This window comes from Gymnodraco acuticeps, unplaced genomic scaffold (assembly GCF_902827175.1).
Source record: "Gymnodraco acuticeps unplaced genomic scaffold, fGymAcu1.1, whole genome shotgun sequence".
In the NCBI taxonomy this organism is placed as follows: Eukaryota; Metazoa; Chordata; class Actinopteri; order Perciformes; family Bathydraconidae; genus Gymnodraco; species Gymnodraco acuticeps.
This window is the reverse complement of record NW_022990295.1, coordinates 5,632,522-5,704,610: the sequence shown is the minus strand read 5'-3', so window position 1 is coordinate 5,704,610 and position 72,089 is coordinate 5,632,522. Positions and strand designations below refer to the sequence as shown.

The 72,089-nt window shown below is 42.2% G+C and overlaps 1 protein-coding gene across 7 annotated transcripts; it reads left to right on the top strand.

Annotated features, from left to right (window-relative positions):
* Positions 1-26,889: 26,889 nt before the first annotated feature.
* On the top strand, positions 26,890-71,733 carry esrrb (estrogen-related receptor beta). Of its 7 annotated transcripts, none has more exons than XM_034221905.1 (8): positions 26,890-26,972; positions 34,054-34,122; positions 43,280-43,725; positions 50,100-50,225; positions 56,191-56,301; positions 56,798-56,959; positions 65,466-65,735; positions 68,649-71,733. In XM_034221905.1, exons 3-8 carry the CDS (start codon positions 43,293-43,295, stop codon positions 68,891-68,893), a joined length of 1,347 nt encoding a protein of 448 aa, XP_034077796.1. In that variant the 5' UTR covers positions 26,890-26,972; positions 34,054-34,122; positions 43,280-43,292; the 3' UTR covers positions 68,894-71,733. The 7 variants fall into 7 exon arrangements, with proteins under 7 accessions (XP_034077796.1, XP_034077798.1, XP_034077797.1 ...); XM_034221903.1 differs by lacking the exon at positions 26,890-26,972 and adding an exon at positions 28,863-28,908; XM_034221902.1 differs by lacking the exon at positions 26,890-26,972 and adding an exon at positions 30,055-30,465 and having other exon boundaries at positions 50,100-50,216.
* The last annotated feature ends 356 nt before the right edge of the window (positions 71,734-72,089 follow it).

The window sequence follows — 72,089 nt, the reverse complement described above, 5'->3', positions numbered from 1 at the left end:
GTGACAGATATGGACCCTGGGACAGAAAAGACAATGTAATTCTGAGGGTATTCATCCTGATAAAAATGCCTTTGGCAAGATGAAGCGCAGTGTGTTGTTACACAGTAACGTTTTGAGATGTGTAATAGTCCAGATTATGTTATACTTGCTGAAGGAGAGTGCTGTCCCTCCTCTTTTCTCTGTCAATACATACATCACATTTCTATGTTATACTTTCCCCCCCGCACTGTCAGTCTTTTACTTACTTTTGAACACAAACACATTAAAGCAGAGACGACCACCACACTCATCTCTCTAAGTCTCTTTCCCCCGTCTCTTACTTACAGCTGCCGGCTCTCATCTCATCTCATTTTATCTCTCCCCCTTTCTTTCTCTCACACACACTTCACATACACAAAAACACACAGCCACTGCCAGCCGCATGCATTTATTTATTCGTTATATTTCCTAATTCAGTTTGACGAATGAGTGACAGCTTGACACTTCATTCGGCAAGATTAATAGAACGACACAATATTTACGTGGCAGAGACAGCCAATTATCCCACCATCTATCATCCAGATTATCTTTCTGATTGAAAACTACTCGTCCATGTAATCGGAATTATTTGGAATTAGAAGGGAATTTATGGCTTCTTGTGTCACTTTTCCTGGACGGTGGTAAATTAGAAATATTAGATATATAAAGAGAGTATAGGAAATGGGATAAATAGAGGCCCGGAATTGATGTCACACATTTCCATTTTATTTTTCTGCCAGTGTTGGCCCTCCTCAATAAACTCCATTTTACCTAACGTTTCAGAGATTATCTTCACAAAGTATTGACACACATTTTGTTCTGATTATACCAATACAATGATGTAAATATGTTTGATTAAGCAATGAGCTGTTTTAATGAGAAAGCAGAATGAAATGTGATGAACTTTGAAGACAGTAATGGATAGATCTTATCAACAGAGATAGCCTTGTGTGTATTGATCTCTGGCTATGTTTTTAAATGTCCATCTCACTCAAGGCAGAACCGACGTTAGTTTACGCCTTCAACCTCTGTCCTTCAGCCTCTGTTGATTAATTTTCCCGACTCTTTCTATCTCACCCTACAATACTTTGTATTCTGTTTTCATACATCACCTTTTTGTACTATTCTCTCGTCAAATGAGTCACCACTTGATTCATTAACATAATCTCTGAGCTCTTCCTAATGTCTTTGAGTATCTACGTTTCATAGAAGAAACATGTTTCTATTACAGTATACTTATAATGAAAAACCTTGTGTGTGTGATGTGGTTGTCAGATCAGTTGAGACACAATGGATGGACAGGACTGACAGTAAAAGCTCCACACTGTAGATATCAGTACCCCCCGCCGAATATGGACGTTGTTTTGAATCAGCTATACTGTAAATTAAAATAGACCTCTAATGTAATCTGATGCCGAAGTGGTCAATAGCCGGACTAAAAATAAACGCACCTAATATTTGTTATGGTACATGAATTGACTGAGCATTTTTCGCTGTAGGTCTTTAGTAATGAAATTTGGAAAGTGACGTTTCATCCATTTAGTAAATCCTGGCAGTCTAAAAGCTGAGCACTCAGTCATTTCTTCTTTTAGAAATGGTGAAAATTGCCACATATAACAATGTTGCTGGGGTTTGATTGTATTGGCCAGAGTGCGTTCAGACTTGTAAATAGGATTATGCCATCCCAATATAGTGCTTCAACAACTAGCTTGTTTATTTTTATCCTCTTATTAAAGGGAGTTGAATCCTTAAAGGGTGCCAAAATTATCCTGCAAATCGCTGACAGGGAAAAATGAAAGGTCTCTAACGGTTATTATAAGCAATCTGTCTGCATTGAAGCACAATGTGACTGCTGCGCTTGCGATACCAACGAGGTGACCTCCGTGAGATGGGAAGAGAGACGTGTTGAAAGTCAGACACACCGTCTGGATGGGACCACCAGGAATACACACACCTCACACAGCATGTTCATACCACTGCCACCCTCAAAGACTGTTTTACACAAAAAATAACCATAAAAGTTTTGTGTCCTACTTTATATTTTACAAATATGTGATTAACAGTATGTGGTGCATCCAAAACGTATACATTGTAGCATATTTAGCAGACAAGCTATACTAAAACTAAAAGTCTGTGATTTAACATTTCAAAGTAAAAATACAGAAGTATCATCACAACGTACTTAAAGTATCAAAAGTAAAAGTACTAGGCACTTTAAAAAGTGTTATGCTCTTATAGAATAATATAGTATCCTGTTTGTATTACTAACACATACAGTAGATGTACAGTAGGAACATTTTGATGATGAAGGTAATCAAAGTGGAGCACATTTCAAATGCCTTTTTTACTTTTTATAGTATTATGGTAATTGCTAGTATGGAAAATTAGTATTTTATAAGCCTATATGTTTTATGTGAAAAAAACAACTATAAGAAGATTCCTTCTGAAATGAACTGTCGTACAAGAAAAATAAAACATACAATGGAGATACCTAATTAAAGTTAGACAAATCCCTACTTTACTACAGTACTTCAGTCATAGTATTAAGTTACTTTCCACCCCTGCTTGTCAGTGCTTTGTTGGTATAGAAATCGAAATATTTGAAACGGCACTTAACTGGGAAATATTGTCTTGGCAGCCACCAAATTCTTTGTCGAATCATAGCCTGACTTTCTCTGTGGCGCAACAGGCTCAAGTTTCCATTTACCCATGTACAATGTAAATGTCTTTACGTTTCATGAGTTAACATTTTTTTCTTTTAATGAACGGAAGTGAACCTAACAATAAACTCTCAACAACAGGTTGAAGGTAGTTCTCTTTCCATGTCATGGCGATGCTCTTTGTCTACTTTCTTTACCAAAGATGGCTGCAGGCTGCCGGAGGAGTTGGTATTTTGGATATATCTCAGGAGTTAACGAAGCCAGATTACTCTGCTGGTTGACTCCTTGGTCCCCAGGGAGCAAATTAACAGTACTGCGCTCCTGGGTTCCCCGTAACCTTTCCCCATCCTGACTGACATTTGTGTTTTTCTTTGCCTTGGGCCTGGGCGTATGGCAGCCTGTGAGAAGATGCACGGGGATGCTAAGTATGTTAAACAACTGCATGCATGTGTCCAGTTGGGTTATAATTGTGTGATGTCAACATGTGTGTGTGTGTGTGTGTGTGTGTGTGTGTGTGTGTGTGTGTGTGTGTGTGTGTGTGTGTGTGTGTGTGTGTGTGTGTGTGTGTGTGTGTGTGTGTGTGTGTGTGTGTGTTGGGGGAGGGAGATTGCTCTGCTGTGAAACTGAGCACACATTCACAGCTCTGACTGTGACACATCTGATGAAAACAAGAGCTGCTGAAGAGAGTTGGTACGTTGTTCTCAAGTTACGAAATCTCGTCATATAGTATTGTAACGTTATTGTTACACCAACAGCTGCTGTGTGTCAGGACTGTGTGTTAGCAGATCAGGCACTCTGTCAAACTCTTCTTCTAGATGTAGAGAGACAGAGAAAGATGTTTACAGTCAGGGAGCAAATGTCAACAACAGGTGACATAGATCACCAACAAATATTGTTAATCTTGTATGAAACTTCTGTGATCTTTTACATGTTTAGACATCCAGCAAAAGTTCTGGATATTTTTAAAAGATAAGATCAGATAATATTATCAATTTGCAGTGTACTGACTTATTATTTATTAATGATATGCGAGTTGGGTGTTTTAGGACAAAATGTTGCTGAATAAATATGCACCCAGTATTTCACCTCCCATTCTTCATCTGCCGGGACAGTGAAGAGTAATCGTGAATCAAACTAAATGTAACTACATGGTTTCAATCTGAATTAAAAGGTCAGTGAAAAGAAAAAGTGTATATGAAAAGTTCCCCTTTCATATAACATACTTATGTTATATAGTACTCCATGTGCTTTATACAAATCCCTGTACTGTACTATTAAGCAGTTAGTTAACATTTACTAGACTTTTGTACAATTGAACACTAACATGATCAATCAACTGTGAAAGTTTAAAAAGATTTTTCTTTTAAAACGTTCACATTTGATTGCTAAATGTTTTTCATTGATTAAATCATTTTCTTTTAGCTTTTTTTTTTGCAGCTGCGTGTAACAATGTCATGTTTTGCCTTGCTTTGTGGTGTCTAAGTACTTTCACGCGCTGCGCTGTGTTTAAGTACAAATGTAGAATTACTTGTACTTTACTTTTTCATTAAATACTACTACACTATTCTATTTTTGACAGGTATAGTTACTAATTAATGTGAATATAGAGATTTTATATACTAAACATAACTATGTAATAAAATAGTAGAAAGGAGCTCTTCCTCAGCCAGCCATACCAATAAAATGCATCTTATACATTTATGCATCAGTAATAAAAACCCAATGATACAGTACATTATAATAATATAACAACTGACATCCCATATTCTGCTGCATTAAGAGCGCTACTCCTTTGATACTTTTAGCAAATGTTCAATACTTTTGCTTACGTTTTATATTTTGAATACAGGACTTTTAACTGTTGTGGCATATTTTGACATGTTTATTACTTAAGTTAAAGGCCTGAATTATTCTAGCACAACTAGGTGCTTATACAGTCATAAAGACATCTAGCTCCTGTTTCTGAATGTTAAATGCCCATTTTTGAGACAAAAGTATCTCCAATGAAACAAAGCCATGGATATGTTTAGTGTAGTAAGGTTTATAGCGCCTTGAAAAGGTTAATAAAATGCTAAATATCTATACTGTTCTTCCAAAATCTATATTTCAATGCTTGTATTTACATTGCTGTTGAAATATAAAATGTACAATAAAGGTACAAGCCAATAGTGTGGAAAAAAATAAAATAAAAAAAATAGATCGAACTGCACTGAAACAAGTGTGATTGAACTTCTGAAGAGTGAAGTGACCACGGACCATTTTAGTTCTCAGACCGGTAGAAGTGGTGTGGGAGAAGAGGGATGGAAATACGGTTGGGTGTATGAACCTTACAGTGGAGCTGTCATGGCGCTAATGGAGCAGAGGGTCAGGAGTCCTCAGCACCTGTGTGGAAGATTAATGACCACAGAGCTACAGGAGGGAAAGACGGACAGAAAAAGAGAGAAACTCTAAAACGGGCCTTGGCCTATCTGACTAACAAAGGTCACAAATGCTTGACCCTTGCGAGGCAGCTACGATATTACCTACGTCTCTGCACTTCTGTCACTAGTGTTTGGAAAATGATATAGATCCAATGGACTTTATTTCAACAGATGTCAAAACCAGCCTGAGAACATGCTACAACATCACTACGTTACATGTAAAGTGTATGATAGAGCAGTTAGATTCATATTCAGCACAAGCTGTTAAGACCATAAAAGGTGCTCTCAGGCAGTGAGTACAGTGGGACCTTTATGATTACCTCAGTAGCGTGTAGCGCCACAGAAAAGAGATATCATCATTATCTCGACACAAAGGCGGCCCTCACATTGTTAAAACAATTTGCCGCTTGCTAATGTAGGCTGTCAGAGCGGCGCACAGGTCTACTTCCAAGAGTTAAGTTGTAGGGCTTTTTCTTTCCCCCCCCCCCCTTGCCCGCCTGCCTGGGGAATCACGGCGGGTACGAGGCTCATTTCCTCATCAAACACAGGACGAGTGATTTGGAATATTTATGAGGCTACCAATTTAAGTTAAACATTTAACAAAAAAGCATCCGTTTAAAATGAGACAGCAGAAAGGGTTAAAGTCCATGTGGGTAGCCAAGGCTAAAAATTAAACATGAAATGCTGGAGATGAATTAAAGTAGCAGGTCTAAGACGGATTTCAGCTCAGTGGCATTACTGTATAGAAGCGTTGGTGATATGGTATATGTTGAAACAAGCTTTTCATTGACTGTGACTGGAATTCTAATTAGGTATGAAGAGATAATGCTTTGATAAAGTGACTGTGAGATCATTTTTTAATAATTTGCATACTAATGTGACAATTTCATATAAATGAGACATCACTTGAACTATGTTAGAAATCAATTACTTAAAAACTCAAATCTACATGCATTTATCTATTGTGCAGTTCATAAATCCCTATGTGTGGGGAAAGCATGTATTGATTGCCCCCTGATGAAAATATCAGATGATCATTATGTGATATGGTTCAGTGGTAAGCTGGTTAATAATTCTCAATCACTGCCATCAGAACATTGTTGAATGAAAAAAAATCTAATTGTGGAATACAGATACATGATGACTGTCTGCTCCAATAGTCCTGTCACAATAAAGATATCAGAGCCTGCTTAGGTCAGAGGGCATGTGTAACACAATGCTGCATTGACTTTATTGATAATCTATGGCTCCCTTTCATTCTGTCCCTCCTCTCCTCTCGTCTTTGTAGCAGCAGATCAGTGAGCGGCCGAGAAGGAGGGGTCAGTCGGCTCCTGGTCTGCTCAGTGACTCTCTCTACTTCCTGTTTAATCACCGCTCCCTCAGGGATATTCTGCCATCCATCTATCACACCGAGAAAAACTTCAGGTGCTCTATATTGCTGAGGGATAAAGAGCTTGGGTCAGGGTTGTGTATCTACTTTATGTGTCTGCACACTGACTTCTCTGAGATGCATATGAGATCGTTTAAAGCATTGGCATGTGTAATGTGAATCAATAAGACGCTATAAGTGTTGTAGCAATTTATCATTAAGTCTAATTTAATGATAAGTATTACTGTAACTTAATTATCTGTATAATTCCCACTGATTGAATTCACATCTAGCCTCTAATTTCATCTTCCTTAGAACAAACCAAAGTCTGTCTCTACAACTATTGGTTTGTAATTAACATGTATTTAAGTTTCAACCGTCTGGTCAACACTTCTTGTAATGTAAATGTGCTTGCTGAAGACCTTCCCCTTCCCTCCTTCTGGAGTGTATAAAGTATTGGTATTTTCTTTGGATGAGGAGGTCTGGTGCTGGCTTCTTGGTGCGAGACTCTGTCCTTTCGGCTGAAATAGGTTAACTCTGTTAAATGCTTTTTGACTTTTATTGACTTTATTAAATAACACAACTTTGCTTTAAACTTCTATTATTTGTTCATTTCTTGCCAACCAGGTTGTTTCTGTTTTTAAATTTCCTCCACAATAAGGATATCAGATCAGCTCAGGACTTAAATAAATAGTTCAGCACAAAAAAAAAAAGAAGCTTTTTTGAATCAACAGCTATAGATGATTAGCTAATCTTAGCATTAAGACAAGGAAAAAAGCTTCCCCATACTCTTTCCAAATATATAAATGATAAATATCAGTATGTCTAAACTTCACTGATGCCGCACAGTTATACAGCATGGCTCTACTCGACTCAACTTCCTTTTGTGTGGTTACTGTAGAGTTATATTTGTATTTATTCATGTTAGCAAACTATGGATAAGCTCACCATGAGAATAATTTGGGTAAAACTGTGAGCTGCATTTGGGGCCTGTTGACATGTGTTTTTGAGGACAAAGGAAGATGGGGGAAGGTGAGAGCATGTCCTGATTTGCATTCAACTTAGATCTAGCTGCAGTGTTTGTGATGTTAAGAGAGGTCCCTTGGGTTTCTCTGGTGCTTATCAACAGTAGCAGTTAAGTGAATACTGTTCAAACAATACCTGTGTTTGTGTTTTATATTGATTTCTCTGTTTTATCCTTTCATAAATGTAAGGACTACAAATGGCTATAAACATTCTGGGCTGGTTGGAGTAAACAGGGTTTTATTGCTCTTTGGGGGAGGTGTAGGTATGCAGGCCTTGAGACCTTTTGTTGGAAAGTGAGCCTGTTTGGTTTCCTGCTGCGTTTCCTGCTGCGTTGCGTCTCCCAATGAGATGACCTGAAAAGATGACCAGCTGACCTAACACCAAACCCCTCCTTCTTACTCTGGTATATATCCGGTGGATCCCTGGCGTTCGGCCTCTTCTTCACATGCTGCCCTCGGGTGAAAGTAGCTCTGCAGTATGCGGACTAGGGCAGGAGTAAGCCGGCATTACTCCTTAAGCATTACAATATAACTGTAATATATCATGTTGTATTGTAATGATTGTATTGCATTGTCATATTGCCATTAAAGTAGATTATTGTTAACGGTTACTTTGTAGCTATGGATTCCTTCCTGTATTATAACCAGCTTCATAGGAACGCGCGGAGATTTGAAAAGCGGACCAGTTATCCCTCCAAATCTCCAACAAAATGGTGACCCTGACGTGATAACGAAGCTGAGGAAGAATTCAGACGCTTTCAAACATCTCAGACAATCAGCAGGACTCTGCAACTTTGCAAATAAGGTAAGCAGACGATGAAAGTCGCCTGTCTGTAATTGGATACGCTAAAACTTTAGGATTGTCTGTAGGCGTTTCACAGTGTTTTTATAGTTTAAATGGAATATACAATGCATATTTTACTATGTTAGGAAAGTTATATACAAACGTAAACGTTGATCGACAGGTAGACGAAAGTCCTGCGTGACGTAAAATAGAGCAGTTTGGCGCGGATCTGCAGGTAGAATATTCCTGAGTGGCGTAGAAATGGTGCAGTTTGTTATGCGAGGTTTGATTCCTGCACGACAAAACCTGGAAACTCGATAAATCAGATCGAGTCGCCGTTTAAAACTGGGGTTTAAATAACAGACCAATGCTAAAAGCTTAAAGCCAGAGGTCTGTTATATATTAAACCAAGGTAGAGCGTTTCCCTTTGTCTGGAAACTTCTGCTGCTGCCATCTAGTGGCTGAAAGGGGGTATCACACCCTTGAAACTTCTGCTGCTGCCATCTAGTGGCTGAAAGGGGGTATCACACCCTTGAAACTTCTGCTGCTGCCATCTAGTGGCTGAAAGGGGGTATCACACCCTTGAAACTTATGCGAGCTTAGAGTTTAATCATTACATTGCTGGCCGGTATTGTTTGGTAAACTGGTACAAAACAATAAGGGATTGAACATTTTTTACAACGACAGCACCAGGAGATGAGTAAACTCAAGAATCTGTAGAGTGTAAATACATTGTGCAAAACACATTTTACACTCGAACTGTTTGCAAATGTAGACAATATAAATAAATGTTCAGAAAGAAGACATAGGCCTACACTTGATTCAAATTTCATTACTGTGATCCGATTGGTGTGCTCTGCAGGTTTACTATTGTTCGAAGTAACAGTGGGATTTAAAATGAGAGAAGATATGGAGATGTTCTTTCATAGTGTGTGGAATATGTGATGCTGGAAACATGTAGGTATTTCAGAGTTGTGTTGGGTAAATATGTAACAATGGATGAAACAATTTTTGGAGTTAGTTTTTGTAATATCATAAGTAGACATTAATTATGTTGTTTAGATGGCATTTAACAACTAAGACAGATAGTATGATTAGAAAGAGACAGAGTGGAAAGGGTTGGATTTATTTAACATCAGTGGGCTAGACTTCTTATAGGTAATGTGTACCGGGACCTGGACTCCCCCTCTGAGTTAGAAAGGCTTTGATCCCGACCCTCCAAGCAGACAAAAGACCTAACCCAACAGGAGACTCCTCCTTCTCCATCGTACAGACAGAGAACCAGAGCTGAACCAACAACGACCTGAGGCATCCAGAACCAAACCAGTATGCTGACAAAGAGGCAAACTCTCATCGGTCCCTCAAACAGGACATGAAGTTCCAAACTGCGCTGCGAGATTTGGCACAATAGACATGAGAGCAGAATCCGCCCTCCATAAAAACAGCAGAGAGACTGTAAAGGAGGAGTGCAACAACAGTGGCATGATGGGGCTGCAGATGTGACTGGGCCAATGGCTGCCTACAAAAGTTACAGTGGATGGATTCAACAGCTGATGGACTGAAGAGAAGACAGAATCAGAGGAGTTGGCATGGTCGATTAGAAGTGAGGAGGCCGGGGTCACGGCTTGAGAAAACCAGGGGAGGAGGAAAGGAGAACGGGAATGAGTGAGTTACACATAAACACACTTATTCACGAAACGCACATTTAAATAACTTGAATTAACTTCATAAAGACAGAAAGATTTATTAATCATTTGGTAAATTAAAAATAGCAGTAAAGAGGAAACTATTAAAGTAAAATGATAATCATCCTAAAACACACTGACAGAGTAGAACCATATTCTTCAATATTTTCATCATGTTAACAATTCATTCTTTAAGACATTTTTATTCACGTGTGAATAAAGTAGTGATCTCATTGGTTACAATATTGATCACCATTAAAAGGATAGTTTTAGGAACCACTCTATAGGACAAATCTTTGTTTGTATTAATGGCTAGTGCCAAGCCACATATTAAATTCCAATCTAAAGTGTTGATTTCACCATTGTGGCATAGTTATTACCAGACTTCGGTTTTAAATCCTTGATAAAGGAGGGAGTAATTGTTGCATGTTCGGACACCCAAGGTTCCACACACTGCTAAAAGACTTTAACATTGTTTTTTAAGTAGACCAGAATTATAATGAGCTATGAAATGCAGAGCGACACAGATCCTAGTAATGTTTTGACTCAAGATAATAGTTATTGTACAAACGTTTCTGAAATAGATCATTAGACATTTTAATTAGTAGTGGTACTCGAAGGAAGTGAGTTTTGTACCAAGTTTCAGGAAAAGTGGGAGGCGGAAGTCCCAATGACAAGTGAGAATCATCTTGAAAATTATAGTTGAAATCGTGACATATTTTTGTAGACAAAGGATACTGGCCTATGCTGAAATGTCAAAGTCTCTGCAGAGCACGACACATGGCCAAAAAAGACGGAGACCAACTGACCTTTGACCCTGACCGACAGTGTAACTTGACAAGGCACTGTGGATGACTGACTCTGGGGTGAACCTGACCAAACTTGACATGACAACCAGACAGTGTGAGTGTGAATGTATGCCGACATGTGATCAGTGTAACTGCATGATTCTAAAACAATAACTAACCAAGCATGTTTTTGGACTAACATATTATTTTGGAGCTCCAAGGGAAACGAGAGGTTTCCTAAAAATTCCACAAAAAGGGGAAACCGCACATGTGATATTTTCCTCTCACATGAGTTGGCGGTTTGCAAATGTAAAAGCTGAAGATTCTGTTTCTTTTAGGCCTGAAGGACGGAGAGGAACACTTCTTTTCACTGAAGTGTTCACTGTGGAAATAATGATAATAATGTTCGTTATGTTCCTAACCAATTACCTGACAGTTTTTGTTCCCCTCCCATTACAGGCTTTTGTTACACATGATTTCATGTGTAAAAGGGGGAGTGAGTATAATGTATAAATGTCAACATGGCTGTAAAATTCACAATTTACATTTTTCTTTTAAGGATTGAGCATTGAATGTAATTAACCTGCTCCATATCTGGGGATAAGATACTGTTTGATGAAGGTTGAGATGTTTCTAAATATTGATTTGAATTATAGCAGGTAACAAAGAAGCAGTGGCCAAGGGGCTACTGTGAAACCGAAGAAGTTGACCTGTGATAGTGAAACAATTTTGTAATATTTTAACAGACATTAGAGTAACTGAGGTTTGAAATGTAGAAAGAACATATTACAGTTAAAGCTAAAACATAGTAGTGTATTGAGACAGAATTTAATTTAGACAACATCATGTAACTTGCCTGGTAAAGGAGTAAAAGCCATAGACTTTATTGTTTAGGTCATTATAGGGATATACATTTCATCTAAATTTAGAATAGAAAGACATTTGATGACAGTTTGTTGGAATTCTGTATTCATTTTTTCAGCGTGATAATATCTAAGCACTGACAGGTAGAAGCAGTATCACCAGGAAATCATTCACTTTGTTAGCATCGTGATTTTGGTTGTTTTTGAATCCATAACATTAGTGTGTTTCTTTGCCAGAAACATTAGCAGTTCATATTATATTTGGATTTTAAATAGGATTTCATTTAAAAATAAACACGGATGCTTGTCAGAAATTCAGAGCTATTGAAATATGTTATTTAGTTTACCTAAAGATGTTGGGGTTCTTATTTAGTTGGCACAATCCAAGTATTAAGATTCTGAAGCCGCACTGGCAGATAGGAGGGCTACAATTAATTTGGAAAACCTGTTCACAGACGGCTGTTGTTTCAAGACACCCCACCAACAGGCTCCAAGTGGGGCAAAACAGCTGAGCGTAGGCTTGAGGGAGTTGTATCAGATTTCTCCACACAGGTCACTGGCGCCAAAAGGGGGACCCGAGAAGCACGAGGACAAAGTGGCTCAACCCCAGGCTCTCCGACCCCGACCGAGTGACCCAGCGGACCTCTTATGCCGTCTGCCTGGGAGAAAAGGGGGACAGCTCGTACCACGGGAGCCAGTGTGCGGCGGGGAAACCACCTGCTAGGACCAGGGGACGACATCAGGACGGACGTGGCCCTGGCAGACGTGGACTACTCGGAAGCAGCAGACTGGAGGAGCAGGACCCTGGAGACATCCTTACAGCAGACGACCCGGGAGGCATCATCAGCGGGCCGGAGAAGGAGGACCCTGGAGACATCTCTACAGCATCGACCCGGAAGCCGCCATCAGCGGGCCGGAGGACGAGGAGGAGGAAGACATCTCTCTAGCAGGCAGCCCAGAAGCTGCCGTCATAGGATTGGGGGACAAAGACACGGCAAGCCAGGACGGCACAGGGAACTTGTCGACGCAGCAGAGGAGTCTACTTCGCTCTGATCAGTTCTACCCGTGAAGGGAAAGCTGCATCTCCCCCTCCCTATTAGCTGTCCTTGTGGGCTATTCCTCCGAGGGGGGGGGGGGGGGGTGATGATTCTAGCACTCAGCTACCCCCTCATGGTTCCTTCACTGCCATGGAAAGTGGTGTTCTGTCGCCATGAAGGTTTCAAGTACTCTAAATACCAGCTTCGGATGGATTTACGGACACAGTAGAAAATAATGACAGTGGGTATATTTCAAAATGCCTTGTCTAAGTTTATCTCTGGAGAAGGAGATAAAAAGGGGGATTTGTAGAGTTATATTTGTATTTATTCATGTTAGCAAACTATGGATAAGCTCACCATGAGAATAATTTGGGTAAAACTGTGAGCTGCATTTGGGGCCTGTTGACATGTGTTTTTGAGGACAAAGGAAGATGGGGGAAGGTGAGAGCATGTCCTGATTTGCATTCAACTTAGATCTAGCTGCAGTGTTTGTGATGTTAAGAGAGGTCCCTTGGGTTTCTCTGGTGGTTATCAACAGTAGCAGTTAAGTGAATACTGTTCAAACAATACCTGTGTTTGTGTTTTATATTGATTTCTCTGTTTTATCCTTTCATAAATGTAAGGACTACAAATGGCTATAAACATTCTGGGCTGGTTGGAGTAAACAGGGTTTTATTGCTCTTTGGGGGAGGTGTAGGTATGCAGGCCTTGAGACCTTTTGTTGGAAAGTGAGCCTGTTTGGTTTCCTGCTGGCCAGAGTTGCGTCTCCCAATGAGATGACCTGAAAAGATGACCAGCTGACCTAACACCAAACCCCTCCTTCTTACTCTGGTATATATCCGGTGGATCCCTGGCGTTCGGCCTCTTCTTCACATGCTGCCCTCGGGTGAAAGTAGCTCTGCAGTATGCGGACTAGGGCAGGAGTAAGCCGGCATTACTCCTTAAGCATTACAATATAACTGTAATATATCATGTTGTATTGTAATGATTGTATTGCATTGTCATATTGCCATTAAAGTAGATTATTGTTAACGGTTACTTTGTAGCTATGGATTCCTTCCTGTATTATAACCAGCTTCATAGGAACGCGCGGAGATTTGAAAAGCGGACCAGTTATCCCTCCAAATCTCCAACATTACCTATTAGCAAAAGTTGAGAATTGTACTTGTTAAGCTACTGGTAACACCTTGCTGAATAGGCGACTTCATGTTTATATTTATTTTTTGAAACACACGGCTCAGTCTCAAAGTAAAACCATTGAAGGCCAAGCTTCTTCATTCATTTGGTTTATGACTCATAAGTTTACTGATCAGCTTCACCTGGTTCTGTTTTTGTAGGATTTCCCATTAATTACTTCCATTTAACTTTACTACAAATGTGATTACCGGTAACTAAGCCCCCTGCAATGCTTAAAGATCCACCCCACAGTTACATAATGTTAAATAACCTTAAAGATAATGCCTGTTTTATTAGTGTGAACATTTTGTATTGAATGAGTTTTCATGAATGCTTCCCAGGAGAGGAATGCTGTTGTTTATGTTTTCACTGGCTGCCCTGAGGAAAGTGACTCATGGCTCAACCACTGAGACAGCGCCTCAGGCCATCATATGCTGCTCGCCAAGGTTCCTCGATGCAATCTTTATCTGCTAGTGTGTGTGTATGTGTGTGTTTAAGTTTTTATATCTATCCATTAATATAGAGGTGGCTAATATTTTTGACAGAGAAAAACATATACAGGTACACAAAGCCAGCATAATGTGGCTTTAATTACTAATGCAGCAGTCACAAATCAGGTAAAAGTATACACTGTATCAAGGCACAACATTCCGACAGAGCCAACAATTGCTAAAAGTGTTGTATATTTCAAAAAGTGTCCGATTTCAAGGATATTGTATGTCTGGAGCAGCTGAGAGTAGCCACTAATTTAGATTTTCACAACAAAACAGTTATTTTATAGCTCTGTAGCTGCTGGTAAATGACATGCATTAAAGTTACAAGTTAACACCTGTTATATGCAGCATATCATTTATCACAGTGTTTGATTTATTATAATGTCCCCTTGGTTGATGCAAATGGTTTTCCAGTATTATCTTGTATCCTGGAATGAAGGTCTTCCAAAGGCAGCCCCCCTATTGTGGCGGTGTGATCTCATTTTCTCAGCGGTGAAGCGAACTGCTAGCCTCCCTCTGATCCACCTGGCAGGAGGGGAGTTTGGATTGAGACAGGCTGGCTAGCCCACTGACCTCTGGGTAAAATCTCTAGCTGCGCTGGGCAGGCAGCCGGTGTGGGCCAACGATAGGGCACGAATGACTGAAGCAATAGGGCTGTGATTAGCTGACATGGCGGCTGGGTTTTGCAAGCTGTCCTATTCTTGGGCGTGGGTGGGCAAAGGGGCAGAGCAGCTAAAATGGGAATGAATGTATTGATCCTACTGCCATTATGAGAATGACACACACAAGCTATTTTTACAGGAGGGGGAACACATTGCTGGCGAAGGCAATCTGTCGGTGACGTAGATAAGCTTCAAAAAGATAGATGGTACCAATGGGCGTACCAACGATACAGGCTTGATGTAAAGGAACACTTTGCCGTTTTAGGAAATATACCCATTTCATTTCTTACCAAGAGGTAAAGGGTCCAAGATCAATTCTGTTCCCATATAAGGTAAAGATAAAGCTAGAACCATTAGCTTATCTTAACACAAAGACTGGAAACAGCTAGCCTGGCTCTGAAGCAAATGTATCAACACATTACAGTATATCGCAGTATTGTTTCTGTTTAAAAGCTGAAGAGTAAAAATAAAAATACTTTTACTATACTATATTTTTGTTAATACCCCACTAGTACGAGAGAGATGATCCTGCTGATATGTGGTAAGTAATATAAATGTGTGTTTGCCACAGACCTTATTTTCTACACTATACTGAAATCCAATGGAAAATCCCATTGATTTTGTCGAGCGAGCCATTGCAATGCTTACTTTTGGTTTAGCATACAAAAATACATCATCACTGACAGTATTATATACTGGTGGTTTAAAGGCAACCTGAGCTCTTGCAGCCAAGCACATACATTTGTGTAGAAACCACAATATGTCATTCTTTTCGATCATTAAGTGTAAAATGTGCTCACACTGGGGCTCACCATTTAGCATGAGAAAAATAACAATGAGTCTATGTAATTATGTAATATTTTACAGCAGCAGTTCTGTAAATGAATGATGGCTAGATGGGCGATGTCCTAACAAGATCCCTGTCAACAACGCTGTCCTCTGCCACCTGCCCTCCCTCCTCGCCACCCTTTAGCGCTCATGGGAAGTGAGCTGGTCCTATTGGAATGCTGCAGCCTGCCAACAGCCAGAGTTCAGAGGAGGCTTATTCTCACTCACGCCACTCACTGAACTCCTCCACCCTTTTTGCATAAAGTAATTGCTGTCAGGGAGTGTGCACTGCAGAGAGTTGCTTGGGCTCTACAAGCACAGAGGCTGAGATTAGGGAATAAAAGAGCTAAGTCAGTGCTACTTAGGCACTCCCAGATCCAGCGTCTGTCATTGTGCTGCTATGGATGAGGGCTGACAGTGATGAATATTGGCCAAAAGTTGGTATTCCACATGATGATTTTCCCTAATGAGAATTGATGAATGCGGGAGGGAGGGACTCAGGATTGTGTGATGAGAGGAGGGACCGCTCATTAGAAGCCAGTCATGCTAAGTTGAGCGGCTTTAAGGTAGGCAGGACTGCAGGGCTGAGCTATGCCACTCCAGCAATTCTTCAACAAAAACATCAGCTGATATCATTGATCAATACCGCCTCACGCAGAAGAGTGTCAAATGAGAAATATCCATAAGAGGAACAAAATCAATAGGCAAACTCCTCCCTGTGCACAAATAGCATTAAGCAATACTGTCCACATAGCAGAGCTTTTATTAGTTGTGTGTCAGCGTCCACATATGTTACCAGAGATCTATAGCAATCTGAATCCATATGCATGAAGCTGGGGTGAACACCTGGGTGTGGGACAGTCGTGGGCCTCTGCTGTCCCAGCTGCAGCCACACCACCCGGGGAAGGGGAGCAGGGCCGCTGCACTAGCAGATGGCATTGTGGGCTTTGAAAAGCCGTGGCCCTGAACGAGCCCCAGGCAGCCCCAGAGGCCAGCACTCAGCCAAAGCTCCACATGTGGCAAGCCAGGAAGGACATTAAGTGGATAATAGTTAATAGCGAACCAGGTCATTTACTATCATGTGCGTACTTTATCGAGCAAAACCACCACTACTGTGTGCAGAAGGGGCTGTGGCTAAGAGAAGGTTTAACTTTTAGATGCAGATGAAAGTGCTAAATGATCACGAGGGGCCATTTAAAGACTGTCACGTTCTTGGATAAACATTGTGCAATACTTCAGGTCATTTATTGGCTTGTTGTGGGGTTTATGAAAAAGAAAATGAGTGCCCATGTTGTTCTTTCAGTCATATGACTGACACAGAATATGGCCTTGCGCATTTCAACATTTTCCACCCAAGATGTTATGGCCCCCTCTCCTTTACGGGGCCTATGGCCATGTGATGTGTCACTCCACTATGGTTAAGTATAGATGAAGAGATAGCCTCTTTAATATCCAGGAGCTCATTTCACAGTGGCTGGCAGGTCACAGCACGATGACAGCTAAACAAGCCAGGCTACAGACTGGAACACAAGCCACACAGGGCATGTGGACTGTGGCCTGTACAGTGGATACCAAACACTCAAGATGGACTGTTGTTAAGATACAGTTAGTGGTGAAAGCATATGCATTTGTAATGTCCTCTTGTAAGTATGTCTGCATGATCAAATGCATCAATTTGCAAATAATTTAGTTTTTGGAGTCCACCAGCCAGAACAATGAGATTCTCCACATATAACTTAATCTTCAAGGACAGAATGTTTTCTGTTTCTTACCAGCAGTGATAGACTTTGTCATTGGCAGATGCAAAGCAGGGATATCTAGGGACAGATAATAGGATTGCCTTGTCTACATTGTATTTTCTCTCAAAAGTGAATTAGGATATCTCTTTTTTCGTCACAAAGAGAACTAATGTATCCTATAGGTGCATTCAAAACCATTGAACCATTTCCTTCTGTTTTCATAATTGGTTTTAACTGCAAGTTCCTTCAAACATCTAGCCGTCACCATCTCCAGTATTGGATTTTTCTAATATTTCTATTCATGAAGCCCTCTCTTTATTCCCTTCCTGTTGAAATGACATGGTTTCTAATCAGCCAATGCAATGTCTGACTGCACTGGAGTCATTAAACCTGCCTCTACACAGACACATGCACACAGCACTGTCTGCATAGACTATTAGAGAGATGGAAGATTATGGCCTAAATGAAGCAATTAGTTACGCAAACCTAATGATCATCTTATTTGTGTGTATGAGTCAGATCCATTTTCCCCTTGCTCAAGTCAAGTATTGCTTCCTCTCAAATGATTTTGTAGCAATTGAGTAAAAACAACAGCAGCATCAACAACAAAAACAACATCAGGAGCCATAATGAAAGGAGTGCAGGCAAAGGCACTCAGGCGATTGCATCCATTACCCCTCTCCTCTATATGGACCCCTTCATAGGGATTACCCCTGGATCCAGAGAGGTTGATTATTAGACGCTCGCAAAGGTTTCGTTTGAATCGCCCCAGTTAAACGAGAAATTGCAAGCTGAGGAGAGAGGCTAATAACAGTTATTAACCCCGTGCAGGCGGCAGTGTAAAAGAGCGCCACAATAACGAGGTGCACCACCAAGGTTTGAGGCGCAGCGCAGCTAGCACACCCCGAGGAGAAGCTAACTTATTAAAATAATGAATTAGCCGACCAGATTACTGCAGCCTGCGGCAAAGGCAATTATCCCCCTTCAAATCCCTGGACAGGGCTCCCTAGCGCCACCATAAAACAAGTGCTCGGAAAGCAGGAGCCCTCCGCTCCACACAAATGAATAGGCTGTTAATTAGGATCTCTCCCGCTGCGGATAGCCTTCCCACTGCCATAACAGAAACCACTTCCACGACAGGAAGGGGAGGAGGGGGAAAATACAAGGAGGATACACTGAATGAGTGGGATTGCAAAAGATAATGAAACATGTAAAGAGTGAGGAAAAGTGAGGCTGCTAATAGTTTAAGTAGAAAGAAAAATGCAAAGAATGACAACGCAAGAGCTAGTTTGACTGATACAGAGATGTCAGGAAACAATGGTGGCCCGAACTGAGAGCTGTGTGAATTCCCTGCACATTGTTGTGTTCTCTGCTAAACATTTGATGGCTTTATTGTGCAAGGCCAGGTCCAGTAGAGCTGGTTCCGTATAATCAGTGCCTTCCTTCATCAATTACACCTGCATAAGATGTGTTTTACAGGATGGCAATTCAAGGACCAAACTGTGATCTTAGAAAGCATTCTATAAATCAACATTTTTTAAATAATTGTAAAAACTATTGAAGATCACCTCAAAGTGGGAGTGTTCTTGTCATACAGGTTTGGAAGTGAAGTAGGCCAATGGCCACCCTGAAAAAGAGCCTGCTGTACTTCATGACTTATATACAGCCCATAATGGTTATAAATACTAAAGCATCACACAGTTGACATCATGAACCAAATCTGGCCACCTTCTGCGATCACCTTCCAAATCCACACCAGTAGAAATCGCAAAGTTTTGAAGGCTGGACTCACCTTGTCCTGTATAGCTCCACTTATAGAGAGCAGGGAGATTTCTAAAGTGTCAAAGTGGAAACTGTGCCAAAGGGATAACTGCTACACATATTAAAGTTCAGCTACACATTAAGATCTTTCTTGTGCATTTCAGTTACAAATCCCATGTGAAAGAGCCATTTATATACTTGATAAGTCTCTTTCTTTCCACTAGTGGTAAATATTGGCGGATGTATCTGGTTTACATTTGAATTATTTGATAATTTGCTTGTGAAGTCTTCTCCTTGTACGGCACATGTTGTCTTTATCTGCAAGGATTACCATTGACTTGTGGATAATTGTGGTTTTCAGAAGGAATATTAAGTCCTGAAGAAGAAACAACATTTAGTTTGTTATGGAAATATTCCATAATGTCAGTTTCTCTTGGGTATGCCACTAATTTTAATTAGCAAAGACATCTATATTTACCTTACAGTGAACTGAATTGCATTTCAATGAAATCACACAGTGCTGTATTTACTGTATATATGTATATAGTCGTTTGAAAAAATAAACATTGTGTTAATAGTTTAAAGCATACTCTTTATAGTGCAATTTGCTCCCAAGAGGACTATTATATAGTCACACCAATATGCATGGGCACAAAACAAGACATTATGCCAGTGTACTGTATGAATATGCCTGCAAGGCTCAATATGAATGCAATTTTGTGTAATTTGAATGCCTTTCATGAGGCAAGGACTCTTTTGAACTGTCTTAAAAAGCTCATCCACCATAGTAGCTGCCAGTGGCCCTGGATACAGAGGAGTCATGTCGACAGGCCCAATTAATGATGGGCGTCTGAGAGTGAATGAATGAGGAGCTTTGAGAGGATTCCTCCACCTTAAATCCCCCTGTGCTGCTGCTCCCAGACTGCCTGTGAAGAACAATCAAACGGCAGCAACCCCCTCCTATTTATCACTTTAAGACATTAGCCAGACATGGGCCTGAATATTAACCAGCTCCTTTTCCAGGAGAGTTCCACACCAAAGGCTGCGTGTGGCAACATACATTTTTAATCACAGGGGAAAACGAGGCCTCTCAATCGCTCTCATCTATTACTGTGTGCTTAACTCTCTGCATTTATTTTTCTCCAAGGCTCTCAAAACAGGAACTAGCCGTCATTGTCATTGCTCTTTTCTTGAGGTTATTGGTTTTAACATTTATACATTCCTCAAAGATGATGATTTTAAACTCAATTTCATTCTGCCCTTTCTTGATTGAGTCTTTTTCTCGTGCAAATTGTTTGTGAAGCAGAATATTACTCTCTATCTTGACTATGCTGACAGAGTTGACTTCCCTGGGTTGACTGTGTGTCATCCTGTGTAGGACAACTGGGCCGAGGCAGTGGAGCGTGAGTCGGACGTCCACAGCTTAATTGGAGTCATGTTCTCCAGAGCCTGGAGCTGCTCCTCTCCCTGCTCCAGCCTCTCTGCTGCTGGGCCTGTGGTGGAGCAGGAGGGTAGGGCGGGGGTACCAGGCATGCAGGGAGATGATCTGTTCACCCGACCCTCTCCCTCTGGGTCCCCCCACTGTGACACATGGCACCCTGGTGACAAGGTCACTCTACTGTTGTGGCACCACAGGGGGCCTTATTATCAGGAGAAAAGACATCGTTAAGAAGAATCTAAAGCGATATGATCTCCAATCACATGTATCCATGCAGGACAAGGTTTTTTATATCCAGGAGCTTTCTTTGGAAGTTTTTCAAGGGTAAAAATGTACTAATTATTAATAAACTATCTTTAACAGAATCCAAATATATTCAAATTTCTGTTTAAACTAATTATTATATATTATTTTACTAATTTTATACTTTATTCAAAATAGCATAGATCATTAAGACGTCATCGATGATAGCTTCCAACTGAATTGTGTTTGGTGAAGGCATGAACCGTTATTCTATAGAAGTTAATAAGACAAGCAATGCACTAAAGTTTCGCTCTAGAAGTTAAAAAGCTTTCTTAGCAATATTTTTTTCTGTCTATGTCCCATTTGTTTAGGTAACCATTTATTAATCACTGTTTAGTGAGGAAATTACAGAAATCTGTTAAATGAGGTACAGCATGCATGGGCTGGCTCTGCACTGCCAGCATTTATCAATCTCAATCTCTCTCACAGGCGGAGAAAGTGAAAACTAAGGAAAGTCATTTTGTGCCCAATGAAAGTTTTCCTTTGGAAATTTTGCTTCCCATTAAGAATTAAATTAAGCACTGGACCAGTGCTTTCTGAAAAGACCAACCGCTCCAAATACACACACTTCTAATTTGTGATTTATTATGTTCTTGATGTGTTAGGAGCATTGGTTTTCTGTTGAATGAGTGGCGGCTTATCCGCTCCAGAATGTCTACAGTATGTGTGTGTGCACGCATTTATGTGCATTTACCAGTGCATGTGTGTCACGGAGGGGGGTGAGGCAGAGTGTGCGGCCATCACTCACTGCTGCAGGTCAGCCCTCACACGTGACAGCAGGTGACCAGTGTCAGACAGGAAAGGTCACAGGCCTGCAGTCACCACTCTCACAGTTTCCACAGCTTAAAAATCCTGCAGAAATCCATTCAAATTTGAAAACAAATCCTCTTCCTACCACGCCGTCAAGGTATCGTCTGAGTTTTGGGTCATCGTTTGGTATCTATTGGCTAAGCAGCTAAATGTGCAAGCTCACTTAGCTGGATGTCTTTTGCCTGCTGTGTTTTCTCTGTCCCGCTCTCCTCTCACTATTTCACTTTTTTCTCAGAACTTAGACGACACGTAGCCTTTCTTCCAGGCTCGTCTGTCTGCACGGACCCTGATGACAGTGAAGTCTGGAGGCAGTGTTTTTGAACCACTTTCAGCCTTGCTTCTCTCAGTGGGAGTCCTCTGACTTGAAGTTACTACCTTATTTGTCTAATGTTTGACGCACATTTGACATTCACCTGTGCGTGTGTGTGTGTGTGTGTGTGTGTGTGTGTGTGTGTGTGTGTGTGTGTGTGTGTGTGTGTGTGTGTGTGTGTGTGTGTGTGTTGTGTGTGTGTGTGTGTGTGTGTGTGTGTGTGTTTGCATGTGGGTTGGTGTGGACCTCGTTCACAGGCCCATTAGTTCAATATATAAAATGTATTTCTTTTTCATCTCTGTATCGCCTAAGGGGTGTTTTTCCTTGATTGCATTACAAGTAAGCTTTCCCTCATTAGTGGTAAGAATATTTAAATGTCTTATTATAGACAGGGGACTCCAGAAAATGCACGCTAATATTTGTATCTTTCTTGTGAGAGTAAGCACATTTTTATATTTTCCTGAGTAAAATGTTCATTGTTTAGGTTGTAATTTTCAAAATCTGCCGGATGAAGATTAGCTGTGAAGTTTTACGTAGGGAACCTTTGTACTAGCCCCTCCATTGTGGGAAAAGGGCATTGATAGGAAGGCAGATATAACTGATCAATAAGTAGTGCAGTTTTCTCCCCGGGCGTTCTTTCATATCTCTCTCTTGTTTGTGTTTTAAAGGGGTCGGGGGTAGGGTCTGGTAAAGTGGTGGGGTGGGCGGGCTTGTGCCCCTTTATCAATCAGGATTTTAATTACACACGTCTAGGGCGACAGCTAGATTAGAAACCAATCGACGCTATCGGCCACAAAATCTAATTACTGTTTATTGACAGATAAGGGCAGGCCCCCTTCACTTTTTCCAAATAAGATAAACCTCCCCCTCATACACAATGAAGAGCAGCTCATACTGTCCATGAAAGACTCTGATAAGTAAACCCCCACCGGAGAATTCCTCTATGCTTATGCAGAGACATTACCTCTATGGACTTCTCTGTTATAGATGACACAGGATCAGTGTGAGGGAGCCAAATTACACCTCTACTTTAAAGTGCATGGGCTTTGTAATAGTAGAAGCCTTTTGCTAATACAGTACATGTGTGCTGAGGATGTCTTTCATCTTAGTAACCTTAAACCCCATGTTTCATAAACTTTAGTTACTCCCTTTTTTTGTGCAAGTTTCTCATAAATCAATGGAGTCTTAATGAGGAGTAATGAGTGACCCTTAACCCTGCCGAGTGCACACAGGTGACCCATCCTGCCTCCTGTAGACACACATCTCCCCTGAGGACAGTCCATCCTCACCCTCCTCCCTTCTCTCTAAGCTAGAAACTGCCCCCCCCAGGCCCAACACCCTACACACCCTAAGCCCGTATCGGCCGCTTTACAGCCTCCGTCACTGCGCAATGCACTCTGCCTTTAAAGCCGAGAATCTGCCTCAGGTAAATATGGAGTAAATGATTGGATTATTGTTCTTTCATTTGGCTGTGTAGTAATGGCTGGATTATAAACATTGCAGAGTATAGATTTCCTGTCAGATCCTATGAATCAGACATCCTTATCTCATTTCCAGACTGCCGCTCCACCCAGCACTGCCTTCTCCCAGCCAGGGAGTCTGGGGGAGCGTGGGTAAGCCATGGACGTGCGTGCACACACACACAGACACATGCAGATATAAACATAAACAGACAGAAAACAGGACACGGTTACACACACAAGGGTTAGAGGGAGAGAGAGACTGTTGTCACCCAGCAGAGCACAGGCACTCCAAAGTCCATTCGAAGATTTCAAAAACCACTTAGGCCCCCTGTCCATATTTGTTAAGCAAGTAAATCTAAGGGCTACGGCGCACTGAATTCAAAGAGAGAGAAGAAACGGCGATGTGGAGAGCATGAGAGAGAGGGGGAAAGGGAGATAGATGTCTCCCAAATGAAATTTAGGCGAGGGTGGGATGGAGGGTGGCCGACAGCAGGTGGAGGGAAAGAGGCTTTGGACTCTCTGATTTGGTTTGAATCGCGCAGAGAAAAATGTTTGGGTTTGAATTATGCAGCAGTTTTGACCATGGCTGGAGATTGATGCCTGATTCATCTGATGCTTGGACATCATATCAGTAGTTGGGTCTGATATGTTTCATGTTTTTCTCTCCCAGCCTGCCTTTCTGCCTCTTGGCTGAATTTCTTTTCACTGGATTACCAACACTGTAATTGAGTTAAGGAGCTGTGTGGACCAGTAACCGCCGCACAAGCGTGCTTTTGTTGGAATCCATAAAAACTCACCGCAGAACTATGGGTAGTCAACAAAACCACACACGCAGAAATTGTATTACAAAGATGTAGGGTGCATGTATACAACTACAGTATGCAAGTGCTGAGATTCTAAAGCCTAGAAGAACAAACACAAATGTGAATCGTTTAAAGCTTTCATTCTTCCTTATTTAAACGTGCCATTCCAATTGCACATTAAAGTGCAAGAGAAGGCAGGAGAAATGTGCCCTTATCATAGGCAACAGTAATGTTCGCCATGATCATAATTCTTTTGAGGCCGACATTCAGAAAACCATAAGAAAACCCCATGAAATCACATTTGTGGATAATATTGCAAAGGCAGAAAGGACCAGCTCTTCTGTACATAAACCAGCATTGATAAAGTATAACTAAGAATTTTTTTAAAAATTAATCTGCCACTTATATTCATGGTTAATCAACATATTGTTAAGCCTATAACATGTCAGAAAATACTGTTGTCACAATGTCTTCCAAAACCACAAATTGACGTCCTGTTTGGAATGATACAAAGCAAAGAAAGCCAACAAAATTAAATGTTGGATTAAAAGGCGAATCAATAATTTAAACAGTTTCACATTAACCATTATAAAAACCTTTGTTATATAAACTGAATAAAAGATTGTACGACTTCATAAAATCAATCTTCTTTTTATTAGGAATGATAGATCCTGGCGATATCTCAATGACAATACATATTACAGCCATCTATCTTGTGGCTCCTACTTTAAATTTGGATTGTTTATGTTGGCTAATAAAAAAATAAAAAAATAAAACCACACATGAATTCATAAATTAAGCGATATTCTGCTTCACAGTCTGGATGATCTGTCTATGGGTGGTTGAGAGCCGCTCACTGGTAGTTAATATGCCTAACAGAGGGAACTGAACAGGACCGCTGTTGTCATTCCTTAGTGCTGAAGCGCTGTGCCATTACATTTATAGATTTTCTCTTTGATGGGATAATTTGGTCTTTATATCTCTCACAAATGAAGTGATCCTCAGTGCTCCTTGCACAGCTCAATGTGCAGGTCCCATTTTCAAATACAGTTAATTGCATTCGAAAAGAATCAATGATACTTTCACGGTGACAATATCATTCTTTTAATGTCACTTAATTTCCTCAGCGAAATGATTACATCAATAGCCTGGAACCCATTTCTATCTTTCAGCATGAATTAATCTATTAAGGACAATAATTACACGTTTGTAATGGATAGGTTTTTGTGCTCAGAAGTAAATGCAGTCGAGTCTCCATTGTGCGCCTGGTTGTTGGCACTATCCTGACTGTCATTCAGTTTATGAATTACACTATCACCCTGGGAAAATAAATAAATAAAGGGTACCTCTGCTGCAGCTCCATGGTGGCCTTGTTGTGAGATAGCCCTCCCTCTAGTGGAGATGATAGAGTTGGTTAGTGCTGTCAGCTGGCTTCATGCTCTGCTCCACAGCTGAGGCAGTCAGGCAGTGATGAATAATGTAAAACGTGTGGAGGAAAAACCTTTCATGAGACAGGGAAATATAAAAAAAAACGATATCAATCATTTCATAGAGAAATAAAAAATCACAATTCAAATCAAAACGATACAGAGGTTGTACAGTTAGATATACTGAATTGGAAAATGTATTTTACATATTGATGTTTCTGGTATATATTGAGTTTTGATATAATACTGACGGTGGGTGGGAACCAAAAAATAGGACTCGAGGACCACATGCAGTCATGGGGTACTATGTGGGCTAGTGGTAATTAGCTTACATTTACTATAATGTATGCATTGTTCTTTCAAATTGTGGCCTTCACAGTTTGAACCTACAAAACATTTTCATACCAAACTACACTGAAAAACATACATATTTATATCCACCCCCCATAGAAGAGTTTGTGAATACATGTGATACAGCTGTGATCCCTGCAACAGACACTGCTATTATCCTCTTATTTATTCATCAATAGGAGAGAGAAAAACGACTGCTGTGGTGTTCAACCTTTTAACGTTTGCTGTCATCTGACTTTTGCTCAGGTGAAAATGTATCCAGCCCACCACAGGGGTTATGAGTACTAGAGAGGCGAAATATACACATTTGACATAATTCAAAACTTGAATTAGCTGTTTGGGAACTATACCAAGTGACTAAAATGACTTTTCCTTACCTGCTGGGTGCAAAGGAATTCACGAAACGGTGAAATACAATTAAAACGGTCAATATTATCAAAATTCTGCGGTGTTTTTTTAACTTCTACAATAGTACAAAAAGTGGGAGTTGAACTCACTAGACAATCAGGCGGAACGGTTACATTTCCTTGTTCTCTGAATCACATTTGACCCCGCTCACCCCGGGGCTGCAGCCGGTGAAGGTGTTTGTTTAGCCACAGGGTGCGCGCCGGAGGAGGGGTTGATAGTGAAGCTGCGGTGTGTGACAGTTACACGGAGCGCTCAGACACGCAGAGACAAACCACCAGCACAACCACAACCTGGAGCCACGGTGCGCAGTGCTCAGCCGGGGAGGTGACAACATGACTTGTCCGAGTAAGGTACACTATACATTCATCAACGTTTATTTTCCTGTTTCACATTCGCACCACAGCGTTTTGTTTTTTCCCAGTTCTGAGTAGTTTTTTAATTAAAAGAGAGTAAACATGTGTATGCATTTTAAATGTTAGCATCGACGCACCTGTAGCTAAATTACATTAGTGTGCACGCGGGTTAGCTCTAATTGAAACGTGTGTAGTCCGCACACTGTACCTTTTCCTCTGGGAATGGTGACTGAGTTACGTTATTGATTTTACCATTACAGTATGCATGAAAAGGTTACATATGGAGACTTTGCGAGGCCTAGCTGTCTGTTTATTTCCAGAGAAATTTGGAGGTACAGTGTTAAATGCAAACCATTATCAATGCAGATTTATATACTAGTTTTTGCAAATGTATTTGTATACATGCTAATTTATATTATGTAGTATTATGCCCTGTCTCACAGCAGAAACGAGTTAATATCCACAGACTTTAATGACTTACTTCTGTATAAAAAACTAAATAAAGTCATTATTAATTTGTGACATTATCAAATTACATTAGCTGGCAAGACTGCTTAGAGTTACTTTATTTTCTAATGTTACCTATTGTCAAGTAAATCTGACAAAGCGAATTTACTGTTTACCTTTTGCACCTTATATCTACATGTAATACAACATATATACACAAGCAAGCATGAGCTAAACAGTGAATACATGCAGATATCTCAGATTTTATAAAAATGATTACAAAAAATGGAAGTCAAAATCATTTAAACTAAAAAAATAAATATTTAGATGATCAACTCTGCTCCTGGTTGTCGTACTGCACTAACTTTGTCATGCCATGTGGGATGGAGTGTGTGCCTAGTGCAGCTCTATTCTTTATGTGTATCAGATCCCTTCTTGTCAAATCAACTGTCACATGCCATGACTTTTTTTTCATAACAGCTGATAAGAGGCAACGATAGCAGCAGCAGGGCTTTCATAGCTCACACTGCGTGACAAAAGTCAGTGTGGTGTCAGTGCAAGGCTTGGGAGGCCAGAGGAAAATATGCAGAAATATGATTTATCAAGTGAAGGCTTTTATCAAGTGAAGGCTTTTATCAACTTGAAAGACAAACACAGGATAGATGCCAGGATAATGTTGCTGTCAGTCATAAGAAAGGACCACCTCTTTTGAGTAGTTACTAAGTCTCTCGATTTAAAATGTTGCAGGATCAGCTATTTGCTCTACTAGAATGATGTTGTGTTCTAGTGATTTGACTCAAAATCAAGGATGTTATGACAGTTTTGGTGGCATGCAATATATACAGATAGTTTTTACAATCCAAAAGAGATGGATTAGAATGCCACAACTTTTAAAATGATAGTTTTAGTTGATCATTGTGTATCTTGTTTGTGCTTTGTGAGGAGAACAGTTATTTTCATTTTGTTCTTTTCATTATAAGCACATTGTCTTATTGAAGAACAGTTTGATGGTGATTGTATTCCTCTTTAAGGAACTAAACTGACAGGTGTTTGATTTGGCATCAATCTTAATTGGGTTTTCATTTATTTAGTCATTTGTTTTTGTTACAAAAAGAGAGCAGATGCTGTGTGATCTGTGCCACTATGGAGGCACTCTTGCTGCACATCAATAGGCCTGTGATGATCAATAGGGATTGCGTGTTATTTTTGCATTGATTATAGAAACGTGAGCCGATGAATGGAACTGGATTCCTCTCCAAGGGTTACACTGGTCCTGTTCAAGAGAGACAACGCAGCAGAACGACCTAACACACCTTTTCGCATGAATCTGCTGGTAGATCTCGACTCCTCCTCACTCACTCTGAGGGAGCTGAGGACTGTTGTCAGACACCTCGTGAGTTCTTGAGAAGTGCTGCTTCTTTTCTGCTTGACTCATCCAAGTGTCAGCCATTGCCGGACTGCTCATTTCTCCCAAAAAGATGCCATGGTAAGCTCTGCTCTTATAAAGTGGGGATACAGTAACATGGAGACCCTCACCGACTGTGAAATGGTATCTGCATTCTCTGCATTCTTACGGAGCTTGATCAACAGTGAAACACAGGCGCTCCTAAAGCTGGGGTTAGAGAAGACAGAGCTGGATTTTCCGCTGCGTTAGAAGTTGATGGGCTTCCAGAATATGAGTTATGGCTTGAGATCATCTCTCACAGGCGGTGAAAGGTTTCACAATGGTACCTCACATGTAACACTCGCAAATGGAGCTAGCGACACAGCTCAATAAATACATTTACTGTCCTTAGTGGGTTGAAAGCTATTGCTTTATGAAAGTGAAGTGCAGATGCACTCCACTGCTGGAGCTTCTATGCTGTGGTTTAGGCAGCTGTCAGCTTTGACTTTATTATGTGTTGTATAACAGTACAGCCTACTTTTAAAATCTTACAAAATACACGAAAACAATTTTTTTTATTAAGTTGAGACATCATAGCTGCTTGTTAAAGTGTTCTGTTGTTGTCGAGTGAAGTCATTGTGCTTTGGCTTTCTTTTTGCCTTTGTGTGATCTCATCGTAATGAATATTATAATTATATATAATTGATGGCATACTGTATAAAGAAATATGGACACTGAGAAAAAATGTTTGTCATTTCAAATTCATCAAATATGAATTACAAAAAAATGGATGCTTTACTATAAAATACAATAATTGTTGAAATTGTACGAGTACAATACAGAAAGAAAGCTTTTTCTATTAGATATTCCACAAATGCTTGGTGCATGCACTGACCCAGACTTCTATTGAACATCTCCATTCATATTTCAATGTGAGTATAGGACATCCAGAATTTTTTACTAAATTCAGATAAAAACGTTGCATGTTTACTTTGCGTCTCTGTTGTGTGATCGGTTGTCTATGTGTGTGTTGTATCTGAGCAGAGCGGAGTGTGTGTGAGTGAGCGTTTGGATCCCTCCTCCCCAGTGCTCCGCCTGCCCCTCTGTCGCTTTAAGTCCTGCCCCTCGGAGCCAGCCAACAGCAGCTGTTCCATATTCATCAAGCCCTTGAGTCTTAAAGAGCCCTATCCCGAGCAGGCAAAGAGTCATTCCCCTCGCTCGCGCTCTCATGCTCTCTCCATCTTAGCGCTCATCCCGCTGCTGCCTGCGCTTCTCTCTCTGTCTCACCCCCCTTTACCTCTCCGTCTATCTGTCCCTCCCCCTGCACACGCTCTCCCTCTCTCTCTTTCTGACACACACTTTCACTTACATACACTCAGACACACTCTCTCTACAACACATATATACATAATCACGCACTCACTCCACACACATGCTCACGCACACACGCCGCTCCAACATACCTGTGCAGGCTGGGGGGAGCGTGCTGGAGGGGGCTTTTCTGCAGCGTTGTCTCTGAGGGTGCTGTGCCATCATTTGGGGAAGAAGCGGGTCTCAATTGTTTTCTCTTTCCTCTTCCTCTCATTCCTGGAATGCTAAAACTGGACTGATGGACATTTCAGAACTTTGCCTTCCCGACCCTCTCAGCTATCATAACCAGTAGGTGCACCTTCTTTCCTTCCTTCACTTTTAACCTCTTTGTTGTAATGCAGTTTTTATTTATTTTCTGTCTTTTTTAACTTCTCATTTGTAACAGTGCCTGCTCTAGTTTTGTTTCCTAAACCCCACCAGTTTCAGCCCTGAACTTTTTCCTTTCTTTAGCAGTGATTTAGTTGTTCCTGAATTCCTTCTTCTTGCTGTATTCCCTTTCATTTCTACTCACACTCTTAAAAATGCACTTTCTCTTGTTCATTGTTTTAAGGGCTCCTAAATCATGTAGGACTTGACAGTGTAGAGCAACAGGGCAGGTGCGCAGTGTATGTGTGTGTGCGAGTGTGTAGATTTATTGTGTGAGCACATCATGTATGCCAGTCTTTATAAATGTCACCCCGAGCATCGCTGATTGATTTAGCGTGCCCTTCAGCAAATTGTGTGTTTTCTTCCTAAAGAATTTGGGGTACCTGTCCGGTTGGGTTAGGAGGTTGTTTGCTGATGGCTTTGTTCCTGCATCAGGCCGCCCAGTGGGAGTAATATTTTAAGGACATGCGATTAACGTGAAGCCGTGGAATCGGCGAGGATAAATTACACAGTTTAATATTTGTTGCCAGAGAAAGAAATGAAAGGACCCTTTAACCTCAGCGTGTCCCAGTCAGCGGCACGAGGCGCGCTGCGTGTGGACTGCTCCTGCTGGGACAGCTCCTTCACACTCTTAACTTTGCAAATCCCTCCATAGCTTACATTTTAAACAAAGTCAATCTCAAGCTAGGGAACATATTTATTTGTCAATTTAAAAAAATGTCATGGTACGAATTTAATGAAATAACTTCAACATATCCCTGTTAATGTCTCAACCAAATTCAGGCATTAGGTGTGTGTTGAGATTTGTTAAGATTAATAGATAATGTAATCTATCGTTTTTACATGATATACAATGTTTGATAGATATTATTGATGAAGTAGCATATGTGCAAAAGTGGGGTATTGTGGAAGACCAATCAGATGTTTAAAGACGTTTAATTCACAGTTTCCTTTTAACTGAGCATATTGAGACAATTTACATTTCATTCGGTTTCTTGTCAGTTGTCCTAAACATTTCAGCTTACATTCTTAAATTCAGTATTTTGTAACTGATCTTTTAATGTATTGAACATGATTTATTGATATCATGATTGAGGAGTTTAGTCTTTTTAAATGATATGTTAAAGAAATGAAAATATTGAAAATAATGTGTAAATGTAAAGTAAAAAGACACATTGCTTCACTTGACCTATTTGTTCACTGGAGTTTTTTGGACTTTAAGTCAAGTAGTTATTTAAAAAAGATTATCTTAAACATACATTAAATAATTGCCTTGGTTTTTCCTCTAAAACTAATTATTTCAACGTATTGCTACACCTTTTAAAAATGACACCAACAGCAGTAACAGATTTGTATCAAATATTGAAGTGTATTTATATTTGTATTGTAGCTTTCCCTGCATGTATTTCCTAAATTGGAAAGCAAAACTAATATTAATATTTGAAAGCAGGTCTTCACAACACCCCACAATACAATATTTTTTTATTTTCAATAAATGATGATCCTGAAATCTGAGGAGGTTTTCATTTTCAAATATTATTTCTACAAATGCACTTCCCAACACATTTGGATCATATTCATTGCAACAAGGAGAAACCATATCAAAACTAAACCTTAATACATCAAAAAAAGTATTCAATCATGTTGGAAATAATTAGTTTAGAATGTTTTTAGTATCAGTGACTTTAATTGACCTTATCTCTTTTTTAGGTTATCAGACACAATTAAGAAATGTGTTTCAATTGACTCTTAATTGTTATAGTCAATTGATCAAATTTAAAACAATAAGTCCCTTCATTTGAACACGCTAGCACGTGCAATTCATCTTTACATTTAATTTGTTTTCTTCCTAAAAACATAAAACATGTAGTAGGAGGGTTATTGATTTAGATATTGTGTATTTAATAAAAGAAAGTACTGATTAATATTCAATGACACTACAGAAGAAAGGAGTTGCATTTCTGTGTGCCATGTTAAAACATTTGATTAATGGATCAAATGAACAGTGAACCGAGCAAAGCTGAGTAGTGAACAGGTGTTTGATGTATAAATAACTTTAGTGAAAACGTGTTTGGAAATTGTTGGTGGTAAAATGGGGATGCCATTTATTATCCCTTGTAACTCCTCAGCTTAAAAATGTGTCACAGTGACTTCTGAAGAAATGATGAGAGTAAATCAACATTTTCCCCACCAACAGTTAGTTATTTGTGGGCTCTCCCCAGCGTTGGCCTGAGTGTTGCTGGTCATTTTGTTCCAGCAGTGTGTGTCTCTCTGCTAATTGTGCAGCGGTATTTGCACCCCTCACTGTGGGCTGTGTCCGTGATGCTTGGGTGAGAGGATTAGTGGGACGTATGTGCTCCATGTAATTAGCACGGCACTGTTGTGGAATCACTGTAGTATACTCTATAGATTGACCCGAGGGCACTGCCTGGGAATAACATGGAAACAGAGTTTAGCCTTCAGAAGAGAGTGACACGCTATTCAGCACACTGGAGATATATTGTTTTTAGATTCACATATTTTACTAAAGGTTAAATACTCTATAATATGTAATTACCTCAAAATGGTATTCTTACATTGCTGCTGGTACGCACTCCCCCTGTTATGTACATTAGCTTGAGTCAAAATATGTCATGGCCCCTGCAGAGAGATGAGTCATTTACTGTTAGAGTCTGACAGGCTTATTGTTGATGTTGTATTGCAGTGGCAGTTCGCGCCACTCAGAAATCAGCCAATGCTGAGGATTGTCAGTTTGAGTTTCTCTGTGCTCGCTAGAAATCACACACACGCGGTCTGAGCGGCAGTGAATTGAGATGTGACTCCTCTCTGCTTCTAAATGTTCCATCAACACCCTGGCTTTCCTTAAGGGCATTGCCACTGCTAAAAAACCAACTAGGCTATCGAATTTCCTTTCATGAAATAAGAGCTTTTTAATGTATTTTTTAGAGAAAGCAAAAACAAGTTGGCACACAATGATGAATTAGATTTCAATTTATTTGACTTAATTCCCAGCTTGCTGCATTAGAGCCTGCAAACATCTCCAGCAGTCCGTCTGCTTGATTCTTATTAGGTTTCGGAAAACAAGGCGAGGGAATTGCATTAGTGTATCTTAAGTTAAAAGCTCTTTGCTCTTTGACCAAGTGTTTCATTGTTATTGGGTTAATCAGATTGTTGCTGTCTTCATGGAGATGCTATCGCAGGCTAGAGGCAGTGGTGGGTAACCAAAGCAGCCGTGCACAGACACTATCCAGATGGGATCAGCTTACGGTAATTTGGTTTCAGAATACATTACCAGAAGAGGCTCCTGGCCGAGAATGGCCACCGCGCTATGAGCCAGGAGCCGTGGCCTCTGTAGCTGCAGCTGACCAACCAACCCACCTGTCCCTCTCCCACCCTCCTCCTCCTCTCCCAGAGCTTTTAGGGGCTGTGGGGATGCGTGCCTGTTTAAAGTAATGTTTTAAAAATTCCGTTTGTCACCCCATTCTAAATACTTCTTCCTTGTACCAACAGGGCTTTGTTGTCCAATTCATTAGAGAGATTCCTGAGTCCACTGGCCACGCTGGAGCCCTCTCATTTCTGGTATCTAGTATCATTACTTTCACTGTAAATATGTCACTCAGCTCAGGCTGAGTGGGGGGAGGGTGGAGCATGTTGTCCCTCTCCAGGCCAAATGGGGATGCAGAGTATATTGACCCTCTGGATGTTCACTGTTCTGTAGCTTCATACTTCTTAGTGCTTTCACTGTCTTTTAAATCATCTAATTATTTGTAGTAGATGTGTCTTATTTTTGGATGATCTAGTATGTAGGTAATTGAGGAAAATTATAGAAAGAGCATGCAACATCCAAACTTATTCTGTTCTAAAATATGATAATTTGTTTTCAATACCATGCATACAAATCTGTCAAATTGGTCATATTGGGAGTGTAGCGGCCAAAACCCGCTACAGGGAGTACACTTTTTCAGTGTACACATAACAGGAAGACTACAGAAAGTATCAAATTGTTTTTTTCAGTTAATGTTATTCTAACATGCTGTCCTCTGAGACCCCATCTGATATTTGGCCTTTACACCTCTCAGTGATTAGCCACCATGCCTCTTTGGCTATTTCACAACATTAACCTGCACAGAAAACCACCAGCCGTCACCGCACGCGTCCCTCCTGATTTCTGATCCATGATAACCTTGGACACCTCCACCGCAGTGTGAGAATCTGTTTAAAAATAACTAGGTCCATTAGTCGAGAAGCATAATGCTAGCCTACGTGGGCTCTCATGCCCTTGTGGCAGCAGAGTGCTATCACTGACACGGTTTGTCAGCACTTCTTCCTGTTGCTCCAACACTGAAGGGCTCCTCTTCATCTACACCATACAGTATGGAGCAAACACTTACACACACAAAACATCTAGAATGCAGAAGTTCAGAAAAAATAAGTGCAATTTTTCTGCAATACACTTGAAAATACAGAGAACCCTAATTTGAAGATTTCTGTGTTTGCCATGTTTCCTACGGTATTCACCATTAGTAGTGTTTTAGATATGAAAGCCGACTAAAACGCTTCTGCTTTTCTATGTCCACTAATTCGTACTTGGTAAGGAAATGTGATGTAAGGTGCATAACTATATGGGTGTTTATCAGTGAAGGCTATTGGTATTGAACGGCCAGTTGTTTGAAGGTTATGTTTCAGAGCAGTAATTGAAATGCAAAATAACATTAGGATCGATGGTTAGCTTTGTTTATTTATGAAATCAATATTGAAACCGTCCGTCACGGTAGCCGCTCTGATTCTCTCTGACAGCTTCACCAAGTCTCCTCTTCATGGTCGGGGCGAGCCTTGCACCCATTACAGCTCTTAGGCCGACCTCTTTTTTTCTCTCACTCTATGTAAAGCTATGATTTAACGTTCAGGCTTATGTTAAAACACGCAGTCTGTCGTTTGAAGGAAAAACTGTGTGACTTGGCATCACCATCCGTTAAATAAAAAAGACTGAAGCAGTGTGCACGCCTATAGCAGCTATGTTATGGGTGTGTCATCCAGAGACAGAGAGTACTACTATCACTCATCCCTGATTTGCCCCAGGGAAGAAGATGGGACCAATAACCAGCCATTAACAGGGCAGTGTGCAAAAAGGCCAGCCACTACAGGCCTAGTTTCTCTGTGCTGAACAAGAAATTCTATTGACGTATCTGATTCTTTTGACCCATGTCAAATACGCATTTGCTTATATTACAGGAAATAACAAGGACCCTTTTTTTTTCTGAAATTTAAATATTCTATAATATCCTGTTTCTATAAATTGGATAGTTTTCAGAACTAAACATAATTCATAATTATTTACAAATACATTCATACTTTATATTATTATTATTTTTAACTTTTTAAAGAGATGCTTCGTATTTAATTTAGGTCAATCTGATTATCAGGCCGGGTTCTGCCTCTCCGTCCCACAAAACGTTATTCATTACAGGTTGCATTTGTTTGTCTCATGTCTCGTAAAACCCCTTGTTTACAACGTCACTATCGTAACACTATTATTCATCTGATCACTGACACATTTGTTAGTGTAAAAATGTGAGTGTGTGTGTTTGCCTCTCAGTGTGTATTCTTCCTCAAATGATACAACTGTGTGTCTTTTTCCCTGCTGGTCACAAAACATGTTCACATTAAAACGCCTCCTTATGAGACCACCCCCACAGTGCTAAGTGCAATCGAATGGCCGCATTGAGAGGCTGGTTGTTGAACCTGCCACTCGCAGAGCCCCTCCCTCGCAGTACATCCGCTGACACCAGACGTGGTGAGCGCTGAAATGTTTAGATTGCCCCCCAGAGGAGACGCATTCATTTAGGAAATATCCCCAAAGTTGAATTATTCCTGAATGGTGTGGTGGTGGACTTTACCGTATAAATCAGTTAGGCACGCCCGTCTTTTTATTACCAGCACTATTTATGGGGAATGTGTGACAGCTGGTAGAGATGAGCCTGTAAAAAGCTAGAGGCTATTGCTATGACTATGTCTGCTGCGGTGGCAGACACTCACAGCAGTAGTGTTTAAAGCAGCATCAATTCATTGTGGCTCTGGTGGAAGTGTGTGCTACAAACCACCATTTCAATATGAGAAGTTAAATTCCTGTTGGGCTGTTATTTTACCATGGACAGGATCACACATTTAACTGTGAAGACCTGAGCAAACATTTACATATTTTATTTGACTTAAATCTTCCTGCATACCTGATAAACCTACTAATTTTCTAGTATTCATTTAGCCTTGCATGTGTATGTATGTGTGTTTGTCTGTTAGTATTTGTCTCTTCTTCTTATGAAGAGGACAATTTATGATGGAGTCAGGTTCTTTGTTTTAAGCAGGTAGAGGTCCCCCCTAAACAAGGACGGCCTATCAGAAGAAGATTAATGAAGTAATTTCATGCATGGCTCTATGCCTCCGTCCTCCTGTACGCACAGTCACTGTGTCTAAACCTGTGATTTACACTGGACTGTGTTAAATAGCCTTAACCCTTTAGAATAATATTTATTTCTGTTTGTGACACATGCACACAAACACAGTGCAAAAAAACATTCAACCAAATGAGACATATCCTTTACCTCTAGGATAAAGTGAACCAGTCTCTTCGATTGGAGCTTTTGCTCGAATTTCCATCATTCATATTTTATAATCCCCCCTCTTTATTTGACATAAGAAACCCTACTGAGCGTACGTGAGAGGTGTGCTGTGGTTGATATCGGCTGGCTTTCCACATCATTTATGGCAGTTAAACAAAACCTGGCCTTAAAAGGCTTTTGGAGCAAGAAACTGAATTTGTATGACTTATTCTTTCAATATAAGTCTGGACAGGTCAGTGATAGCAGCATATTACCATATGCCTTTTTTATTTTAAGAGTGTTTACATTTTGATTGTACTTCATCTTTTTCTCTGACTTTATCGATTAATATACATTTGTAATATTAGGATCTGCTGAACCTATTTGGTTGATACCATCAAGATGTAAGAGGTTATGTGAGAAAACAATAACTTGCAAAACCATCATTTACAGTTTATCACAGCATTTCCGTCACTGAAGAGGAGAAACACTGTTCCACTTAAATGTCAAGAAAATAAAAAAGCTCTATTTTTGACTTTAGATTTTTAGCAATATATTTCATCATTCAGTTTTACACAGTCATGAAAGACAAAGAGCTGTACTGCTGTAAAACAGAATAGCTTACAGTTAATACACATGTTGTAAAGGAATGATCTACCTATGCCTCAGTATTACAAAGAGTGTCTGTTGGTATTGGTATCAGTGTATCATGTGTTTAGTCTGATGTCACTACCCACACCAGCTTTGGAGTCTTTCAATATACCCAACGTTATTATAGAAGCTGTTTTTAAGGGGGATTTTTACCAGTAGTGGACTATAATTACTTTTTCTAGTTATCACGAGCCATTGTACATTTATGTTGTTAAATTATACCATGGCCATGCCACTTAATGGATGTAATGGAAACTAATCTTTTCTAATGAAAAGGCTGAATTAGAAATTTGATCCCAAATGTACTCCATGGCAGACGAGACTTATCATGAACTTCTTTTTTTACATACAGTATGATGAGCCGTTCAATTCAGCAGGGAGCTTCCCCACTGGGTCCGCATGGAAGTCTGTTAACTCTTCGCTCCCCACAGTGGGGAGTTCAGACAACTCCCTCACATCCCCCACTGACAGTAGCTCTGTCATTATCCATTTGCTTCTCTCAACATCCTGAACTCAGCCCCTTATAAGAACCAGATCTGCCCAGTGCGGCCCAGACAGTTTACGTCAGACAAACAGCAGCGCCTGTATCACAAGAGGCCCTCTCTTTCCTGCCAGCAGCATCTTTAGAACAGGAAGCAGCGAGAGGGGGGGATCAATAGATGTGATCTGCTTCTTGGCCAGCTCTATCTTGTGGTGCCGCTGGAGCATGGGGCTCATGTTGTCGTAGTGGAGTGAGCTCATAGCTCTATAAAGACTACAGTGACATCGCTGTGGAGCAGCTAAATATAATCCTCTGCTGGAGACTGAAAAACTTAATTGCCCGGGCCACAGAGCAGCATGGTCCCCCCCCCCCCACCCCCCAGCGGTAACCCTGCACGAGCCCCCAGCCTACGGACTATTGATCCAGGGCTCGCTCTCCATCGGTACCATAAACACCGCTCTCTCTCCATCTCTGCCTCTTCCCCTCACGTATCGCTTACTTTCTCTTTTCCTGTTTTTCCGTCTCCTCCACTTCCCTTTTGTTTGCCTCCATAGATCTGCACATCATAAATCTCTGTCAGCTTCTCCAGAGTGTCTGACATATCCGTTAATAAAGAGGCCCCTCCCCTCCCTTCAGGTCCTCCCCCTGCGCTCCCTCCTCCTCCCTGCCAGTGCAGGACTAATGAATGAGAAACTCCAAAATTAGGGGCCTCTCCCCCGTAGATTAGAATGTGTCCCTGTGGAGTGTCGGGCTAGCCTCCAACCAAACCACAGCAGTCCACCTCCCCCACTCCCTATTTTTCATATTCTGTCTGCAACAGAAACACACTCAGACCTATGAGCACATGGGCCCATGCAATGGTGGTACCGACACCCCTAGAGTCTTTTGGCCCCTTACTCCCCTGATGGTCCTTAACCTGGAACCAGACAGAGAGGCATCCTCAATATTTTAACTAAGTATGTTTTGGAATCTCCATTCCCTTCCTTTCTCCCAAAGGGCCGCCCTAACCCGTCCCTAGGCCCTTTTTTCTATTTCCATTTTTGCCCAGCGAGAACACACACTGAGCACACTTGGTGGCATTCACACCTCTCCGCACATTTCTGTGATTTTAGTCAGGCTGTGCAGAATTTCAGCGTGGTGTCCGCCCTCTCAGAAATGAATCCCTGGCTGTGTGTTAGAGCGGTAAAAGGTGGCAGTAGCCCCTGGAGGAGAGGTCAGCGTGGCAGCTGCCAGTGGGTTCTGGGGGTGGCGGGAGGCTGAGCCGGGCTGAGAGGGGGTCTGTCAGGAGCTAATTGAGTTTGTCCTACCAGCGCCGACTCTGGGGCCAGTGGCTTATCAGGCCACATCGCCTGGGGCCCTCCAGACAGATCTGCCCCTACCAGGGCATCTGATATCACCATCACCCTGCCTGCACATGTCAACCCCCGCCTCCTCTACCACACACACCCCTTCCCCTCCACTTACCCAGTCTGATCAGGTAGCAAGGATGTGACACTTTGGGATGAGGTTAGCAAATGTTATGGAATGGTGTTTTTGGCATCTGGTGGCCTTGGGAGTGAAAAAGGACATCAGGAATATATTCAATGTTTGAGTAGAGCCTCTAGGTTCGTACTGTGTGCTTGTGATTTACACATGAAACGGGGACAGAGCTTAAATCGCCCTGAGAACAGTGGAGGATGTCAGTGTCTTCCATATGTGAGCAGGAAGCTCTCAGCAGGAATACTTACAAATTGGCTCAATTAGATCCCGAATGTTCTGCGTTCTTACGACAGTGTCAGCCGACGTTCAGAGTGTCGCTTTCGGGCGAGGGAAGTGTCGAGACGTGAGAAAATGAGCGCTCTTCTGTTCTCCTCTCGGAAGTCGGGGAACAGAGAGTGCGAGACGAGCCGCCAGATCATTAGGCCAGCTAATCCTGGTCACAGCAGCACCAGTGGAATGATATTAGGGATCTGAAATACTGTTAGGAGGGCCAGGTGGAATCAGATTAAAACCAAACTGCGCAGTGTGCGTTTGCGGGCCCATAACCCACTACTCAGCATGAATTTTGATCAGTACAAAGGGAACAAAAGGAGGAGGAACAGAGAGAGAAAAAGAGAGGGGGAGAGATACTGTATCTTAGACGAGCGCTGCTCCTTTGGGCAGCCAGGCAGCAGAATTTGAAATGCTCTTACCTTGAGGAAGGAAGGAAGCCAGAACTATAGATTTTACAGCATCAAGTCTCAGTGAGTTCAGCAGACCCTTTCCTGTCTGCCCTGTCTGTGTAGCACACAAGCTAATTAGCACCTGTCCCATATATTGAATTATTTATCACGACTATTGCTGCTGTCAAACTATTTAAACCTCATAATTCATTTTTCCATACAATGGTATTTATAGATTTAAATTGGTCCTGTCCCATTAGAGATTACGAATATTTATAGAAATATTTTAGACTATTTGATTAATACGCCAGGTTCAAGTGGTTAGTATTCCCTCAGTATCATTAATCAATATATGCAGGCTTGTTAAAAACATAAGCATTGCAGTGGTATAATGTGTCATAGCAGAATGAGTTAAGGGGATTCTAGCCAGCACATTTATTATAAATGACCACATTGAGCTGGAGGGGAAACAGTTAAGACACTTATGCAATTATGCTAAGTGTCACCCTGAAGATGGCCTTTGAACCGGGGTTAAGCTTACTCTGAATTTGTGAAATAAAAGTTAAATGGAGCCATCTTGTGCTCCTGCGTTTTAATATATAGCCTTTAATAAGCCAAGTGCAGGTGCCCTATCGCGCAGGTGCACATATCCATTTGAAACAGAGAACATAAAGCAGATGAACACAGAGCCGTGCATTAATTTATGGGGATGCAATCTGCATTTATTATCAAGAGCGGCAAGTTCTATTTTAGAAAGGCATGAAATGGATTCACTTTTTCAATTTCTTCCTGCAAGGACATTAAAGAGTACAAGTGGGTAATTTTTTAAACGGCAAATCTGAATAACTGCCCCGCATGCCATCATTTTTTTTAATACTAAGAGTAGTTAAAGGAAAAAAGGTGCATTGGGCACGTGTTCTTCAGCAGAATGGTAGTTGTGTATCAGTTTTATATAGCTAAGGCTTTATATTGCAAGAAGAATTCCAGCAGTACTCAAGCAAAGGGCTTATTCCACAAGGTCAACGGTTTTAACAGGGGGCATTTTTTATTATTTATTTTAGCAGTTAACCTTTTTGTGAATTTCCAGAAGTGGTAGGCACCTGGAGCTCCGATGAATATACATGACAGCAGGGAGAAAAACCTGGGAATGAGATTTAATTTGACACGCTGACCCCCATCTCCACGGGCCCAGGAAGCCAGGGTGAGAAAATAAGGTTGACCCACTGACCCCCGGGCCTGAACCCCTCCGTCACCCACCCTCACAATTAAATCAGCCTCAGAGAGCAAGAGGCAGTCCGGCGGACCGATAGGGGACACAGCGGAGGCCTTCTCGTTTCCTGTTTCCTCTGAAGCACTCTGAGACAGACAGCTATCGTCCAATCAGGCTGATAGAGGCCCCCCCCCCCCCTCCTCACCCCGTGCTGATGGTAAACTGACATGTCAAATATGTAAACATTGCCATTAGTTGGCAATATGCTAATGGTACTAATGTGCCAAGGCACAACTTCGGGCTGTCTAGCTGCCACTCACTAGGAACCCCTGTGTCTGAATTTGCATAAGCCATGCAAGGCTCAATTTTGTTAATGCAGGCAAGTGCAGGTGACCTCTCACCCCTTCCGTGGTTCCTAATGCAAAGGGGTGTGTGTGTATGTAAGTGTGTGACCTCGCCTTGACCCTAAGAGGTCACTATGTCTACACAGCATCCCCAATACATTGAGTTATCCATCTCCTCCACCGGTCCACCCCTTCAGTTCACTCCATTTGCGGAGGGAAAAACGAGTTGAACATGTTCAGGCTAAGTTTTTCCCCCATTGTTCTCCCAGTGCAATTTCAAGTTAAAGGTTATAGAGCGAGACTGAAATAGATTTATATGGGCAAGGAAGGCTTCAGAGTGCATTTTGTGGCCACAGCCAAAAGGCTGCACTTTAGTCTGCACACGTTACAGCATCATATTGCATGTACTCCAAAATACAGTTATTAGGTAGAGAGTGAAAAAGTCAATATCTTGCCATCATGTTTCCTTTTGGTTGACTGCTGACTCAAGGAGACAAGCCAAGGTCCACTCTGCTCTCTAAACTATGGAGATGTCCCACACTAGATGTGCTCTGTGTGTGTGTGTGTGTGTGTGTGTGTGTGTGTGTGTGTGTGTGTGTGTGTGTGTGTGTGTGTGTGTGTGTGTGTGTGTGTGTGTGTGTGTGTGTGTGTGTGTGTGTGTGTGTGTGTGTGTGTGTGTGTGTGTGTGTGTGTGTGTGTGTGTGTGTGTGTGTGTGAAGTTATTTGAGTGCTCCATCTCTCCCTCTTTCACTTTCCTTTCTGTGTGTTTGTGTTGTTTGGGCATGTGTGCCACTGTGTGCGGATGTAAAGACTGTAGTTTTACGCTGCAGCACTTTTTCAGCTGCCGTTTTGTTTGGCTAATGAAGCACTTAGAATCCCTCATTTGGTTCTCCAGTTTACAACATACAGTGAAGAACATTGGAAATACTGGGGAAAAATGACTATAGTTGATTTATTTAAATGAAAACAACCCACCAACTGTTTCATCACATAAAATCGACATAACGTGTCATCTCCCACCTTTTCTGCCTCCCGTTAAAGCAGTGGCACTGTGTAGTAGAGTTACAAGCAGTGTGATTGATTAACTATAAACTTGACATAACTTCTAGTTAAAGCAAAAGAGCATTTGTGTTGTAATTGTCATGTGTCCACAGAATCATGATACTAAATGTCAATCAAGTATTTACCTGTTTAGTTATTTATGTCACTCCACTGGTTGATTAGATAAATGTATGCTCTCTGTAGACCTCTGCTAATAATCTCTTCTCCTCCTCTCTTTCCCACCAACCCTCCTCCCCTCATCCTTCCTTCAGGCTGCTGAATAGAATGGCCGCTGATGACCGGCACCTACCCTCCAGTTGTGGGTCCTACATCAAGACGGAGCCATCCAGTCCCTCCTCAGTCATTGACACGGTCAGTCACCACAGCCCCAGCGGGAACTCAGACGCCAGTGGCGGCTATGTCAGCACGATGAACAGCCACTCCAACAGCCACTCCAACAGCCACTCCAACAGCCACTCCAACGGCCTGGACTCTCCACCTATGTTCACCCCCGGCGGGCTCGGGGCAGGCACCTGCCGCAAGCGCTACGACGACTGCTCCAGCACCATCATGGAGGACTCGTCCATAAAGTGCGAATACATGTTGAACTCCCTCCCCAAGAGGCTGTGCCTGGTCTGTGGAGATATAGCCTCGGGGTATCACTATGGGGTGGCCTCTTGTGAGGCCTGCAAAGCCTTTTTTAAAAGGACAATACAAGGTATTTTTCTCCTCTCACCTCCCCCCTTAACTCAACACAAGTTATTTCATCCCATGTCGCTGCATCACAGCACATAAAAACACCCTCCTTACAAGACACCTTTGCCCTCACAACAACACTGAAACATACTCAGTCCACGCAATTCACTATGTAAAAAAAAAAAGGGAAAAAATCACTGGAGTGTGAAAGATGTTTCCCCCCCACCCCTGAGACCAGCAACCTCCATAACAAATATGTGTTGCTTAACTGTACAATACAGTACATAACTACTATATGATAACATTACAAACCCTGCAAACTTATTAACTGTTGTTAAATTATTATTTATCAGTTAGAAAATCGATATTAAATAAAGTGATTTTTTTTTTAATTGAATTTCTTTTAGAAAATTCTCCTATGCATTTCGTGCCTTCACTATTTGTATAACAGCTTCCTGTACTTTAAGAATCTGAGATTGATTTATTTTTATCCTATTTTTATAATTTCTATAGATCAATTGAATAATCGATAGAATAATATATAATGAAAATATCCCTTGCAGTGTACAGACTTCTCAGAAACTGAGATGATAAGAGTATTTGACCTGGGACAGGAGTATATGATTACAGCATCTGGTCAGATTTGGTGGCGTATAGGTTTTGTTTGCGCAGATGCCTCGCAGAACGTGCTTTATTATTCCTGTTTTGTGTTTGTGTGTATGAGTGTGTGTATTTGTTTGTTTGTGTGTGTGTGCCTGGGGACTAGGGTGCGATTGGCTAACTGCAAGGCATGATGTATCACAGCTTCTCATTAGAGAGGCAATGAAAGGCCCCCCCACTGTGAATCTGTGCGCTCCGCTCCAGATTAATCAGGAAGACGGAGATATTGTTGAGCCTGGAAAACATGTGCACAACAGGCACAGCTGTCCAGGTCTAAGCCCTGCCGGCTTAGTAGAGCAACAGATATAGTGGAGGAAATAGGTAAAATGAGCCAAACGGTTGGAGTATGGTGAAATGAAATAATTAAGAGTGGAATAGTCTGATCTCTAAACTAAATGACATGGTATATCAATGGCTTTCTATTCATTTTCAACAATAAAATGATTGCCGGCACTATGAGAATCCAGCTGCCTGTCTGGTTGTTGATTTTGGACCTTACAGCCCTATCAGCTTTAGACAGTCTATGTACCTTTAGCAGGCAAACAAAAGCATTACGCCAAATCCTCATGTTTACCCATGCTGCCATCAGCAATCCTGTCTATTGACAAAAGATGAACATTTTTTCTCAAGTAACATAACTAGGCTTTTGTCCCCTCACTAAAAGTACATAGACAGCAACACAATGGAACAGAAAAAGGCATCGGGGAAGAAAGAGACGTCTTAAGTGGAGCAACGGCCCAAACAATTAAGAGGAAGGTACATGGACAAAAATTGAAAGCTCCTCTTTTTTCCCCGCTCACTTTGCATTGTCGATTTGAAATCCCTCTCTTTCTCTTCTTGGAGGGCTGCCTGTAATGGAGCTAATCTGCCGTCGTTTGTCCGAGCCACAGGAGTTTTGTCAATAACAATCAGCGTTTGGAAAGTGTAATTAAGGCCGAGGCTTTTCATTAGGAAGAAGGGAGGGGGCCGTCTCCAGGGACGGGCATGCCAATTAGAAACTCAGGCACGCGTCGCCGGGTAATTTCAGGGAAAGGAGGGGGAAAAAACCCAGGACTTCTTTAGATTGGAGAGGGACCCTGCTGCTCTTTCAGAGGAGAGGAGGAGAAGCTTAATGGCATAATAATCAGACAGGGGTCCCAGGCAGAGGAGGCAGGAGGACGCAGGGACTTTTTGGGGGAGGAGTAAGCCTTTCCGAAATGATAAAAGAAACACATGCAGGACTGCCGGAGGAAAATGGAGGCGGTAAAAAGCGGGATGTAGAGCCCTTGAAAGAATGATAGGGTGCCGTTGATGAGAACTGATTAATTAAAGGAATAACGAGGCAGTCAAGGGTGGAGTGTGAGACGGCCCTCTCTAATGAGAGCGAAACAAAGGAGCTGTCTTTTCCAGCCCTTTATCACATTGTTCTATAGCACTTAGGGCAAACAACAAGCTAAGTTAACATTAACCATGTACATGACAGTTTCTTTATCACCTTGTGCTCACCTTGCAGCTCTGCGTATATACTCTTTCATTTTAGTTGTTTAAAATATTATTTTGCAAATGAAGGCATTTACAGTATACACAGAGTATATTACTATTCTTGCTCAATTTCTTGCTCCAGCTTAACTTCTTTAGCTTATGCCTTTACTTTTCCTTACAAGAGCGGAAGAAGAATCCATCTTCTGTCACCTATTCATCCAGTGAAAAGCCCCTTGAACTCTTACGTGCAGATAGTTACATTAGTCAAGGCCAGTCCCAAATTAATGTCAACCTAAATCTCCATCCATCCCAGAAATACGGCTGTTCTCATTGCTCCCTAATCATCCCGCCATTTCTGAACCCCACTGCCCCACCGATCAAAAACATAAATCTCTTATTGAACCCTGTTTTCTTCCCATTTTGAACCCAAGTGTAAAATTGCTTGAAAACCGACTGAACTCAGTGGCCCCCTTTTTATATGAAGTAATAGACCTTGACAGTAAGCCTGTAAAAGTCAGTTTAGATTTTGATGAGAAATACCTGCCATTTTACTGTAATTTGCTTACAAGACCTGACTTTCCCCTCTGTGCCCTGGCATGGGTCCTGAAAAGCCATAAAATAGATTGAGACAGATACTTATCAAGAGAAGAAGGGGGGAAATCTTTTCTTCTCCCTTCACTCTGTAATGTTATTGGTAACATACCATAACCTCTCTAAAGACAGATAAACCAGAGCATGGCCCCGGGGTTAAAGGGGTTCCTGCCAGTATGCTTCATTTCTGAAAGTGAAACTGGCCATGCTTTTACTCTAAAGCCATGATTTCCAGACATCATGTCTGACTGACAAGGTTATTGCAAAGCATTTGACTTTTTTTAAACTACTGAAAACACAAATTCCCAACTGAATCAGACACTTTGTTTAACTACTGTTCATATTGAGTCATTCTGGTCAATCCTGTAACCATTATGTTACATTCATTGGTTCAGTTGTATTCAGGTAAAACATGTTTAATCATTCATTGAGTGGAACATGAGTGTCAACAAACTAAAGATTGCTATGAAAAAAGAAACATTAATCGACACAAAAACAAGAAAGACACAATAACGTCTATATCTTACAGTAATAATGCCAATTATGTTGGAAGTAAAAGTGAAATGCTTTAACATAAATATCTATATTTGCATTTGTTATTATGTCACAGTTATAACCAAGATGAAATCTAAACCCTAAATTATAGATATATTTTTACAAATAGTGTAAATGAATATTTTAGCATAATGAATTTGAATGAAAAGGCTTACCCCTGGTTACAAACATTACTGATAAAAACAAACATTTACCAGCATGAGAGATTCAATCATTTCTTAAATCAAATATATTCTTAACAAGTTCTGATCTATAAAGAATGCCCTATCCATTTGAATATAAACATTTGACTTTATATTTGACTTATATCACTATGAAATTAAATAAGTATTCCCAAAGGGGTCGGAGCTTATTGTAATTTAGCTCAGCTAAAAGACGTCAGGCTGGTTTTGAAATGGGACTTCAAATACTGATACTGAAACCTCTCCTAAATATAAACCCAACGTAGGGATGAGAAATGAGTTAATCCAGCCTTCGCTCTGCATTGAGCTACGAGAAGCCCCCTCTCACAGAGCATCTGACGCACGGGGGACTTTACAGGACAGGTGGACACGGTAGCACAGCAGTGTGTGAGCGTGTGTTTGTTTCTGGAGTGTGAGATAATAAAGCGCTAACTCTTAGTTAACCGCCAGGTGTGGTTTCAGCACGTGTCCCTGGGACCCCTGAGACTGGGTGGGGAGGAGAGAGGGGGAGAAAAATACCCCCATAAACAAAGAGTCCTCGGGGACACTCGGGGTTAACTGTGCCGGGTTAGGCGGCGAAAGCAAACCTGCGACACAGCAAAGTGAGAAGTAAAGATTTTTCAGATTTGCAATCAAAATGTTTCTTTTATGCATTTAGTCCCTGCAAATTGCTGATTGGTTAGTGTATAATGGGAACGCAAACTAAAAAGACCTCCAAGAGTTGATTCCAGCGCAGGGTGGCACTGATTGCCTCCTCCCAGCATATGGGAAATGGATAGGATTATTATGGTCTGGGTCTGCTATGACAACAGAGAAAACAGACAGAGGAAAGACAATCAGAGCTCATCAGCCGCCTTCCCTCACACCTTTATTTACCCCAATCCCAAAGAGATGAGGAGAATTAGCATAATGATTTTCTAACCCAGATATAAGGAGGAATTTCTAATTATTTATAACATCTTGGGACCCTCCACTTGATCTGTCCAATAATGTTAACATAATTGCATAAGTTGTCAAAGGATGTTGGAGGGGCTAGTGGAGGAACGCCTGTGGAATATTACACAGCTTTCTGTTACTCTGTACAGGAAATACAGAATGAGGGTCAGAGCTGAGAGCAGCTGCAATCCTGATCGGCCCCTGCCCAATTTAAAAAAGCTTCATCTGTAAAAGCGTTGCTGTACAACATGAGTATATTTACTACTTTTAACTGAAAGTGTATTTGCTGACATTGTTACTGGCATGTATTTTAGTGGATAAGAAAGGTTATCATGATCATTAAATTAGAGTTTTACTCAACCATTTCTTTTACTATACTGACAAAGACATAAACCCCAGGTTAAAAGAAAAGTTTAGAAAAATCCCAATGTCAAACGCTTTAAAGCTGAAAGCCCATTCAAAACGAGGATAATTCAAATTCCTAGGCTGAGGCAACCATTATATTGAAACCCTTTATTGAAAACCCTTGAATACAGTAAAATGTAGGGAATCAGACAGAAGCGGAGGCATTGCCTCATATATGCTGCCCTTCCTATCGCTAATGCTAGAGTAGAGCAGAGCCGGCTCCTTTATTGTGCAGCAGTGAAACTCTTTTTCATTGCTCCGTCCTGGAATCAGACGCTGCAGTTGAATAATGCATAAGGCCTCTTGCCTGTACACTATGTAAATAGTCAACAATGGCAACAGTGGTAACAACAGGTTTGGGTCTGCTGGAGTATTATGTAAAGTGGTCAGGGGCAGCGTGTCTGGCTCTCTTGCCTGCTATTGAGGCGGTGGCAGGCCCCTCTGAGCGCGGGGGACACGGCCCGGGGCCCGGAGGGGACACGAACAGAATTAATGAGGCCAATTTAGTGTTGGACCTGGGTGGCGTCTACTGATGGGTCCTAAAGGACTGTTGTAGCTTTACCTCCACCCCCACATCCCCCCTGTACCTCTTACTCCAGCTCCTCCTGCTGCCGGGACCCTCAGTGCTGCAAGGCTCTGCCCTCACAGGAGAACACCTGAGCCACCTGCACCACAGAAACGGATCCTATAGGAATCCATATGGTAACAAGTGCCCATGCCTGGTTGGCAAAAGATGATTTATTGTAGAGCATAGAGTCCACACTGGTGTTTATTACATCAGTAGCAACAACCTGTTTACCATTAGGTTCTCTTTAGGTGCGACACACTACACTTGTTATACACTGGTCCATTTTGTGAGGCTATTTTGCTTCCATTACAGTGGGAAAAAAAAATCCAAATGACACATTTCATTTTTTAATGAATTAAGTTAACGTTAGATCATGCCTCATTTGCATGTTTAAACATAACATTTCAGAGAACTTGTAATTAAAAAATGTGTTTGCCTTTGTGTAAGTAATCAACTGTTGAAGATTCCTGATCATATATTTTATTTGAATCTTAACCCTATTTTTCTAAAGTATCTTGCAAAATGTTTGGCATTTTAAGTTTCTTTTTTTCTAATTATCAGAGCCAGAAATCTCCACTTCAATAGCACTAACATACACCAAACATTCCAGTTCCATTCTTATCTATATTATAATGTCATTCATAGCCTAATTTATGCAATATGTATTCCTAAAAAAAAGAAAATCGATTGTTTTACTGTTTTTTAAATAATTTAGTCAAAATTACCCTTATAAAATGTACTTTAACTCTACTATATCAACAAAATCAATCACTTTGAACCAGGCTTCATCCAATGTTCACGTTTTTTTTCCCCAGATCTGTATTCAGATGAGCATATAACATTTCAGAAAACATAAAAAACTATTATTTTGTCTTGTTATAAAACAACCAGGTCATTTGTGTACATTACTGCTCACCTCATATTCTACCCATTCTGTTAATTTGTTCACAATCATTAAGTTAAAAATGAGAATTAATAGGCCCTGTATAAACCTTGATTGTGTTTGTGTTAACATGGTCTTCTCCTCGTTCTCCTCAGGTAACATAGAATACAGCTGTCCTGCCACAAATGAGTGTGAGATCACAAAACGGAGACGCAAGTCATGTCAGGCTTGTCGCTTCATGAAATGCCTCAAAGTGGGGATGCTCAAAGAAGGTAAGAAGAGTAAGAGCATTTTTATTATTCTTACACCCACAAATACACACACTCCAGCTATCTTAGTTTATAATGTTTACATAAGATTCATGCAAATAAAGAAACCACCATTGATCTGATAAAGGAGCTGCTAGTGGAACATTACATTATCACATATTAGCTCTCATGGTACGTGTTTAATGAAGTCCCAGAATGCTTCAGCAATGAGTCCCACAGTATTTCTCATCTACAAGCCCAGAGCGAGAGCTGCATACAACAGTCAGGCTTGGACAACAGTTCCCAGCCTCCCCCTGTCCTCCCCCTACCTACACAGCAGTAAATAATGTGCAGTTGAGCCGGGGACAGAAATATGCTGAATAGGTTGATCCTGCCGTCTGAGTAATAGAAATGTAACAGTATTCCGCCTGGGAAGGCTCTGGCCAGGTCCCTGAGCACACACTGGGCACAGCCTCAGCTCTCCCCGGCTTATTGATCCACTAAATGTTTTCCGAACATCTCAGCTCTCTTCCTGCGGATGGCTTTTTAAAGTCACGCCAGCAGGGAATTCAGTGACGATTAAACATGCTTCCGATGGATTTGTCTGGCTGGGTTCCCCGCCCCCCCCTCTGTGGCCCTGAGTGATCCCCCTGAGACCCCAGGACTTGACTTGGTTGCTCTTCCTTGGGGAGGCACCTATCCGATCTCCCCCTTGCATTGACATTAGCCGATGCATTCTCACCTGCCTCTCTCTTTCTCACTTGTTGGTCCAAAAGAGCCAGACAAATGAATAATGAAAGATATGTGGCTCGGGGTGAAGTGGCGGTGTTATATTTATTCAAGCCTCCTCTGGGAGTAGCTCAGGGGCTCTGTAAGGAAACATGTTTTCTTCGAGTGCTGATGAGTGCAGGTCAGGTAGCACTTAAGTACGACTGTCCCTCATGTTTATACAGTGGTATAAATACTGCCAGATAGTCGCTCTGATGAATGAAACTGTGCAAACTTCCACTTTTAAGTCCTCTGTCAGACTCTGTGCAGTGTATATATATCACACCATTATTCATTCCATTATTCATCGGAGAGCAGGATTTATAGATGCATCCGGTCGCCACCTGAAGCCAGAGTCGTAGCCCGTATGGATCTCCACACAGTAACAGAATCCCCGGACTGCATGCAGCCAGATAAAGCCTCAGTGCCAGAAAGACAGAGTAATCGCATTACTATCTGATGAAAAATGTATGCCAATATATCATCTTGGAGAATAAGAGACTACAAAAATATGTAGCCGTGGCTATAAATGAATGACCAGTGTCAAGTCGGAGTAAAAAGAGTGTAAAACTCAAATATGCAGACTTCGGCTAAGCCCGAGCTTCTCATGCTGCACACTTCTGTGTATTCAGCACATTCCCAGAATAAGAATGACCCTCATCTTTTAAACAGTGGATGTCATCACCACACGGCAACTATTATCACAGGCTGATTGAAGTCTTGCTCAGGTGTTATCGTCATAGATAGTCAAATAAAAAGCCATAAAAAACGTTTTCCTTCAAAATATTATCACAAAAACAACACATCTATCATGATTAACAGAGAGATGTGGGGTGCATTTTTTTCCACGATAGCTCTGCCTTGAGGCCAGGCACTTAAAAGCGTCACCAAGACGAAATGGAAAGAGGCACAGGGTCTCTGTCCACTGTAAGCTCTATGAAGCCATCAGCTCAACGCCGTGCTCAGGCCCGGGGTGTGGAGATGGTCACCGCTCATGTGACTGAGGTTGCCACTTACTTTCATTACTGCAGAAAGGTCACATTGTGTCTCAATGGAAAATCTACTAATTATAACTTTACAGCTCCAACAAAGTACACTGCTGCCACCCAATGAGAACAGACATTTAAATCCATCACTGTCTCTGGATAAGTAAGAATACTAGAAGTCTTCTTAGAAAGTTAGATATTTCTGTTTATATTCTCAGTAGTAAAAGTTCTTTAATATCTACCGCACAAGCGTATAAGCTGTAGCATTCATATCTCAAAGTGGTGATAGGTGTTGGGAAAATGGTCTTTGAAGATTAGAAGTCCGATTACAGGAGAGCTGCTTAAACCCTGTGTCGCTGTACTTTCCCTTGACTGTATAAAGGAGGAAGTGATCAATAGAATAATCAAATGTCAGTGGCAACAGGTTTTTCCTCTGATCAATGGAAACGGATCAGAGCTTAGAGCGAGAGAGAAGACGAGATGCTATTGAGAGATTACATTGACATCATTCAGTGGCAGTTGCTCTCTTCACTGACTTCCTTTCTCCATCCTTTAAACTGACAGATCCCTCCACACATACATGTACACACAAGTGCAGAGAAAATAATTCTGTGAAGTTCTATATATTTTGATCTGCAGCGTTGAGCCAAGACAATAGTACTTGTTACATAGTCCTCACTGTGTGACAGCACTAAGCTTTAAAGTAGAAGTATCCTGTCTCACTGTAAGAGGACAGTCGTGAACATTGGCCGAACAAAGGACCAAAGTGTGGCTCGGCTGATATACTATATACACCTCTCATCGTTCAGCAGACTGGCACGCAAAGGACAACCACATCCCACAATAGCCCCGTCATAGCAACATACAGAACATACACACAAACCACCTCACATGTATAGTGCCTGAAATACAAGACACGTACATGTCCCCATGTGTTCAAGACTAGTAAGACAAATGCAGTCTGCGTCCAATATGTATTATTGGCATACTAAAGTAAGCAACAGAAGAAAAAAGAGCGGGGGAGAAAGCTCACCAACATTTTTTTGTATTCAATTTGTTTTCAATGCTGTAATTCAGATTAATCTAAAATATAGTTTAAGTACCATTTAGTGTTTTCAATTAGCAGAGCAAGCAGGGATTTCAGCTCACTGGGGATATTGAAGCTAACCTGTAAATGGACTCTTTGACAAGGGGTGTCAGTATGGCAGCCCCCGGGGTCAGCAGAAGGGGAGGAGGGCAATGCGTGACAATCTTTCCTCTACCCTTGCTCATCACCACTCGTGATTAAAAATGCTGCAACACACTTACAAGCATGCAAAGCTGGCAACAGGGGTCCTTTGAAAAAGTGCTGACGGCAGTTTAGTGCGGCGGCTTCCTTGAAAGGCAAGGTTCACCATGCCTTACCATGTGGCCTTCTGATTTTCCCAGCTAAAATAGGGTCCGCCTAAGCCCCCCTTGGCATTGCCAACCATCCCAGACATCCTGACACTGTCCCCAGGGAGAGACACTCGGAACAGGTGAGGGACTCAAAATAAGGGCCCCTAGCACGGCCGGCCGCACAAAGTGAGTGAAGACAGGCCCTTTTGTAGGAGTGTACTCGGAAGGGGATTATTATTGTTTTTGGAGAGAAAGAAGAGCCCCAGGTCAGCTGGCCTCAGCCCCCACCCCGGAGGCCTGCGCTAATCCGTGCACAAATGCCAGCCGCCTCGGCCAAAAGCCCTCTCCCCCTGCACCCTGCACCCTGCTTTGAAGAGATGATACCCGAGATCACCCGCTGCTACACTCACTGCACTGTGGTGGGCCATAAAACAGTGAGATGTCTCTGGATGAGGCAGTGCTCAACTCTTTTCACACATTTATAACGCTCCTACTGTTTACTTTGGAGGGAACACAACAGAGCGGTCAGAGACTGAAGCTGCTGGTGCCACCAAAGGGACATATGAACCTCACGAAGGCCCCAATAAAGTCCCGACCACAGTGAATGAATCCGTCTAGCTGCTTTTAATCACTCTGTCTTCTTCTCGGACTGTATCTGGCCCTGTTGGACAGTAAAATGAGACAGGTTATTGCCGAGCTTTAATTCCTGTCAGCATCTGTTAATTATGGCCAGGACTGTTCTAATTAAAAGAGGCACCCATCTACCTCCATGGCTGGCTTTACACAGCCACATGACTCAACCGGCAGAGAGGATCATGGAGAGCAGAAAGCAGCCAACTCATTGCTCAGCTCATTGGTGGAGCCGGAAGAAACTGTAGAAACTAGAAAGTCTGAACAATTTGAGCTGCAAGTAGAGGGTCTTTGAAGACTTTTCTCAAGACACCTTCACAGAAAAAACACAAACGTTCTTTATATGTTGCACATAAAAAGGAAAATGTGTACGAGTGTGTGTAAAGCGCAGGTACAGTAGTTGCCAGCAGATGATTCCCTGGTGCTTGCTGGGAAGTAAGAGGCTCTGTTGGGAATTGGGGTAATTAGGTTAGTGGGTTGTCAGTGTCAGGAAATTGAAAGACAATTCTAATCAGATTTGTGTTTCTAGGGAATCAAATAATTTATATAAGTAGAAGAAATCTCTATTCTACAGTCGCATGATATTACCGTTTACTGGACCTCTCACCATGCATTCAATGCGAGTGTGACGAGGCTATGGCCACAAAAGATAAGCGGCAAAAATCAAGAAGATATTTTTGCATAAATCCACCGTTGAATTCCTCTTTGTTAAATGAAGGCCACCTTCTATCTTGCATTATCTGATTTTCCACCCGACCTCCAATCACCGTGCATGGGACATATCCAAACTCATCCCCTCCAAGAGCACTTGCTGATGGGTAAATTGTATTAGGCTCATTTGCAGGGGCCACACAATGCCCAGGTTTGACACCGTCCTCCATGTTATAAAGTGATGAAATCATCAAGGAAGTGCTCTGGCTGCGGGTGTTGTTCGCTCAGAGGACGCGGGCGACTGACAAATTAACTCCTCCTCCACCGCAAGCATTTCATTGAGCCTTCTCTCATCCACCCTTTAGTATTACATTTGTTTGGGGGTTGGTTACATTATGCACACAACGTAAATTGAAGGGATTCTCCCTCTTGACAGGATTAAGATATCAGGGATATTTAGTCTGCGTGACACGCTGCTCCAAATATAGGGATGCAGGATATAAATGTTTGCATGCACTCGCATTAAATAACCAAATACCTGCCCGGTGGTATTAAATAAATACAACAGCATAGATGAAATATTTTAACTATGTTGAAAATTAATAGAATAGAAAAGACATCCAAATGGAAACATTCTTATCAAATAATGAGATAATAAATAACTTATGTTATGATGAGGCCGGCTTGACATTTACAGTATCAGTGTGCAACCTGGCCCCCTAGGTGTGGCTGGGGGTGATAAGGCCTCAGTGCTACTCCAGTGAAAGAGGGGTGAAATAAGGGTCTTTTATGGGAAGGCAATACCTAGTTATCTATCTGCAGTATGACAGTGGATGTTTTGTACAGTGTGTGCGGGAACGTGTCTTTGCTTGTAGGCTGGTTTAAGTTTCTTTTTCTGGATACCAAAGAGCGCACACCTGAGCTCACACACACCCACGCGAGCATGTTAGCTGGCAGCTAATTAGTATGCAGTCTGCCTCACCCCAAAAGCTAAATAATTAGAGGGCCAGTCTGTGAGATCATTGACCCTGCGTTAAATATTCATATGTTTAGACCTGCTCTGGGCTCAGCTGTGTCACAGTAGACCAGCCAGGCATGGACCACATATGGGAAGGCAGCCGTGCCTCTGACACACACACACACACAACACACACACACACACACACACACACACACACACACACACACACACACACACACACACACACACACACACACCACACACACCAACACACACACACACCAACACACACACACACACACACACACACACACACACACACACACACACACACACACACACACACACACACACACACACACACACACACACACACACACACACACACACACACACCTTTTACAGTACCACTTTAACACATGATCTAATACAGAATATGTTAGGGTGTCCTCTCTGATCATCACCCTACACTTTTGTTCTTTGTTGTAAAACATGGATTTAGCCAATGCATGTATTACCCATTTTTGACCTATTTGATTATCATGTATTTGAATTCCCCTAAAATGCATTGTGGAAAAACGACACTCTCTTAATCTCATGTCCCTTTTGTTGTTTCTGACCCAAGGGGTTCGTCTGGACCGCGTGCGCGGGGGAAGACAGAAGTACAAGCGGAGGTTGGATGCAGAAAACAACCCCTACCTGGGCTTGACGCTGCCCCCTCCCACCAAAAAGCCTCGTGAGTACTGATCCATCACTTTCCCATTGTCTCTGTCCTGCACCTGCATGTAAATCTGATATTCTAGCCCAGTTTCAAGTTCCTGTTTCTGCCATGTTCGGGCAATTAAGGAATCATTGGTCATAAAAATAGGCCAGATATATTTATGTTCTGTTTTTTGATTAATCTCTGAGTAGAGGATATTTAAGAACAGAGTGCTAGAGGACTCTTACATTTTCACATATACATTTTCATCCACTCGCATGCATTCTGTAGGGATAAGAGCTTTCAGTGCCTTACATTTTACTTTTCACATTCAAGCTCCATCCATTAGTTTGCATAATGGGACAGAGAAAGAATCTGTGAAAGTGACCATTCGACCACCACCATTCGACTGCCTGTTACATTTTCACAGATGTTTATCAGGGCAGTGCATCTTCATGCCTCGCTGAGCTTTACAGTGATACAACCTTTGACTTCTGCTTTGCTTTGACATCCCCCCCTCCTCTATCCTCAGTCACAAAGATAGTGTCTCACCTGTTGGTGGCGGAGCCAGAGAAGATCTATGCCATGCCTGACCCCACCATGCCGGAGAGCGACATCAAGGCTCTGACCACGCTGTGCGACCTGGCTGACCGTGAGCTGGTGGTCATCATCGGCTGGGCCAAGCACATCCCAGGTATAAAACAAATGATTTCTGCTTCCTTTTTATCTTATTTTCTCACTTTTAACTCTCTCTGTATGAATAAACATGTTTACCCACACACGGAGGTAATTAATGGCAGCAGCTCACACAGCCTCCGGGTGTGTGGAGGACGGAGCGGCTGCAAAACGGACAAAGCTGCGCAAGAAACAAATCAATAGAGTGCATCTAAAACCACTGCTTTGAACGGTGAGGGGGACACACACACACACACACACACACCCAGTGCCAATGCATGTTGTAATCACCAGGGAGATTTATAACAAAGTTGGGGACCTGCTCAACCAAACAAGACATCATATCGCACACACGCACACGAATGCACACAAGTGCAAGCACACACGCATTGAATTATTGATGGGCATAATCATGTTTCTTCCTTGCCCCATAGACATTCTGATAGACGAGGTGTTAGGTTATAAGAGGCCATTGAATTAAGGATACAGCACCTCACGTCAGCAGAGATTTTGCTTCCTTCGAGAGTTTTCCTCTGATTTTGACAGAGAACACATAGTTTAGCCGCTCTATTTTTTTTTTTGCAACCGAGGCAGATTCTCCTTGATCTTGAGCTTGACCCCCATAACTCTATAACATTACAGCGCTGTAGGCATGGAGGGGTAACAAACTAAATGAATGTGTCCCTCAGCGGCACCTCCATAACCTCTTCTTCTCATCAGCATAACTTGGACAGGCACGGAGCTGTCAGCATGCAGGAAATGTGTGACATCACTACAGCACTGACACACACACGGTCTGCCTCACACACACATAAAAGTGTGTGGATTGAATCATATCAGTTAATTCAGCAGATACATTTAAATCCCAATTCATAGATTAAGACGGTTCATTTAGTTTCAGTGATGTGAAGTGGACTCCAGCTGACTCCGGCAGGTTCATTTTGTACTGAAAAGGTATTAGAGATCTTCTCAGAAGGAGAGGTATTAATCAGGTACACATCTGATAGTAAGGAGATTAGAGATGGATATGCTGCCAGCCCATGGCCTTAGTCCCGGCCCCTTACACTTCTAAACTGTTTGGATCACTCCCGACGGGCCCTGCATGGTCAGCACACTGAGAGTTTAACAAGGAGCTTAGACAGGACTGGATCACAACTGACCCTATAACACACTCTCATCGTCGTGACCAAAAACGTACACCAACGTCATAGACAAAGCACAGAAACATCAACATTCCTGTGCTGGCTGCGGAGTACAGATACTGCAGCATGGTGGCTTCACTCAGTAAAACATACATTGAGAGGGTCTTTTATATTTTACTGTGGAAAAAAATACTACATTTTTCACAGGTCATTTGAGGCCAAGGTGTACTTAATATAGCCTCCACAGAAAAACGTGGTTGTACTTCATAATAATACAAATACAATAAGTACTTTCACTCAGGTTTTAAAGTGCATATGAGGGCAGTCTATCTGGGATTTTTGAGTCATAGTGTTGAAGCTCTGCTAATCAGATTACACCAGCACATATTGTACAGAGGATAGATTCTGAATGGTAATGAGATTTGCCGCACAGATTGTTTCAGAGGATTTGTCAGTCCAACTGCGTCAATAATGATCATTTAACCCAAAACCTGACGCAGTAATCCTCAGTGTCTGAGCGGGTACCTGGGACAGTGCGTGCAGCACCTGGGAGATGGGAGACTTTAAGTAGATTATCTGCCTCTGTATAAATACATACAGCCAAATGAATTGTTATGTTGTCGTTTTTTTCAGATATATTTATTATCTTTTATTGAAAATCAAACATATTTTTAGATAATAAAATATATATCTATTTGACTAAATAAAGACTTTAGCCGAGTGCTCGTCCTGTGTCCGTCCCTCTGGTGGTGTCTGTATTAGGACAGTGGGTGTCCTCTGGCCATGAAATGGCTGGATAATTGAGTTGTACATGGCTGAACCTGATCAGAGACGGTTCACTGGTTGAGTGAGACTCCATGCACTAACACTCCACGCAACAACGGCACCCCAGGGCAGCCTACCATGCTCGGCTCCTACCACATCTCTCCCTCCCTCTGCTCCGGGACAAGAAAGGAACAAGAGGGGAAGAAAGTGCTGATTGCATTCTGATAGATTTTTGCAGCCTAAGGCAATGGAATTAAAAAGATTAACAGTTCATTATGAAGTAGACCACATTGATTAGGCCATTGACAGATGGGCCAATAACTAAAGTCCAAATGTAACAATTTAAATGTCGCGAAAATTGGCACTTACCTTCTCTCGATTGATTTTTAATTCCTTCTATTCTCAGGCTAACATTTGAAAAGGCGTTTGAAAAGTGGCATAATGTGGAGTAGAGTGGGCCTATTGAGTTTTAATTGGAGGGCAATCGGAGGATATCAAAGCGCCATCATTAGTGTAGATGGTATCTTTGCCTGACGGGGTCCAATGTCATCCCTGCTCTATTTAGCACACCATGAAAGGTCCATTGGCAAACATGACGTGCTTTCAGGTTTTACAGGTTTTTAGTCTACGATTTCAGATGAAACAATCAATCCGATCAGGTGGACTTGTTATCTCAGTTCAATAAGGGAGATATTGAAAGGCTGGTGTCACATATCTAGAGTCTTTTCACAGGTCTGCCAGTGCCAGACTGCAGTCTTGCCCTCATTCTGAATCTGCCTTTGATTAATTGATAATCACTGCGGAGCTTTTGGACACTAGTGTCACTGCTCCAAATAGCCGCATGAAGCAGAGTCTAACACGGCTGTTGCCTGGGGGGGGGGGTAGGGTCATTAGGAGCAGTGTTAGGGGGATGCTGACAGATGGTTTGTTGCTCCTAAGGTGCTAACAACCTTTGACACACATAGCGGTCCACCCCCCTGGCCCCCTCCCATACCGTAAAGCGCCATTTCACTCCGTACCCGAGGTTTAGGGATGTATACTGACAGCTTCAGTACACGTGGACCTGTTTATCACCTTGACATTGTTGCCTTCTTCAGGAGTGACGGAATACCAGCTTGACCCCTCATGCCACCCCACATTGCTTCCTACCCGCAGTGGGAATGTCATGTGTTTATATGTAAAAACGGCCCTGCATTCTGAACAGGTACTGGTTGTTTGGTGCTTCCTAGGCCGCAGTGTTTTCAGTGAGGAATTCTCGGAAGGCTAAAGGGCCAAGCAAACATTGACTTTCTGCTGCTGCTGCTTTGCTCATACACAATAAAAAAACATTTTTGCACTGGCATGTACCCCTAACATGTAATATATTAAAACAGCGTTTAAAGGCTTAACATTCATTTGATTCTCTTGAATGCTACTTTTAAAATAATAAACATCTTCGTTGTGTGCATTTTTCGGTATTAGATTCAGACCAGATTAATCTAATGGAATTGTCTTGTTGGCATTGTTTTTTTCATTACTGGTGTTTTGGGAATATTCATCATCTGGGCTTTATTGGATTCCAGCTCATCAGCTCTGATTTGACAGACAGCCGCCTGGCGGGTTAGTTGTTAGCATGGAGGCAGCGATGTTAAAAAGGGATCGCGCCTCTTGTATGTTGTCGTGTTTGTGTCAGCTCAACCCTCCACCGTAATCACCCACCCACCCATCAGCCCACCCTACTCCAGCCCCCTCTGGGCTCCTGTTTTCTCTTTGCCATTAAATTGTGAAATCTACTTACTGTGTTGCCAGCCTGATCCCACTCAAGCTGCGTAATCTCCTTGTAATAGAGTGTGAATACTGCCCGGCAATAAATCAGCACCTCATCAGTGCACTTTATTAAATATAGACACCAACAGACAGCTCTTAGTATATTCAATTTACCCTCTGACGTAGGCTTCAACACAAGAGATAAAGATAGATTGAGCAATCAGGTGGATGCTGAGGCCTGAACCCCGGCAGGAGAGCGAGAGGAAGGCGGAAAAGCTGCGGGGAGATTGAGATGGGGGCGTTTTGGAGGCAGACAGGCAGTCAGGAGTCTGCAGGGCCAGGAAAGGGACATCTGCCAGGCAGGGTGGGGGAGGGATTTGTTTAGCTACTGTGACACATGAGCAGGTACATCCAGCATCCCAATTATGCGCACTGTTCACAATGTCACCAAGTTGAATCTGCGTAAAATCTGAAACTGTAGAACTGTAGGTAAAATGTTCTACATAGTGCTTTGTATGAAATCTTCTTTACTGGTGCCTTTAAGTGATTGTCTGCAGAGCGCCATCCCTCATTAAGCAATGTTGCTTGACGGCGGAGGAGATAAATTATGTGTAATTATAGCAATGATTAAAGCCTGATTCGTCCTGGTCTTTGGGGCTTAACAGAGATATGTAACGTCAGTGTTGGGCAGTGGGACCCTAGGGAGGGCTAAGGACCTCTCTGTTAGGGTCAGCAGGTCATGGGGTGAAGATTAAAACAAGGGGATTACTGTATTTAACGTTCTTCAACCTCATAACGTTCACAGGCTACTGGTCAAATCGCCCATTCCCCAGCTACTTACCACGGGATAATGGGCTGGTTATCACTCTGAAAGAAGGCAGATAGCGGACGCTCCTGAAAGTCAGGGCTAGAGCTGCTAAGAAAAAAAGACAAGATACATGTTCAGTCATCCACTTCTTTTTTTAGTGTGTATCGACATGATCTCTTCTGTATGAAAACAGCCTTTGAGTCATCAAATCAGTGTCCAGGGAGGCTCGCAGCAAGCTGAGCTGTGTGTGTTGTGCATGTGGCTGGACTGCAGGTCAAATTATTTATGTCAAGCACAGCAATTTACTACCAAGCTGCTATTGATTGGGTTCTCCTGACGCTGTCATGTAAATTCAAGAAGAATCATGGTTGGTTGGCACACACACACACACACACACACACACACACACACACACACACACACACACACACACACACACACACACACACACACACACACACACACACACACACACACACACACACACACACACACCACACACACACACACACACACCACACACACACACACACACACACACACACACACACACACACACACCACACACACACACACACACACACAATAAAGCTGCTCAAAATTGCCCCTCAATCCTGCATTGGTGACACATGGTACACCTTAGTGTGTCACTCTGCCACATCAGATGAATCTATAACAATCAAAAGGTGCATACATTTTCTCTTTGTCCTCTTTTTAAAAAAAAAACGCTTTTCTATCAAATAAGCTTATGGCAGCATGATCATTCAGCTCAGAGTTTTGAGGTTTGATAAAAAAGCCGTGCTGGACCTCTGGGGCCCTGTTAGGGGCAGTTTGACTCCGACTGGAGCCCAGAGAGCACTTGACTTGGCTGAGGTGAGCTTGCCGCTGGGCAGAAGTCTTCAGGGCCTGCTTGTCCTTCTGATAGCTCGCCATGATAGATCAGCTGCTGTCCGGCTCAGAATGACTCCCTTTCTATCTCCCTCTTCCTCTCCCTCTCATGCCCCGGTCCTTTTCGCCGCCTGCTGCAGCTTTCTTTCCCTCTCCCTTATCTCCCTCCTCTCTGGCCCATATCTTCTCCTCTCTTTTATCCTCCATTTCTCTCACCATTTTTTCCCTTCCTTTTCTCTCCCTCCCTCCCTCTGTCTGCTCTGTTGTCTGATTGAGGGTGAGTTACGAGGGGGCTGCAGCTGGAGGGGGCCACCGTGGCTCGTAATTACATCTCTTTTTATTACCCGCGCTAATGGCCCTCGGGGAGAGGGAAACAATAATAAATTAATAGAATATGAACTCTAGCTCAACAGAAATCTACAGCATTTCATTTTGGACCGTCCTGTGCTCTGGCAGATGAAACGGTGTTCAGATTAATCTCTGCGAGGGGGTTTCAAGCAGCCGTCTGCGGGTTTGGGCTGCTCCCTCCTGCCCACAGCCGAGTGCTTTTGGGGAGATAAAGGGAGAGGTGATGGTTTTGGCTTGTTGGTCTTTAGCGGTCTTGTTTCAGCCTTTGAGCTATGATTGATGGAGTTAGTGGTCATTTGGGCTGCTTTGTAGTGTAGTTTCTTTTGCCTACATTTATATTTGTCCCCTTTTTGTAGATTGAGCTGAATTCCAGCCGTGGCCATGCAGGATACAATATGTCACATCTAACCATTTTGAAAGTGAAAATCCATTTGACGCATATGATCGCTATATGAGCAGGGTGCTTAAGTCAAAGTGAACAAAGAAAAGCGCTGCACGGTCATTATCTCTGTATACCTGCCATAAAGATTTCCAGACAGAAATCTGCTGGAGCACTCAGCAGTGGAGTGGAAAAGGCCCTTCAAGCGCGCAGACAGGCCTCTCTGATTTGGTCAATATTGTGTCATGTTTGGTCAAACCCCGCCAAGGCAGTGGGCTGGAAATGAAGATGTAAATATTGATATTTCATTAGAGGAAATCACCCACTCCGACGGCACTTAACCGGGCCACCTTCAGAGTGCGGCGGCCGGAGCGCCGTGTGACCTGCGGAGTCGGGAAGTCACTTCATTACTCGATTAAATTGAGTGGAAAAAGGCGAGGCAACGACACGAGATCCCATTTGGAGCGATAATTTAGGCTCTGAAGAGAGGGGATGGAGCAGGGGAAAAACACCACCTCTCGATCTCACAACACTGGATTAAATTCAAGGACTTTTAGCGTCAAAGGTAATTGCAGGCTGCTGGGCTGCATGTGTGCATATGGCTGAGAGGTGTCTGCTGTATCAGAACAACTCTAAAGCCTCTCCGACAAACCCTGAACAAGGCCTTCACACGGGCTGTCACATTGGGAGCAGCGCTTTAGTTCCGCTTCAGCCCTCCTTGGCATTAAAAGGCTAGACAAAGCCTTGTCTGTGATTGTGATGCCAACCTGATGCGGCAATCAAGACCACGTCCACGCTTGCATGACAATCTCCCTCCGGCCAGTCCACCGTCTGTACAACTTAATGGCTACGTATGCAGACAAGGAAATAACACAACAAAAGATTTTAAGAGGCAGACCGGATACGTGTAATGGCACAGGCCTTTTCAAAATATGGCTTATTGCCTCCGACGATAATAGCCGAGTGTTTTGAGTGCTTTCGGCAGTTTGCTTTGTTGGGTCTAATTTGGGCTCTTCAGACCTCTGACCAGAGCGGCCAGGCAGCAGCACCTTTCTGTTAGCACTCTATTCTACTGACTATTGATTCCCCTTCAAAATGTGAAGGCCCTCACATTCTGATCACAATCTGTTAATTAATGTATCCTCCAGCTCTTCCCCTGCAGTGGTCATCACCACGATAAGGGAAATTGAACACTCAGGTACTACTCTCCCTGGCTCTTCTTTTCTCTCCACCTGTCTCTTTCTCTCTTCCCGTCCCGTTTCTTTTTCTCTCACGCTTCCTCATCATGCCTCTTGTTCTTCTCCACCTGCACATGTGTGTGTGTGTGTCCTGGCAGCAGCAGATAAACATCAGGCTGGTGGCTGCACCCCCAGTGAGATCATTTATATTTAAGAGAAAACTTGGGGAATAGGTGCGGTGAAGCCCTGGTCAATACTGTAATCTATCGCCTCTTAATCACACTGTGGCAGGTAGCGTGGCAACAGCAACTTGTAAAAGCAATCATATTAATCAGGGGCGGAGCTGAAGAGCCTAATATGCTGTCAGAATGAGCCGCCTGCAGGCAGGAGGAGGGGAGATGGGGGATGGAGGGGAGAGAGTGCAGGGTTTATTGACAGCTGAAGGGAAGTACGAAGGAAAAAGGGATGGGATGGTTATCTGGCTATCTGCTCCTCACTCTCTCTTCCTTTCTCTTTTTACCTTCACCCGTTTTAATTAGTTTGAGTTTCTCACAGCTCATCTTTCGGGGATCTAGCCGTTGTATTTAATGTTCTATTCTGAGCATATGTAGAGGTGTTGAAGGGGAAATGACAGTGGTTTGATGCGGCCGAGCCAATTTCAGCTCATCCAGCTGCCGTTGGAGAATGAGGCTCTGGGTTTAAAGCAGGTCTTCAGGTCGGGCTTGAACCATGTGACCCCTGTGCTCTGGGTATGTGTATGGATTTATGTGCATACGTATGGGTGTCATGATCCGCGGGTGCACATGTGTCAGTTTTGTTTTCCTCGTTGACACAAGTTTGTGTGTCTGTCCCCCTCGACACCTCCTCCTGCGACACAGTGCATGTCATGTCCTCAACCCCTCCAATGAGAATGTGTCTCAGTGCTAATCCCCCACACACCAATAGAGGTGTGACAGGATACAAGGGGTAACCACCTGGCTTTGTGTCTCCTGGACCTTTGCACCGATTTACTGTCCTCACTTACAGTAAAGCCCTCTCAAGTGCTCTGACACCGGCTTCAAAGAGGACCTTCCACCGTGCATTTAAAATTAAACACCGCTCGCTAACATGTGCCTCGGCATGTACTCCAAGCTACCAGGGCTTGACAAGTCGTGTCTGGTTTACTGATCAAGTGTCAACTTTGAAATACTTTAACTTTCTTCCAACTCTCGACTTGTATTTCCCATGATGTCCTCCTGTCCCTCATACAGTTTCCTTCTCCGTCCCTCCAGGCTTCTCCTCCCTCTCTCTGGGAGACCAGATGAGTTTGCTGCAGAGCGCCTGGATGGAGATCCTCATCCTCAGCATCGTGTTCCGCTCGCTGCCGTACGAGGACGAGCTGGTGTACGCGGAGGACTACATCATGGACGAGGAGCACTCGCGGCTGACGGGGCTGCTCGACCTCTACGTCTCCATCCTGCAGCTCGTGCGCAAATACAAGAAGCTCAAAGTGGAGAAGGAGGAGTTTGTCACCCTCAAGGCAATCGCTCTCGCCAACTCAGGTGAGGGGCCTTCTGCGCGCACCCACTTAGGCGTCAGGATTTTTCTTTGAATTAAAACTACGTTTGAAACAAGCATTACCAAAATGAGTGGGTGATCTTAATAAAAAGAGGTATTATTTGTTCAATTTAATTTATAAAGCACTTGCATTATAACAAAAAGTATTTCAAAGCATGATAGTAAATCATAATAACAAAATAATTGTTTTAAAATAGGAAATCATCTTACAATCATATGCTCTATATAAATACATGTGATTATAATGTATAACATTCATGATTTAAAATTACTTTTAGAGGATTAACATCATTTTTGTTTTAAAAATATCTTATTATTCCTGCTTGATTTTTTTAAATCGCATTGCAAAAGCATTATTGCCTTAGGTTGAATATAACACAAAACTGGGGAAGATTAAAATGTTGTAGATTTTCTTTATCTGAAAATAAAGATAAATGCAAATAAATAAATGAAAACGCTTACGCTGAAATAACAGTATAATTAATATGCATGTGTATCATTTTCTAATCGATATCTAATAATAACTTAATAACATCTAGACACATGCATTCACATTTTTCCTGACTGGACCTTTGAGTAATGCACACTCAGTGGAATATCCAGGGACGCTAAAGTATTGTCTAACACAGATTCAGAAATGACATTTCTTAGTTTTTCAGGAGTTTTTCAGGGTAACCTTTAGTTTAGAGCGTGAGATGGAGAGATGGAGAGCAGATAAGGGCATTGTACGGGAAAGAGGGATGGAGAAGGGATTTTTTTTTTTTTAATTGAACACCTTCCGTGTTGTGGTATTTCTCGAGCACTCCCTCGCCCCTCTCTTTTTCTATCTCCATAACAGTAGCTGCAGGGCACAGCAGCCACGGGAGATACATTTAGCATTTCATTAGGAGCACAGGGGCTGTCAATAAAATGTGTTAAGTCGAATGGAATGAGTATCAGGCAGTGATGGGTCTCGTTTGTTCGAATGCGAGGACGGCACAGCGCTATTGACAGGCTCCTTTTGAGGAGGCAGGACCTGTCCCGCTCTGATCAATGCACGCTGGGTCACTGGGCCGCTTCCCCTTGTTTTGTCCGGGGCTGAAAAATGAAAATGCTGATGGTGAGCCTTTGCTTTCAGACAACAGAGCTTTAGTGGGGAGGTGGGGTGTGGGAGAGAGGAGAGATGGGGGTCGAGGAGGAGGAGGAGGGTGTCCCGAATGTTAGAACAAGGTCTCTGGGAGATCGCTCTCCCGGGAGCCCCCCTGCTCTGACAGCTGTGAAAATTCATAGCGATTGATTTTGTAATTAGCAGTTTATCAATCGGATCGACGTGGGCTCACTGATGGATTGCGAGGAAATTGTTTCTTCAAAGTTGTTTTTTTTTTTAAGTCTGCCCCTCCTCCAAGGCATGTCTCCTGCCCTCCTTTCCTGCCCATCTGTTGAGATGTCTCCATCACTCTTTTTATTTTCTCCTTTTTATTTCCCCCTCGCTGCAAAACATTCAATTATAATAGGTTCAAATCAGGTTTATTGCTTAAACGTGTTTGTGCGTGTGGAAAATAGAGGAGTTTGATTTGTAAAAAATGCAGCTTGTTAGGTTGTGAATCCAGCCTCTGTGACAGGAACAAGAGATAATTATGTCATTTTTTTTTCTTCTATTTTGCCTTTTGTTCTTCCAGCTTCCCCCCACCCTCCCCTCCCGCATTCACTTTACAAAACGACCTACTTCATTTTACCACTGTGGATTTGAAAACCGTCAGGGTGAGAAATGTCTCAAGGTCTTGGGAATACAGTTGTTCCAGTCAATGAATTTGGGGCGAAGTCTGAAATCTGTTTTGCCTTTTTATTGTCCCGTGTGGTAAAATATGCACCGCCAAGGTGAAACGAGTCAGGCAGCCAATGACATGCCGCCACCGGAGTGCCAGACACCGGTTAACCAGTGAGAGAAAGTGCGACCCCTGACTGTCCCTGAGAGAGGCTGCGAGATAGAAAGACAAAGGCGAGAATGAGAGGAAAGCTGTAACATGATGTACAGTAGGATCAGTAAAAAACGGTGGCAGTGTAGCGAAACGTTATAGGAGCAAAGAACACCGGAGAGAAGCCAGACTGAAACTATAGACCGCTCTAAAACTGGCCTCGAGGTGAGGGGGTTCTGGGACTGTCTAAATATCAGAGGCACAGTCTTTGTTCAGTAGAAGCTAGACATAATATAGACAAATAATAAAGAAGCATCTACAGGGAAACAAATATTTGCAATTTCTTCAGTGCTATATTTAGATGGCTGATTTTGTTCTTGCATCTAGCTGCGAAACAAACCCATTAGTATTTGTTTTCCCTCTACTCTGATGGTCCAAAACTCCTTTGAGGGAAAGGAAAGGAAATTAATTGAAAGGAAGTGTTGCATTCATCTCACGCTTGTTTATAGCGTCCAATTCTCTAATGGAGCCCCTTTCTTTTCCTTGTTGTTTTTTGTCCGTAAACAATCTGTCCTTTGGAACAGTGGGGTGTTTAATGTGTACTCGCTCAGAACAGATTGGGTGCTATTCATGCCATTGTTACTGCAGGATAACATTGATTTTCAGTCTCGCTGGTCAAGGGCCGTATGAATATCCCACCCAGTCCTCCCAAGACTAAATAAAGAAATAAAGCAGATGTTGTTAAATTCTTTTTTATGATCTATTCTTTATCTTGTCACGGTGTGAGTTATACTGATAATGTGTTCCCTATCTTACTGCTTCGGACAGAGCTGTAAAGATCAATCATGAGATTTAATTTTTAGAAAAATCCATTTACTATCATTCTTGTTATATTACCAGTGTCTCCAAGTGCAAACAACACTACAGGTTACTTTTCTCCTCTTGTCAAATTTCAAAAAATGCCATCAATCTTCATGCTCCTTTCTCTTCTTGTCCCGTCAGACTCCATGCACATAGAGGACATGGAGGCGGTGCAGAAGCTGCAGGACGCCCTGCACGAGGCCCTGCAGGACTACGAGGGAGCCCAGCACCCGGAGGACCCTCGGCGGGCCGGCAAACTGCTCATGACCCTCCCTCTGCTGCGGCAGACGGCCACCAAGGCGGTGCAGCACTTTTACAGCATCAAAGTGCAGGGGAAGGTGCCCATGCACAAACTGTTCCTGGAGATGCTGGAGGCCAAGGTCTGATCGGAGGCCAAGGTCTGATCGGAGGGAGGCTGGTGTGCCACGGCGACAGCAGAGGGCTGCGTTAGCGATACAGAAAGTGACTTGAACCAAGGCTGAGGGTCCCCAGGAGAAGGAGACCCCCACTGACTGTGCTCAGCAGCAGAGAGACTGACCTTCTCTCATCCCTCCCCCTGGAACCCTGGGACACTAAAGAAAAAAAATGCAAAACTTGGTTATTAGTATAAATATAAAAATGATGCAGATTAATTTAAAATATATAAGAAATACTATGTACAGTAATACTTTTTGTTGGTTTTTGTTAATTGTCAGTGGTCATGCTGTATATGATGAAGGACCCCTCTGCCCCTCAGCATCTTCAGAATAAGTAGTTGCCAGTTCTTGAGAACAAGAAGGTTTTCTTTCCGGAGAACTAAAAGTTCCTTAAGTTGATCTGAAGACAGCGGAGGTGTCAACAACCATAAACAGACTCACTTGTCTCAGTTGTGATTTCTTTTCCTGGACTTGACCAGGACGTGTATATATTTATTAATGGAAGACTGAGTGTACAGTTTAAAGTCTGGTGAACTTGGTTGCCATTTTCTCTAGTTCTCCTGGGATTAAAAAAAAGAATTAAAATGGTTACCTAAATGTGAACTCTTATCAGTTTAAATGTCCTTGGATATACCTCTCCAGAGCCGTGTGATCTGTGTGGATCTGTCTCATACTGGAAGACTTGCTGGTCCCATGTTTAACCTAACTAGCATAGGCAGGTACAATTAGTCGTCTTATTCTGTATTAACTCAGCAATAAAGGGAGCTGTGGAGAAGTCAGGCTTAACCTCCTATCTTTCATGTGTTCACGTGCTTTTCAATGCTGCTGTTCCTATACCATGCCTGTGTATCTCAGTCCCACCAGTGGGACACACCGCTGCACACTAGTGTTCCTCCTACCCTTGTAGCGGCTTGTGTCACGTAACCCATTGAACCCCAAATTTGGTCATTGTTTAAGCCCATGGAAATTGCCACTTGGCATGCAAATAGATGACCTGATTCGGGCTAGGTGAAAGATGATCAGCGTGTTTGGTGTGGCAGTATCAAAGGATTTATGCCGACTGGCAGAAGTCCAGGAGATTCCTTGTTCAAACAATCAGAGGCCCATATGTCAACCGCTCTATTTTGGGCCCCTTTAAGCCCGTGGCAGAGTCATCCCACACACAAGGAGCAAGGTGCCCAGCATCTGCTCTCACCATTTTAGACACCTCTCGTCTTTTAATAGCTGTGCCAGCATTTATAGAGCTCCGACCAAACAGAGGTAAATGGCAGGTGCAGAGCGGGAGTGGTGGCATTTCACACTGGGTTTATTTTTAACCCCAGCGGGAGGTTGTTGTCTGCGCGGCCGTACTGTAGACACACTTCTTCTTGACCTCATGTTGACACACCAGCCAGTGCAGAGTAACACTCCTCCACCCGGCCAAGAGGCAGGCAGGCATCTGCGAGGAGACGTCCGGATGCCTGAGCACGCACATGTGAATAGCTATGCAAGAAAACAAAGTGTCAGCACGCTCCTAAGGGTAACAGCAACCCAACAGTGTGTCAGTACAAGGTGTGATCCGCGGTGGGGGGGAGATCTGGGCCTCCCTTCTCCCTGTGTTTAGTCCGTTCCACTGGGTGTGAGTAATGCTGGAGTCCAGTCCAGCAGGGCCATGCCTCTCGTCTCAATATGAGAGAGAATGTGCTGGAGGTGAATGCTTATACTACTGAAGGATTTTATGTGATAAATTGTGGCACTGTCACAATAATATGATACTGTGATCAAAGGAATCCCTGACATTGCAGTAGGGTAGAGTTGCCGCCATGCTTGGGATATCAATGGCCAGCACTGATCTAGTGGCCGGCATTCCTTTTATATAGCAGCCTGATTGGCCACGTAATGCAGGAAGAAGATCCACTCCAGCACCCAATCACCCCAACTTGAACCAGCTGCCGTCCAGCTCAAAAGCTCCACAGTAGAGGGTGGCAATATAACCTGATTTTACTGTTGTGCAATGCAACAGGGACCAATTCTGACTGGAACCATGCTAAAAGCATGCTTTTACTTGGACTTGGCAGAATCTGTTGCTTATTAAGTGACATATTCTAAATCCCTCGGATCAGAAACATGTAAACTGTACAGCAGAATAACTATATTTGATTTGCTCCACTGATAAAATACTTTTGTGCTTGTTTCAATAAAAGTGCAATATAAATGAAAACTTTTGCAGAAAATCTTTACAACTAGAATTTTGTAGTGGCCCAAGATGATCAGCCAAAAGAATAATTTTAACGGGAGTTCTCTCATCTCCCTTTCTTTCTTTTTACCTTGCAATATGGCACTGCGTTAAGTAAAAAAAGAACATGTCTTACATTACAAACTGTGTCTAAGTGTGTAAATATATCAGCGTCAGTACAGTAGGTTGCCGAAATACCATTGAAAATAAAGTATGCAGCGCTCCGCTGACTACTACCTCATTATCATATTGTCAATATTTCTCTGATTCAACACTCACACGTCTGTGACATAACTGAGCCACCCGTTTCCATCCAAAACCTGTTCCCCTCAGTGCTCCTGCCAAAATATTTGTAATGTATATTTACTGATCTTCTTTTCCCACTCATTCTTCATAGATCTGTTTGTAAAGGTAAAGCATGCTTCACGTTGACCACACAACTTGGCCATCAGTGGGTTTGACACCCATGTTGGCTACTAAGCGGGTATGTGTTTTTATGTGTCAGAATTGGTCCCTTGATGACAAATTGCAGACAGGGGCAGGGGACTGATTTCCTGCTTCTGTGCTTTGAGTATTTATGGTGTGAAATATATAATTTGGCCATGATGTACATTGATATCTCTGATCGTTGAATCACCAATATCTGTGTAACTTTTACGTTTTGATTTTCAAAAAGGTAAAGGATAAATGAATTAAATACTACCTGAACTCTGTGATTTGTTTTGTGTTTGGACTTAAAAACAAGTTTTAAAGCCAGCTACTAAAATGAAAAGTTATTTCAAACAGATTCAACCAGTACAAGCAAACAATGTTTAAGCTAACAGTAGATACAAGCAATGTTTCAAATGCTAATTAGCACATAAGGCTGATGGGAAGGGCATTCGTTTTGAAAGTATTTGGTCACCAACCAAAGAATTGGACACGTTGAAATGTTTACATGATGAGAGTGCT

Coding starts and splice junctions, on each gene's coding strand:
- esrrb (XM_034221901.1), top strand. CDS start 30,416: ATGGACATTTCAGAACTTTGCCTTCCCGACCCTCTCAGCTATCATAAC. Junction 43,726..50,099: donor TTTTAAAAGGACAATACAAG/GTATTTTTCTCC, acceptor CGTTCTCCTCAG/GTAACATAGAATACAGCTGT. Junction 65,736..68,648: donor AATCGCTCTCGCCAACTCAG/GTGAGGGGCCTT, acceptor TTGTCCCGTCAG/ACTCCATGCACATAGAGGAC.